The sequence below is a fragment of the Cyprinus carpio genome, chromosome B6, assembly GCF_018340385.1.
Source record: "Cyprinus carpio isolate SPL01 chromosome B6, ASM1834038v1, whole genome shotgun sequence".
NCBI classification, from domain to species: domain Eukaryota; kingdom Metazoa; phylum Chordata; class Actinopteri; order Cypriniformes; family Cyprinidae; genus Cyprinus; species Cyprinus carpio.
Window position 1 is genome coordinate 10,938,816 of NC_056602.1, and position 58,785 is coordinate 10,997,600.

General features: G+C 36.4%; 5 protein-coding genes across 7 annotated transcripts; 3 read left to right on the forward strand and 2 right to left on the reverse strand.

Moving 5' to 3' along the window:
• The first annotated feature begins 5,341 nt into the window (after nucleotides 1-5,341).
• On the forward strand, nucleotides 5,342-10,534 carry LOC109092326 (E3 SUMO-protein ligase CBX4-like). Its single transcript, XM_042725690.1, has 5 exons — nucleotides 5,342-5,535; nucleotides 5,732-5,775; nucleotides 6,245-6,310; nucleotides 8,546-8,612; nucleotides 8,718-10,534. The coding sequence occupies exons 1-5, from the start codon at nucleotides 5,467-5,469 to the stop codon at nucleotides 10,101-10,103; spliced, it is 1,632 nt and encodes a 543-aa protein (XP_042581624.1). The 5' UTR covers nucleotides 5,342-5,466; the 3' UTR covers nucleotides 10,104-10,534.
• Nucleotides 10,535-15,193: 4,659 nt separating this feature from the next.
• On the forward strand, nucleotides 15,194-17,825 carry LOC109092325 (chromobox protein homolog 8-like). Its single transcript, XM_019106086.2, has 5 exons — nucleotides 15,194-15,377; nucleotides 15,485-15,528; nucleotides 15,784-15,849; nucleotides 15,929-15,995; nucleotides 16,168-17,825. Exons 1-5 carry the CDS (start codon nucleotides 15,309-15,311, stop codon nucleotides 17,002-17,004), a joined length of 1,083 nt encoding a protein of 360 aa, XP_018961631.1. The 5' UTR covers nucleotides 15,194-15,308; the 3' UTR covers nucleotides 17,005-17,825.
• Nucleotides 17,826-18,240: 415 nt separating this feature from the next.
• LOC109092475 (uncharacterized protein C17orf67 homolog) lies at nucleotides 18,241-20,783 on the reverse strand. The gene is made up of 4 exons (XM_019106269.2): nucleotides 20,625-20,783; nucleotides 19,270-19,358; nucleotides 18,929-19,066; nucleotides 18,241-18,530 (listed from the first exon to the last, which is right to left on the reverse strand). Exons 1-3 carry the CDS (start codon nucleotides 20,680-20,682, stop codon nucleotides 18,950-18,952), a joined length of 264 nt encoding a protein of 87 aa, XP_018961814.2. The 5' UTR covers nucleotides 20,683-20,783; the 3' UTR covers nucleotides 18,241-18,530; nucleotides 18,929-18,949.
• Nucleotides 20,784-26,890: 6,107 nt separating this feature from the next.
• Nucleotides 26,891-37,704, forward strand: LOC109092018 (diacylglycerol kinase epsilon-like). Its single transcript, XM_042725689.1, has 11 exons — nucleotides 26,891-27,805; nucleotides 28,890-29,046; nucleotides 30,064-30,183; nucleotides 30,348-30,491; nucleotides 30,777-30,934; nucleotides 31,026-31,074; nucleotides 31,238-31,351; nucleotides 32,053-32,124; nucleotides 33,546-33,673; nucleotides 35,467-35,578; nucleotides 36,229-37,704. The coding sequence occupies exons 1-11, from the start codon at nucleotides 27,372-27,374 to the stop codon at nucleotides 36,448-36,450; spliced, it is 1,710 nt and encodes a 569-aa protein (XP_042581623.1). The 5' UTR covers nucleotides 26,891-27,371; the 3' UTR covers nucleotides 36,451-37,704.
• A 710-nt stretch (nucleotides 37,705-38,414) lies between these two features.
• trim25 (tripartite motif containing 25) lies at nucleotides 38,415-49,742 on the reverse strand. Of its 3 annotated transcripts, XM_019106083.2 has the most exons (11): nucleotides 49,048-49,741; nucleotides 46,076-46,171; nucleotides 45,701-45,934; nucleotides 45,342-45,510; nucleotides 45,199-45,225; nucleotides 43,460-43,528; nucleotides 42,276-42,386; nucleotides 42,134-42,190; nucleotides 41,810-41,908; nucleotides 40,516-40,575; nucleotides 38,415-40,440 (listed from the first exon to the last, which is right to left on the reverse strand). In XM_019106083.2, exons 1-11 carry the CDS (start codon nucleotides 49,639-49,641, stop codon nucleotides 39,908-39,910), a joined length of 2,049 nt encoding a protein of 682 aa, XP_018961628.1. In that variant the 5' UTR covers nucleotides 49,642-49,741; the 3' UTR covers nucleotides 38,415-39,907. The 3 variants fall into 3 exon arrangements, with proteins under 3 accessions (XP_018961628.1, XP_018961630.1, XP_018961629.1); XM_019106085.2 differs by lacking the exon at nucleotides 41,810-41,908 and having other exon boundaries at nucleotides 49,048-49,742; XM_019106084.2 differs by lacking the exon at nucleotides 45,199-45,225 and having other exon boundaries at nucleotides 49,048-49,740.
• Nucleotides 49,743-58,785: the final 9,043 nt, after the last annotated feature.

The window sequence follows — 58,785 nt, forward strand, 5'->3', positions numbered from 1 at the left end:
ATTATATAAACATTATATAGTATTAGATACAGTATCAATGACAAGCTGATACTGTAGCTACATATACTAACTACACTCTCAGAATAAAAAGGGACAAAGTCTGCCACTGGAGCGGTACCCTATTATCCTTTAAGATACTACTATGTGTCATATTTGGGGTAAATCCTGAATCGTTTTGCCAAGTATTAGTAAAGTGTACCTTCTGAAAGGGTACTGCTCCAGTGTCAGCTTTTGTACCTTTTTTTCTGAGAATATATTAAGCCCACAGATTAACCTTTACCACCAGAGAATTAGTGCGTCAGAGCCACAAGAGAGAATGAGAATGAGAGAAAGAGTGGTAGAGCTAGACAGGAAGAGATTGTGTGTGTGTGCACACAGAATAATAGTGTTCCACAGTGAATCATTCTGACTGGTCATCATTGTTCAATAATCATGAACATTACCTGCTATTTATGTACTGCACTCTGAGAGAGTCTGAGCCAATCAAAGTGCCTAACTCAGAGGGCTTGTCTGAGTCACTGTGACGACTATGTTTTTCTATTCTCATGAGCAATGGCAAAAAGGCCTATAAGTTAGAACTGAGACAACTGTTGACACTGTCAGTGTGTGTTTGCAGGTGTGTATATGCAATATAATATGTATTAATGTTGAATTTTAAAGTTGTGGCACAAACACTTTTTTTATTATTCTATTTTATTTTATTTTATAGGGGTTACAATCCTACGCCATTTCACATTGGACAAGTAGTCTAGAGCAGTCAGAATAAAATCATATTTCCAAAGACAAACATATACAATAAACTGCATGTACCCCTCAAGGGCATACATTCATTCCTCTCCTGCTTCAGACTTTTTGTTCTGTGATATCACCTGAAATTTGTTAAATGTTTATTAAAGATCAAATTTCTTAAATCTTTTAATTTCATTTAAAATTTTATAATTGTTTATGTTTTCTTTTGTTAAGTTTTATTTTTTTAGGTGTTTGTTGGTTATGTATTATGTTTGATAGGAGGGGTTTTTTTTTGTTGTTTGTTTGTTTTTGGTATTATATTTTATGAGGAGGCGTGATTTGAGGTAAGCATCTTCAAACTGGATGGATTAGTTATGAAGGTAGTATGCGTGTTCAATGATTAGTCATGCATCAAACATTTTCCTGGTAGACAGGACTGTTGAGTATCAGATGTATTTTTCAAAAAAAATCTCTACTCTCTTTTTTACAGTATGGCTTGGCTTTGTTTGTGTGTTTAAATTCCAACCTGCTTAGCTGTTACACTATGCATTTTCCAAAATTCCATTAAAGTATGATTGCAAAGGTGGTGCATTCCTTACAGCCAATGCCAAACAACAATCATTGTGCCACTGCGTACACAATGGGTTATGTTAATCAGTCTGTCTTTATAGGTGGGCAATATCATTTTTTTTAAAGAATATTCAGCCATGTTGCTGCATATCCCACTTATATTTAGTACAAAATCTATAGAGTTCTAGAGTTAAAGAGTTATTCCCTGTGCTCACATCTGCACTGTTATGACAAACAATCATCCAAATATGGTAATTCTGTTCAAGTTATGCAAAAACTCAATATCCATCTCAAAGTTTAACTTCTTTGTCATAGAGAACAGGTGTAATATAATTAGTGTTGACGTGACTGCAAGTTACAACCAAGGAAATTATTTCAAACTCTGTGTGATGGAGGCTGTGTATTACAGGTACTTATTTAATTTTTAAGATATTTTTGTTGGTTGTGCTCTATGCTAGTGGGCAAATAAGGAGTGAAGTCATCTTCTTGTACGAAGGAAATAACGCAAGCACCTGAAGCTCAGCTTCAGCCGCCACCAGAATTGCACCCCTTGATTCCGAGAGCCTTTATGATGATACGATGGGAATTTTAAATTGGTTTTTAAACGATATGAAATACAAAGACGAGCACTTTATTAACATATTTCATTTGTTCAAACATCGACAATTTCTTCAAAAGGTAGCTAGATCAGTTTGTGATGTTTTAATGTAAGAATGGCCAATCGAAGACAGTCTTTATTAGTAACTGTAAGAAGAAGGTTATGCATGTCCAACGTTGAAATCAAAGCCAGAAACTTCATAAGTCATACATTTTATATGTGACAACGAATTCCTGAAAAAAATATCATTGTGTTCAAAACTTTAAACATAGGGAAGTACTGCTTCTTTTTCCAAGGACATTAAACAATGTTTCATGTTCTCATTTTAAGAAGATATTCGTGACAGACATCTAAACTGTGCGTAACGGGACAGGATGCTGAAAAACATCGCACTAAAAGTTTTATCCGCACCGAGATTTAGGGATAATTAGAGATATTTCTCTCAGAGTTTAAAAACCCTTTCCCTTCTCATTAGTTACACGGATAATTATGTTTTTCGGAATATTCAGAGTATGCAGTATGAAGTCAGAAAACAGAGAATGTGTTCTGCAGTTTAATCTGAAGCCACAGTTGTGTTATTTCTTTCTTTTGCGGTGATGTTTAAAAACACTTGGATTTTATGCAGTCCGTCCTACATGTTAGGCTACTTAAGGTAGAGTATGAAAAAGACCCGACTTTTTATTTAACATGAAAGTACTTAACAAATAAGGAGTTAACAGGAACATCTCACACGAGCTACGAGCACAACAGATCAGCAGGTTGAACATACGGAGATGTTGCTCGTTGATGAAACAAGTAGCCTAAATCAGGATTGTCTTACTAGCATTAACATTAACGTTAATAGCTGACATTAGCTTTTGCATCGGGTAGACCATGGCAATTTTACGCTAAAGAATTCCTTGTAAAATGACACAGATGGGTTCGTGCGATGAAACTGTTTGCAATGCGACAATTCGTCGTCCTAGCAAAGATTCATTACAAGAAAACTTTAATCTCTCCGAGAAGTCCATTTTTATGCAACTGCATAATGTCAGTGAATTAGTAATAATAATGCATTTCATATATTATATATTCAAGTATTTTCGCTGCTGTTCGGCAGTCATTGCCTTATAAGGAAAGACAGTCGTGCCTCTCTGCAATAGGCTGAGAATTGCCGCCTGCAGTTAACCCTTCTCGTGCTGAATTTTTCTTAAGATTTTCAACGTTTTGGGGTCGCAAAGACACATTATTATGTTTGTGTGATCGCGCAGATTATTGGGTGTATTTGTGTGAATGCATCAGTGTATATTTTAACTATAGGTTCACATTATTGATTGTACGTGTCTTATTGTCTGCGCTTGTATGTGTGCGTGCGATTTCTTTCCCACTCTGAAGATGGTACAATACGCGGCGCATAGCCTTTGTGGCACAGGCAGTGAATGATTGGGCATTGCCCAGGGTTTTCACACGTTCGTTTGCCACTGCAGTTTATTTTTCACAGGTCTTGCAGCAGCCGTTGGCCGTCAGAAGGCAGATGTCAGATGAGTTGAGAGCTTGAGGCTTTGAAGACCAACCACAGTGACCTACATATTGTACATTCGCGGTCAACTCTCATGTGCATTGAATGTGTACATGAGTTTAAACAACTACGTTGCTAACATAGCTACTCAAATTGGCCACTTGTAATCAGACACCGAAATAATTTATATCTTAATGCAGTTTATACAAAGAAAGATGTTACGACATCAAATAACGTGTTTAAAGCGAGTAGGTGCGCGCGATGAACTTGACAGAATATCACGTTATAATAATAAAATTAACCAAATCTAATAACCTATAGGAAATTAAAATCTGTCATTTTAATCCGCCAAGTACTGTTCACCAAATGATTATTAAGGATGTATCCCAGTGCCGCCCATTTGATTATTTAATGCATCAATACTACGGCAATACCACGACTGAGGTGCCCTTGAGCAAGGCACCGAACCCCCAACTGCTCCCCGGGCGCCGCAGCATAAATGCCTGCCCACTGCTCCGGGTGTGTGTTCTCGGTATGTGTGTGTTCGTTGCTGTCTGAGTGTATGTGCACTTTGGATGGGTTAAATGCAGAGCACGAATTCTGAGTATAGGTCACCATACTTGGCTGTATGTCACGTCACTTTTACTTTTTTTTCACTTTCATCAGTGGATTGCATTGCCTTAGTGGAGAAAAATACAAATTCAAATCACTTTTCAAAATGTAGAGTCTCAAAATATATGCTGTTCTTTAATAATATTAATTTATAAATGTCTTTGCATCATCATATGGGTTTTTGTGTAAATCTGGGTGTTTATTCTACATAAACAGGCAAACAAACAAACAAACAAACAGATTTGTTCATATATTAAGTCTTTACTTCAGTATGCCTATCTGTCCTGTATTCCTTTTTAAAATGTTTCAGAATATTATCTTCCTCAATGCTGTCTCTCCACTGATAAAAACTTAAAATGGATGGCAAATCCACACAATTTAAAAACCTTGCTGAAGCTGATAATGATTTAGCATGCTACCTAAACTGCTAAATGACACCTGAAGAACTAATCAAGCTTAAATTTAAAAATTGCCACAAGTGTGCCCCACTTTGCGTCATGAAAGAGGAATTCTCGCTCAGTACTTGAATGGCTGCAATAACTACTGTTCATTTGCTCAATAAACCCGCGGCACGGGGCTGACCAGCCTCTACACCGCCCCTCCTGCTGTGACGTCACGCTCATGGCTATTTGCATGAAGTACGTTGAACAGCTCATTTGAGAGTTAAAACCAGGGGGCAAGGAAGTCGACCGGAAGTTGAAGTCGGCCGCGTGCCGCCATCTTGTAGCTGAACTTCACTTGCGTTAGCATCCCATTGACTCCCATTCATTTTTGCGTCACTTTGACAGCGAATAACTTTACATCTGAGGCGTTTTAAAGACTCCATTTGTCCATTATTTATTTCTAAAGATACACGACAATGTATAAAGGGCTCCATTACCTTCTATGTTACATTATGGCCCCGTAGAAACAGTTTTTGTAAAAATAGGCTAACGATTGCGTCATAACCACTCGACTCTCTGTCGCACAGTAGAGAAATTACCGTACAGACAGGAGGAGAAGCTCGCAGGCAATCGGGGAGACGTCAAGAGATATGGCGTACTGGCGTTACATTTAAAATCTATACAAAATAATTAATCAGAATACTTACTCCTGCTCACTCACGCCAAAGAACTCCCCGCTCAAACTCGGCGTCTCTGCAAGATTAACGATGGCAGTTTGCACGCACAGCTACTAGAAGGTTTACATCTGTCAGACAGGTTGCTGACGTCATCAAGCTTAGTTTGAGTCTGCGCGTCAGAAACGGAAGTTCTAAAAATCGCTAAAAAACGGGCTTCACTTGTCTCAATTGAGTTCCAATGGGGTCGCTGTGTCCATTTCTTTTACTGTCTATGGTTAAAACTGAATCTCGCTTGAGAAGCGAAAGACCATACGGAGCGGGAGAGCGCGAGAAACCTGCGCGAGAAGAGCACTCATGTTATCGCGCGCACACTGAGAAGTATTACAGCGCGCGCTGAAAATGGAGCTGCCTGCCGCGGGTGAGCACGTCTTCGCGGTGGAAAGCATCGAAAAGAAACGCATTAGAAAGGTTTGCGGTTTTCTCTTTAATAACACTTTACATTTTTTCATGTTGTAAGCCTATAAAACGTGCAGGTAAGGTTTTGTATTTTAAAAGAGAGCGCACAAGAGTAGGTATTTGTTTCCGAAACCCAGGATAATAGATTATTTATTTTATTCACAGTAATTCCCAATCGTAACTGACTTTGTTTTTATGATGTTTGCAGGGAAGGTGTGAGTACCTGGTAAAGTGGAGAGGCTGGTCTCCCAAGTAAGTTTCACTTCAAGATGTCACTTGCTTTGCTGTTTTAATGTGTTGTGTTGTGTTGTGTTGTGTGTGTGTGTGTGTGTGTGTGTGTGTGTGTGTGTGAGAGAGAGAGAGAGAGAGAGAGAGAGAGAGAGTTAGCGCCTAATTGATGCAGGAATGTCATAACTTGTGTTTGCGATGGTAAATGTTTGAAATGTAAGCTTTATGCTATAAAAATGTGGTTCTGTTCTTGCAAAACAAGATATATATAATAATAATAGTATACCAAAAGGGAAATGATGCATCAACAATGTAGCATCAATAGCCTATTTTTAATTCTCTTACATTCTTGAAGATCCATTTAGCAGGACCTTGTTAGTGGCGTTAGTCCTTCAGATGACAGCCACGTTAGATAGTTCGGTTGAGGGAGCTATTCATGCTACTCTGCTCACCCCTCTCCCCTCGCTCTCCGCCTCCTTTCTTTTCTTTATAGATATAACACGTGGGAGCCAGAGGAAAATATTCTGGATCCGAGACTTCTCGTCGCTTTCCAAAACAGGTGAGATATTGCAGTCTTGGCTTGACGGTCTGAGTTTGTACAGCCGAAACGGGAGGAGGGGAGAAGACGCTTTCACTGCCGCTGTGCTCATGCTCATTCTTTTTCACTTTCTCTCACTGACAGAAAGGGGGTGCACACAAGAGCTGGAGAGAACTTGTGCGCAGGCGCGCCATAATATATAACTGAATTTAATTGCAATGCCACGGTCAGGGAGCCATTAAAATAGTTTAAATACAGACGTGGCCATAAAATTATCATTTGAGACACCTTGTATTCTTTATGGACCCATTTGATCTCAAACGCGCCACTCTTTCAATATTGTACTATTATTCATTTCGTCCGATTGACTGACCGTGTCCGCTTTGGACGTACTCTCTAGACGCCCTAAACCAGGGGTCGGCAACCCGCTCCTTTCACGGTGGCTCCCTGTAGCATGGGCATAGAATACGCGGGAGACTTATTCCCCTGACTTTTAATAAAACCTAAACTCTTCCCCAGCACTTTTTTCATGCAAGTGTGTTCAGGTAGACGTTTTCAAGAGACAAGATAGTCACATCGTTTTGGATACGTTTTATTCTTATCCAAAACGATGTGAACATTACTGATCGCTCAACACCCTCCTGCAGTGTCTGTTTCATTCATACTCGAAGCTGGAGGGCGCTCTCGCGCAGAAAGTCCAAAGCAGACTCATAAAACTAGTAATAACTTTTGACTTGCAGGAAATACCTAATATGGACAAAGCAAGTGTGCCGCACTAGTCCTCAAAAGTGAAGCTATCGCGTTTCGATCGTCCCCAGCTGGCTGGTACCAGTATAGGTCATAAACCCCTCCCTCTCCATGTAATCTAATGGGACGTGAGACAAACTAAATAATTAAATTTCACTTCAAATATTTTGTTTTCAAACATGGTTTATGTCATAATTTGATGAAGATTTTATCAAGCTGTTGTAAGTTAGGGTGTTCTATAATACAGATGATTGATTATGTCCAGCACTATATTTTATTTCTTAGCAAATTAAAAGACATAAAAGTTTTTTTTTGTCAATTAAACAAACATAACTTAAATAATAATAATAATAATAATTTTATTTTATTCTTCTTCTTATCATTATAACATACACACACACATTTCTGAAATGATTGCTACGCCCCTGCCCTGTAACATAACTGAATATAAAACTTTAGCTATATGCTGTTAACTTTTTTAATGATCAAATGGGTTTTGTGGCTCCACATGAATTTTATTCATGGAAAAGGGGCCAAAATGGCTCTTTTGTTGTTTAAGGCTGCAGAAAGCATTGCAGTAGCACAAATACGTATATATTATTTTCTATCATTCTTCTAGTCTAGGTGCATGCCTACACTAATTGACTACATTTTTCATTTCAAATAGGCAGTTTTTCCATGGCTAAACATGCATTCACGCTTTCCCGAAATTCCACACATATTTTTGTCGGGTATTCATCCCCTTTAACTGGCATCTGTGTGCACCATTAGCAGTCTCCCTCATGACGCGGAATTCTGTTTGGGGTAATTGCACACGCCCCTTGAGTATAGAACCATTCTAGGTCGTCTAATTAGGTTTTTGCAATATTATTTTATAGAAGGTCGATGGGAAAAGAGCCGTTGGCCCATTTTTTTCGACAGCCTGTATGCGTAGTTTGAGCTAACAAATAAATAACAGAACCCATTGGAAAAGCCTGTCAAATAATGCAATATTTTACAATAGAGAGGGATTTCTTAATACATTTTGTCATCTTTGTTTTTATTTCTTCCTTTCCAAATGGGATTGTCCCCCAAATTAGTAAACAAGTTGTGTGCTGTCTGAAGCAACACATAATGCTCTTTATTTTATGTGAGTCAATTTTATGAATGCCAGTGGTGGGTTATTTAAAGCCAGACCATATTTGAAAGGATACACAAAACAGGCAGTAACTTGACCATAATGCACTCTCAGAAATAAAGGTACAAAAGTTGTCTCTGGGGCAGTACCTTTTCAAAATGTGCTAATATTTATAATTTGGGTACACTTTAGATTCTAATATGCAGAGGTGTACCTTTTGAAAGAGGTGCACCTTTATCAACCAAACCCATTGACAACTTTTGTACCTTTCTTCTGAGAGTGTGGGGCAAATCATCTGAATAAATTAAAAGTTAAATATATTAGCTTGTGTCTTATTTTTAATTTGATTTCTTTTATCATGATGTTCTATAATCTAAAATTTTTCCATTCAGGGAAAGACAAGAGCAGCTAATGGGTTATCGTAAACGGGGGCCAAAACCAAAACATCTTCTCCTGCAGGTAATTCACCATCACTTACAAACATGTGCCCAATTTACTTCTGTGAAAGCCATGTCACCAATTGTTTCTGCTGCAAAGCTCATTGTTGATTTGTCTGATTTCTAAGTACCATCATTTGCTCGAAGATCCAGTGTTCTTACCGACCTTCAGGAGGTGTCACAGAGTGAGGATAACCAATCAAAAACAACTTCAGACCTGGTCCCAAGCCAGCAATACCAGCTTAACAGCAAGAAGCACCATCCCTACCAGCCCAACCCAAAAGACAAGCAGGGAGAGGCACGAATAAATGGGAAAATGAAGCACTACTTCCAGCTCAACAGCAAGAAACACCATCACTATCAACCAAACCCTAAAATGTATGACTCCCTGTATCAGAGGGTCAAGGAGACCAAAGTTCCCGAGTTGACTGACAAGGAATGGAACTTATCTCCAGCTCTACAGCAGAAATTGATCCAAAGTAAGGATTCTGAGTGCATCAGTAAGGTGAGAAATATTACAATGGAGTTGAAAAAGCTTCCTAAACTAAATGGTGGAGCTGACTTAAACATGAACACAAACAGTGATGCAAAGGAAGACAAGGCACCGCCCAATGGAGTACGCAGCAAACTAAAGATTGTGAAGAACAAGAATAAAAATGGGCGCATTGTCATTGTCATGAGCAAATATATGGAAAATGGCACCCAGGCAGCTAAAATTAAGAAAGGAACAGCAGATTCTGAGGGAAAAAGGCAAGCACAAGATTGTAAGTCCTGTGGAACAGATGAGAGCACAGAGAAGATAAAGCACACAAAGAAGCAAAGTGTTGTGAAAGTGATAAAAAAGGACAGTAAAGCTGAGTCTGCCTGTTTTAGGCTTTCCAATGGACTATCATCTTGTGTAGGGGACAATCCTAAAAAAACATGCTCCATAGTGTTTGAGCCAAACAACTCAAAGAAGCCTGGCAGCACTGGAGATTATGTATCTAATGAACAGCCCTTGCAACTGACAAACAAGTCTGTCAGACAAACCAGTCTGACTACAGTGCCTATTGAGACAAGTGATCAAAAAGGCACCCAATCTACTCAATATGGTCCCCTCTCTTTGCCTCGAAAGCGTTGCTACTCTGAGCCAGAAAGTGACAGTGGGGAGGTTAAAAGGCACCTAATTTCTCAGAGTACAAATACTCCGAATACTGACTCTTGTAACGGCACCACACACTTCAATGACCATCAGCACTCTTGCGGACATGATTTTGAAAATTTGGACTCCAACCAAGACGAACCCATAGACCTCAGCTGTGTAAGGTTGAGAGAAGAGAGAAAAAATCCTACACGTTCTCAGATTGGAAACTCTATACCGACTGGGAAAGCAGCGGTCTCTGCACCAGAGCAAGTAGAAAAAGAAATGAAAAAATCTGTTCAAAGCTTTACACCTTTTCTTGGGAATATAATAATCACAGATGTCACAGCAAACTGCCTTACAGTGACATTCAAGGAGTATGTTACAGTTTAGGAATATGTGATATAAAGTCTATAAAGACTACTGACTATCTACTGTGAATTTGTATAAATGTAAAGCATGTCTAATCATCAAGTCTTCAAACTTGCCTGAAATTTTTGAAACAATCTAGTGTTAAGTTTTGATAGTTTCAGCTTGTGTTTGATTGAATTGATCTGAATTAATTTTCAAATTTACACATTTAACTATTCCATGTTAGGGATAGAAAAAAACTAAACAGGTTTTCCTGTTATTAGCCTGTATCATATTAGCTTAAAGCTGTTTGCAGTGCTGTATTTCAGAAGGCTTAAATATAAAAAGCACTTACTACACATGTAATACTGAGAACCATTTTCTACTGATCTGTCTTTTATAGTCTTTTTTTTAATGTCACTTGAAATGTGTTATTTAGGTTTGTCTAAGCATATTAAAAGTTTTATTTTACACTCTTGAGTAATATCTTTGCTTGTACTGCAACCAGGTGTGTGTGTGTGATAAACAGAAGTGTTCCTATTAAACTCACATGTGAGACGAGCTAACAGATAGCCCATATGAGAGATAGCAAAACATTACTATCATGTAAATGCAAGACATCAGTAGACCTATCAGACTGAACTTTGCACAGCCTTTATATAGCACATGGACTTGGACTTTTGCCATGCAGATTTTTTTCTCAATTGTTTTTTAGCTAATGAGGGTTTGCCTGCTTTTCATTCCATCTACAATGCTACAATTTTTTTTCACAAAAAAAAAAAAAAAAATCTCAATTCCAAGACTGGGAATAAATAGTTATTTAATTTAACCTATTTGCATAAAACTGCGGCTACGTTTAACACAACTCCGACTAGTATCATCCGATTAAAACTGTCCCGTCTGTGGAAGTAGTGGAAACAGTGGTGTTGTTTCACTTTCCAATCGTTGTTATAAGTAAGGCCTAACTTAAAAGTCCTTTAGAAAAGAAGGATAGTAGGACTTTACAGCCTTTCATTATACGCGAAGCTTGTCTACGCATATATCTGGACGCTGATTATCGAGATCACATAAAGCATCCCATTTAAAACAGGGTTGTCAAGACTATTCATTTTCTTGCCTGTTGAATTATTTTTTATTTAAGAGATGTCACATTTCTCGCTACAAGAAACATCACCCAGGAACAGCTGAACTAAAAATATGTTTTCATGTTGATATTCCTGAAAACCCAGAAAAAGAAATTCAGTGAGCTCTCGGTCTACAAAGCAAGAAGGAAACTTTAACCTGGCGTTTTAATGGATTTCCTTTTTGTGTTCAGATAAAGCTCACGGATATTTAGAATGATTTTTCTGTAAATCGAACTTTGTGTCAACGCATTTTGGGCTTTGACGTCTCACAATCACTGAACTTAGTTGGCTAAATAGGCTACCGTAATATTGCGGAGACGCAAGTCTAATTTGTCACATCTGCCTCTGTGAAAAGTCTATTCAGCAGGAAACATTTCTAAGTAGTAGGACAGACTGCGCAAAAAAAAGGAGGGGGGGGGGGGGGGGCGATATAGATAGCCTAAACAGCGCTGACATTTCAGCAATTAACATTTATACGCATTATTATATGAGCGTATGCAGGCAGAATGCTTTATTTACAGCTCATAAGGATTCCGATTTCGAGTTTATAGACAGAGGAAAATTTTAATGTCATCTAAAAGGAATGTGCCTTCAGACTATAACCAACTTTGTTTATGCGCACAATACGGTGCATACCAGACCGAAAATAGGAGATTCATCCCGTAACCTATAGGCTATGCATCGTCAAAGGTTTATAGGTAAAAGACACTATAGGCTATAAGGATAGAAGATTAATTATATTTGGTTTAATATAGTAGCTTTCGCTTTATAAGTTACCATCATTGGGCATGTATGAAGCTTTGAACAGCCTGATGAATAAAACTCGACTATTTTTTTTTTGTCAGCGCTAACATGGCGGACAGCAAACGTCTCTCTTACTCACGGCAAGATCATGATTAGTATTAGTCTATCCCAAAACTAGGCAGAGGTTGGTTAGAGCTGAAATTTGTGTCATATGTGGGCTACGGAAAAGCACTTCAGCCTCACTGAAACGGAATCAACCATTTCCTTTGCAGCACCGGCTGAGATAAAGCTGCTCTCGCTGCGGTTATAAAATGGCTTCCTTTGGTCCATCCACTTTATTTGCGATCAGCTTATGAATTCAGCTTTACTGCAGTGCATTTTAGCTGTAGCTGGTTAATTTCGCCAAGTTTATTTAAAAGACGACTTGAACAGCTACCTTTAAAACAATAAAAAATAAAAATATATTTGAGTTAAGCATTAGGTTACTAAATATCACAGGTGGCTTTAGTAAAATAAAGCGTTTTGATAAAGAGAGAGGTAGCTTAGTGTAGAGACGTTCTAAAACTTGAGGACATTAAAATATTGTCTTGTTTAAAATAGAACACCTACGGTAATAATGTGATCACATTAAGTAATAATATGATGTTAATACAAGTTGCCTTCAGGAAAAAACCTTATGTTTATCACACTTGGGGTGCTTTTTTAGCTAGGCTACTTGAAAATCAAAGATAACAGTCGAAGTTTTGGTAACCTGTTCATATTGGCAAAAGCTTAGATTAATGTGGCTTTTTTATTATTATTATTAAATCAATAGGCTAACGTAATGCACATCTTTTCCGAAATTCGCCTAGGTTAATCTCCATTATATATATATATATATATATATATATATATATATATATATATATATATATATATGGTGACTAGTAAACTAATATATAGTAGAAAGTGCTCGATTTGTTATCTTATTAAATGTGTAAGTCCTGTACACAATGTGACCTAAATAATCAATAATCCAACAAAAGCACGGAAACCATGTAAATATTATTGGTAAAACAATTTACATCGAAATACATATTTTTAACATGATCGAAAATTGCAGACAGACAGACTGAAACATGGGGGAAAAATAGTAGTGTATTTGCCATTTCTCTTTGTAAATTGTACAGAATTTCTCGTGCTGGTTGCCCAGAAACGAGTTAACCAATAATATTCTTCCAGCTCGATCTAGAGCCCATATACGGATATAACCACTGCGGTATTCAAACCACCAATCATCTTCCACAGAACCAACCACAAGCCTGCTGTTTACCTGGGTTGTTATGTATATAAAGACTAAAATGAAAACGCAAACCTTTATTTTATTGTGGAGAAATCACAATACATTCGTCACAATATTTCTTCAAACCACTATTCAATTGTTCATTATTGTGTAGCATTATCTTTACTCACCGAATAACCCCCCAGTAAACTAATTTACAAGCCACCAAGTTAATAATCATTATCCCATCGTTCATGTTTATTTTCAAAGTTTTAAGATATTATTTGAAGACATTATTGTTTATAGGCCTATCTAAATAATGTCAATAATTTAAAAACCTTTTACAATTAAAGACAAAAAAATCAAAAATTCACACAGGAACGTATTAATTAATGTTATAATTTTTTGTTTTTGTTGTTATTTTTTCCCGCCATGCCCTGGTTGAAGCCCAAGTGATCGTGCAGAACTGAGCATGAGATTGGTAAACGTTTTCGGGAAACATTTTCCCTTTTATATGGCCATTAATGGTAAACACAAAAAATGTTTTTCCTTCATATGTATAGCTGCTAATGTTTGCTTGCAATTTCATTGTTTAGGCTAAATTAATTATATTTCTACCTGTAGGCCTAATTTTATATTTAAAATATGTTTTTCGGTAAACCAACATAATTATGTGAGATTTTTAAATCGAATTAGGCTATATGGAACACCCAATTATATTTTTTTATTTATTTTAATAAAATGTAGCCTATACTACATCCTTTACACTAAAATTAGAATATTAAATAATTTTTAAAAAGTCAATAAATAAAATAGTTTGAGCTAAAATAGCGATGTTAACGCAGACAAAGTCTGGCCTGTGTAATCGTTGTTAGTAATCGTGCATTTTAGTAACTCTTGGTAATAAAAAGTTAATAATTATGAAATGTTCCATTCGCATTATTGTGATGTTTTTGTTTCGTTGTTTTTGTCATCTTTTGCGTTTTGTAATAATTAATACGTTACATTGGCTATTATCATCATCGTTTTAAAAAAATTTCAATAAATAAATTGAGGTATTTATAAATAAAGTATAAAATATAAATCTACTACTGTTTAATCAGTTTGATTTGGCTGTTCAGTGTTAGGACTAAAACTGTCTATCAATTAATGCTATTTTATTTTATTTTATTTAGGCTATCAGATTTTTTTCTCGAAAGAGCCATACAGTTGAAGAAAAAAACCTAAATATGAATTAATAATAATATGAGCAGACGCGTGGGCTAAATGTAGGCTACTGGATAAAACATAAGTATCCTATGTTCATCCTATCAAAAAACTAGGCTAACAAAAATCTAACACCTCTTAGAGAAAATAATGTGGTAAAGTATGTTACCGTGGGCTATACTTTAAATCATAATTTAGCAACTCACAAATTCAACCCGTTCCGTTTATTTAACGGCTTTTAGAAATGTACATAAAGACACGAAAAAAATCATTTTGTGCAAATTCAGGGTGTTTTTCTGCAGTAGAACTCATGTTCAAACCAATATTCATTTCCATCTATGATTAGTTTGTCGTGGTTAAAGACTTCATGTTCGATTTTGGCGGGATTAATAAAATATTCTTGTGAATGGCAGAATATCGATCAGAATAAGATGGCATACATGTTCCTATAATAACAGATGTATAGTAGCCTATATCAATTTTTTTTTTCATTAATTATGCCTGTTTGAGAGAATACAGAGTTTTTAGAGTTCGTATAGCCTACACGTCCTTGTTCTGCTAGTGTTTAACTGATTACGTTTACCTGTAGGTCTTGACGTAACGTTTACGATGAAACTTTAATCTTCTTATGTATTCCTACAAGTATTGAGCAGATCTTATCATATTTCTGTCAAGAATGCAGGTATGTCACTAAGAGCAAGCCCCGGCCACTTAGCAACAGCGGAGCCAATGAACGGCCTCCAAATCTTTCCACCTACAAGCGGTGCCAAGGCAACATGCTAAAGAACGTGATGACGTCTGGCTGTGCACGAGAGTATTATGGGCTGTATGGAATTCTGAAGCTAGAGCAGGCTGACCGGACTCGCGTTCACGGCTAGCTACGCTGCAAGCTAACGGTAGACGAAGGTAAACATGGAGCTGTCGGCTGTCGGAGAGAGGGTGTTCGCGGCCGAATCGATCATCAAGAGACGAATACGACGGGTATGTGTTGTGGAAGAGATATGTCGACATTTTTTGCATATATGTGCAAATGTCGTCGGCTCGCGCTAACGAATTCTTTTTTTGTGTGTGTCTGATGGCACGCGCAGGGTCGAATGGAATATCTCGTGAAATGGAAGGGCTGGTCACCAAAGTGAGTAATACATGCGCATACTGCCTGTTGTGCCTTGCACTGGTGTTTTGGTGACAGTGATGGCCGTCAGCCCTGCTAGGTATCGCGAGCGGCGTACATCCACGGGCAGGATAACAAGCTGGTTATTACTGCAGGCTGGTTTTGGCAGATGGCATGCTGCAACATTAGCTGGCCCTGCTAGCTGGCCGGTAGAGCAGTGGTTTAAATGCAGCTGGAGATTGACAGTCATCACGTTAAACTTTTTTGTTCACACAGGTACAGTACTTGGGAACCAGAGGAAAATATTCTAGACTCACGCCTATTCGTTGCCTTTGAAGAGAGGTATAAAATAAATAAAGTAAAGCTTTTAGGCGGCCGAAAATACAGACGTTTTCACACTTGCGCTTGTATTTTCATGCAGGGAGCGTGAGAGAGAAACATTTGGACCCAAGAAAAGAGGACCTAAGCTCAAGACTTTTCTTCTTAAGGTTAATGTCATTTATTTATTAACAAATAAATAATAATAATCCTGAAAATATCTATATTGTGTATAATATTATTAGGTTTGCACTCTTTTTTGGTCTGTAAATGAATACATTTTATATAAGGGCATAATTTTGAGTTCTGTGCTAATTTTTTAAAATCATGTCTTTTTCACAGGCCCAAGCTAAAGAAAAGGTGAAGTCTTTTGAATTTAGGAATGAATCATCCAGAGACGTTTCATATCCCAGTCCAGAGCCTGTGGTAACACCTAGAGCGAGAGAAGGACTACGTGCTGTGGTTCCCACAATTTTCCCTCCCAGCACAGTCAACCGAGGGGAGAGTGTAAGGATTCCACCTCCAGAACCAAGGGAGCATCGTTCGCCACACTCACCCAGACCCAGCACTGATGCTTTTACCTTCTCCCCAAAAAAGAGAGGACGGAAGCCCAAATTACGCTTCACAGATGGCTATACAAGCTCCTTACATCCAAAGCATTCAAAAAGAGCAGCAGACGAAACCATGGCAAGCATTCCTTCCAAAATGGCAAAGTTAGGTTTGGGAGAAGAGGAAGAGAGATGCTCAGAAATAAGTGGGAGAATTAAGATATCTCATAAGCACATGGATGCTACCTATTCACACAAACAAAACAGAGTTGTTCCAAGCAGGAGTACCCAGCACATTTCTCCAGAGTGGAGTTTGCATTCCAGCAGAGTTAGTGCAGACTTACAAGGCCACAGGACTAATCCACAGACAAGCCACTTTCACCATAAACACCTGAAGCACCATTCAAAACGGAGAACATTTGAACATGGTGATTCCACCAGCAGACAGCCTTCACTTATTGCCAAAATTCCAGTGTCACGCATATTTGGAGAGCCAGAGGAGGGAGATGCTTGGAGACCCTCCTTATGCAATGTGGAGAAAGTCATAGTTACCGATGTGACATCAAACTTCCTGACTGTAACAATCAAAGAGAGTAGCACAGATAAAGGCTTCTTTAAAGACAAAAGATGATTATTTACTGCAGCCAGTATGCTCCTTTCATCTCTTCAGAAGTCCTTTATTGTCAAAAATATTCTGTGAATTGTATACAAAAAAAAAAAAATGTTATTCCCTTTTCTGTCATACTGAAATCTGTATTTATTGTGAAATTGCTGCTTTAAGAAATTTGCATGCACTAGACACCATAAACAAAGTCAGAACTGCGTTCAAATGCATAAATGAGTTCTCAGATCATTTGTTGTATTAATTACAAATTGTTTACTTAAAAATATATAAAAGTATCATTTGTCTCCCAGACGAATATTAAAACATTTATGTACAGTCTAAGACTTGATATTTTGCACACTAACCGTCAAATATTTTTTTTTTTGCATCACATCATTACCATTTCAATTATTGTAATTTATGTTGATTTTATTTTGTCATTTAATATTGCCAGTTGTACAATATAGATATACTTGTTTCACGGTACAGCGACATTAACAATTTACACATATAAAAGTGTAAAATGAAAATCTAATTTTCACCTCAAAAGTAAAGTTTAGAATAATAAACACGTTTCTTTTGTTTCTCTTTACATCAGCTAAAATTCGTATTTATAAATATGTAGTAGCCTAATGTTAAATTGTATATACTTAAGACTTCTAATGATTTTGTACGACGATTGTAATTGTGATTATTGATGAATTGTGCGAATAAAAGTTATTTAATAGGACATTAAATAGAAAAGCGCACATCCAATGTCTATACGCGAATCCTACAAAATCATACTTTTACAATATATGTATATTTGTGTGTGTATTAGTTCTGTAATAAAAAACACGTAAAACGTACATTTATGCTTATTTGCCCAGTTAGAGTAGAATTTAATGCAAAACGAGATGTCGTTGTTTTAAGGAAAAAACGGTTACATTTTAAAGTTCCCAAACATTTAACTTATACAGTGTTATACAGTGGTGGAACTTGATGATTCCATTTTACAGCCTTTTATTTGCTTGTTTATTTATTTGAACTTTACGGTTTATTTTGTGACACGTAACAAAATGTAAACTTTCAGGTTTGCACAACACATTCTTTGTGCTTTCGATCAATCAGTGTTAGGCCTTCAGATATTGCAGTGTAAAGGTCAAACTCTTGGCGTCATCAGTCTTTTAAACTTTTTTTTTAGTTTCGATTTTATATCATAATGTAGACTAACTAAAATACTACTTAAAACCGAAAGATGAAAATCACAGTCACAATCAAAAGTTAGAGCAGAGCGTTTCTATTTTATTCATGAGTTTCTTATTCAAAATGCATTTTTCGTAATTCGTTTTTATTAAAAAAAAAAATAAAAAACAAACAACAACTTTTCTTCTAACGATTCTAAGATTTTTCATATAAGTAAGACATCTAAAATGCGTCTATCGATAGGTGTGTGCCTTCGTGGATTTTGTGTCCTTGGCCTCCTCGGTATTTCTCGGTCTTTTCGTTCTCATTGCAATTCATTTCATGGTGTTTATCAGCTTTTTGTCGTCGCCGGAATTCCTGTCTTCGCCCTGAAGAAAAACAAATAAAAAATCACATAGAATTGATTTGCCCTCAGATACGTAGGGTTTTAGTAGCCTAAATATAAACCGTTTTCCATGATAAAACAGCATTTACATTTAAAATGCCTTTTAAAAGCCAGGGCAGAACTAAGACATGAAGTCAGTACAGTAAGAAAAAAACATCCCATATGATGTAGCCTACAGAGTGTTAACAATTATTAATGCCTTCAACCAAATTTCGAGACACACTGCAAATCTTATTAATTTATTCATCTAATTTTCTTTTATTATAAGGAAAAGTGTGAATGTATATAGGCTACAATTTACATAGGAATATGTGACATCATGATAGTAAGCTCAAACATTGCAATCTTCCGTGAGATACAAAAGCTGAGGGGTATCAGAACCTGTGGATCACAGCAGGCCTGTTACGCATGGTAGCCGTAGTTGCGGTCACAGCGAGGGAAGCAATGAGGGTTCATCCAATGCTCCATGCTGGTCTCTCGAGCCCTCTGCTCCAGCCTCTGCATATGCAGCATGTGTTCCTGGAAATACACGTGGACTCTGAATCCTACTGAGTTCACTTATTGATTTGTTAAGTATTTTGGAATTTTAAAACCAGCACAATGCAACATTGTGAACAGATCTTTACGATCACAAAGAATTACAGCCAGGCTCCCATGCATGATGTGTTTTTTTTTTAAGCTTTGTTAGCATGTAAATAAAAGGAGTGTTGTTGGCACCCAACCCTCATAGGTTCATCAGGGTGTCCAGGCTTCTGTCTCTTGGTGCGGAGTAGCTGCTTTGCAAAACTCTCCTTAATGATGGGGCTTGCATCTAGGAACATAAGTGTATCAAGATCACAATTTCATATAATTTCATGGTGATGACAACGTGATTTATTCTTGTGAATACAGTTAACTGATTGATTTGTCTAAATAACTATGGGTTGCCTATTTGAATATTGTAAAACATGTCACAACATTTGATTAATTAGGCTTATGTATATTTACAAATGAGATTACCAAAAACTTTGATGTGTGTCATTTAATATTAGCCTACCAATTTCTCCTTCTTTCTTTCTTTTTACTACATGCTATTTTTTTCCATTCTTCCCCAGGCGGCCATTCTTCCTGTGAACCTTTATTCTTTCAGATTTCATCGAGTCCTTTGGCGGGTCTAATTTGTATGAATTTTGGCCTTTCTCTTTCCCTCTTTCTTCATCTCTCTCCTTCTTTTTTCTCTCTTTCACACAGACATGCACGCACACGCACACACATACACTTCACTCACTTTCTCTCCTGCCTCCCCATTTCAACCCCTCCCTCTCTTTCCCAGAGCTGTTTCTCCATGGAAGAACACAAAGTGCCCATTCATGAGAGCGTCTCTCCGGGGAGCTCGCCCCTGCGCGCGCGTGACCTGGAGCTCTGACCCGCGAGGGGTATGAAAATGAGCCCGTTACGGTAAACTCCGACGTGGCAGATAAACAGCTGCACGGCGTTTTTCATAGCAGTTTTTACTCGTTTCGCTCACGTTAGTCTATAATTATATACGATTCTTTAACTTATAGGGATGGGCAGGGTGGGTGAAATTATCACATAATTTGTAAGACTAGTTTATTCAGCCGTAACATTTTCAGCAGCTATAGGAATAGAAATATATTGAATAGGATGGGATGGAATAGGAATATATAAAAACAAATTTAGCCTACAAATAAAATGAAAACATCAAAAAGCAATAAAAAAAAACTACGCAAATTTTGAGTTTGCTATAGACATTAGAAATCGTTTAGCAAGTGAGGGGGATAAAAACAATGACAAAGTATAAGGCATAAACATAATGAAAATAATCTCACAGAAATATACACTCATTTCTGTCTTTACTAGAACTGCAAGAAGGCCGTGAAGAAAATAGCCTAGGTATTTATTTAAAAAGTCATTATCCAAATATTAAAAAACGCTCTGATTTTATATGAAAATAAGACTTGCTAAAACAAGTAATAATATGCACACAAACGTCACAACCCACAGTGATAAGAAAAATAAAAACACTGTAATATGCAAATAAAACCCATGGCATAAGATTTCTGCAAGAAAAACATACCAGTGCAGAAGGTCAATAAGACCACGCAAAAAAGGCATACCAACAGCTTCATTTTCATTTCCGTCCGTCCTCAGTTCGAAATAACTGCACTTGAGTGTTTACCCAACTTATGAGGAGAAATACACGACAACGTCATTTAGAAGTTACCCCCACAGCTTACAGGCCACTGGATAGGCTACAGAAGAAGACGACTCCTGGTTGCACATCTGGATGAGACTGTAGTTACAGAGATTTTCCACAAGATGTCGCCTTTACTTTAAATTAAACGTCAATGTCTTGGCCTACAACCCTGCTATACAGGTGCATCTCAATAAATTAGAATGTCGTGGAAAAGTTCATTTATTTCAGTAATTCAACTCAAATTGTGAAACTCGTTTATTAAATAAATTCAATGCACACAGACTGAAGTAGTTTAAGTCTTTGGTTCTTTTAATTTTGATGATTTTGGCTCACATTTAACAAAAACCCACCAATTCAAATTAAAATATGGTGACATGCCAATCAGCTAATCAACTCAAAACACCTGCAAAGTTTTCCTGAGCCTTCAAAATGGTCTCTCAGTTTGGTTCACCAGGCTACACAATCATGGGCAAGACTGCTGATCTGACAGTCAATCATTGACCAGAAACATCCATTGCCAAAGAAGCTGGCTGTTCACAGAGTGCTGTATCCAAGCATGTTAACAGAAAGTTAAGTGTAAGGAAAAAGTGTGGAAGAAAAAGATGCACAACCAACCGAGAGAACCGCAGCCTTATGAGGATTGTCAAGCAAAATCGATTCAAGAATTTGAGTGAACTTTACAAGGAATGAACTGAGGCTGGGGTCAAGGCATCAAGAGCCACCACACACAGACACACACCACACACACAGACATGTCAAGGAATTTGGCTACAGTTGTCGTATTCCTCTTGTTAAGCCAATCCTGAACCACAGACAACGTCAGAGGCGTCTTACCTGGGCTAAGGAGAAGAAGAACTGGACTGTTGCCCAGTGGTCCATTTGGAAACCAAGGTCCTAGAGTCTGGAGGAAGGGTGGAGAAGCTCATAGTCCAAGTTGCTATCCAAGTTGAAGTCCAGTGTTAAGTTTCCACAGTTTGTGATGATTTTGGGTGCAATGTCATCTGCTGCTGTTGGTCCATTGTGTTTTTTTGAAAACCAAAGTCACTGCACCCGTTTAACAAGAAATTTTGGAGCAATTCATGCTTCCTTCTGCTGACCAGCTTTTTGAAGATGCTGATTTCATTTTCCAGCAGGATTTGGCACCTGCCCACACTGCCAAAAGCACCAAAAGTTGGTTAAATGACCATGGTGTTGGTGTGCTTGAGTGGCTAGCAAACTCACCAGACCTGAACCCCATAGAGAATCTATGAGGTATTGTCAAGAGGAAAATGAGAAACAAGAGACCAAAAAATGCAAATGAGCTGAGGGCCACTGTCAAAGAAACCTGGGCTTCCATACCACCTCAGCAGTGCCACAAACTGATCACCTCCATGCCACACTGAATTAAAGCAGTAATTAAAGTAAAAGGAGCCCCTACCAAGTATTGAGTACATGTACAGTAAATGAACATACTTTCCAGAAGGCCAATAATTCACTAAAAATGTTTTTTTTTTTTTTTTTTTTTTTTTGGTCTTATGAAGTATTCTTATTTGTTGAGTTTTTTTTGTTAAATATGAGCAAAAATCATCAAAATTAAAAGCGACTTAAACTACTTCAGTCTGTGTGCATTGAATTTATTTAATACATGAGTTTCACAATTTGAGTTGAATTATTTATTGAGATGCACCTGTATAATGGTTAAAACACTGATCTGAGTAACACAACCTGTTTTTTGTTTGTTTGTTTGTTTGTTTGTTAGTTTGTTTGTTTTGATAGCAATTCTTCCTTTTTTTCCCCTTTTTTTAAGTTTACAGCACTTGTCCCTCCATAATTAAAATCTCTTTTGGTAGCAGTGGAGCAATAACCCAACTTAGTTTGTAACATATTTTTAGTTGTAAGGGAAGATGATTAAGAAGAGCCTTTGTTATTTGCATTGGCTACGGACGTCCTCTGTAACAGTAGCCTTGTTATACAACAAATTTTTATGCTGCAATATTAGCTCATTTTTTGTATTTGTGGACGGGCACAGTGTCTGCTCAAGGCCTTCAGTATCAACACTTTCTTTATTTTCAAATTTTATTGCATGTTACATGCACCCGACTTGTTTACTGGTATAAAGGCTTTATTTATTTATTTTTTTTTCCCACCATAAGGGCCTTAGTTTGCATTTGGCTCATAACAAATATAGCATTTTCATAGTAGTAGGCATTTTTATTTACTCTGAAATTCCTTTCTTGATGTTGAAATGAGGAACATTGCTATTATATCTTTGCATTTGATTTTCTCTAGGTATATTAGTTTTGATTCTGAATTTTCCTCTCAGTAGTTTTTGTTTACTGTAAGATGGAGCAGCAGATGAAAATGCTCTTGATTAGGCAAAATGTTTTTCTTTGGTGAAAATGTTCAGCTGTGTTGGCTGTCATATTACTATGTTCCCTGTTTCAACTAGTTTTTGTTCTTGTAAATCTAGCTCTCAAAAAAAGTAGCCATAGATCTGAGAGCTCAAGTGGAAAGTTTCACATTGGCATATCAAACTCAGTGAGTCTCTCGGGTTTCCAGTGTTCAGTTATTCTGTTGTTTGTAGTATTAGTCCTAAATATCACTGTTAAATACCTCTCTGTCTCTATTTGGAAAACATTAGTATACATGCCTACAAGTGAATCACAAACTTTATTTACTGGATGCATATATTTGGTTCATTTCTTGAATTTAGCAGGTTGACTATCAGCGAGCGCAGAAAGAAACTTGGGTCATTTATTACAAGTGCAAACTGTAAGAACTCTCACGGACCTTTTCCTGGACTGTGCCCGGCTGGTGGAATGACATCCCAATCTCAGTTCGAACATCCAAGTCTTTATTCATTTTCAAAAAATATCTAAAAACTCATCTTTTTCGCCAGCACTTGACCAACTAATACAAGCACTTACCTTTTCTTGTCTATCCTATTCTTGGAAAAAAAAAAAACCTTGCTACGGGTTCTGTGCTAGACTAACTGAGACTTGTCATGGCACTTGTATACTGTTGTTGTTCTCTTGTTGGTTTGATTGCTTCTATTGTTCTCATTTGTAAGTCGCTTTGGATAAAAGCATCTGCTAAATGATTAAATGTAAATGTAAATGTAAGAAGGTGCTTAATCAGACAAGCAGTAGAAATGATAGTGTTCACTGTTTTTCTTATAGCTGAATGATAATTGTAAAAAAATAATTGTAAAGGGGAGCCGTTATAATAAACTCAACTGGAAAAAACAAAACAAAACATAATAGTTAAAACCTAATCGCTCTGGTTTTGTGGTTGCCAGAAATTTATTGAAAAACAAACAAACAAACCAATATAGCATTAATGTTTCAGTCATTATGAAATGGCATTTTTGGCACTTTAAACAAAACAGATTGTGTCAAAGCAACTGAACAATATTCATTAGGAAAACAGTGTGTCAATAATGTGAAATGACAGTTAAAGGCAGTTCATCATTGAATTCAGTGATGTCATCATCCAGCTCAGTTCAGTTTAAATAGTATCTGTGCAATCAATTGCAATCAAGTCAACGATATCGCTGTAAATGAAGTGTCCCCAACTAAGCAAGGAACCAAAACTCCATCGGTGACAGAATGGAGAAAAAACCTTGGGAGAAACCAGGCTCACTCGAGGGGCCAGTTCTCCTCTGGCCAGACGAAACCAGCAGTTCAATTCCAGGCTGAGGCAAAGTCACATTGTGCAGAGGACTCAGCAGGTTCCTGTGGTCTTGTCCCTGTGGTCGTCTGAGACGAGGTCTTTACAGGGGATCTGTATCTGGGGCTCATAGTTGTCCTAGTCTCTTCTCTCTTTCAGGGCTGTAGAGGTTTACTTAATTAATGCAGCCTAAAAATCCTTTAACATATTTGGATATTAGAAGCATATTAGTGTGTTATGTGTAAGCCAGGTTAAAGAGATGGGTCTTTAATCTAGATTTAAACTGCAAGAATGTGTCTGCCTCCCAAACAATGTTAGATAGGTTATTCCAGAGTTTAGGCGCTAAATAGGAATAGGATCTGCCGTACGCATGTTGATTTTGATATTCTAGGTATTATCAAATTGCCAGAGTATTGAGAACGCAGCGGACGTGGAGGACAATGATGTAACAAGAGCTCGTTCAAATACTGAGGTGCTAAACCATTCAGGGCTTTATAAGTAATAAGGAAGATTTTAAAATCTATACAGTGTTTAAGAGGGAGCCAGTGCAGTGTTGACAGAACCGGGCTAATATGGTCATACTTCCTAGTTCTAGTAAGAACTCTAGCTGCTGCATTTTGGACCAGCTGGAGTTTGTTTATTAAGTGTGCACAACAACCACCCAATAGAGCATTACAATAATCTAACCTTGAGGTCATAAACGCATGGATTAACATTTCTGCATTTGACATTGAGAGCATAGGTCGTAATTCAGATATATTTTTGAGATGGAAAAATGCAGTTTTACAAATGCTAGAATCGTGGCTTTCTAAGGAAAGTTTGCTATCAAATAGCACACCTAGGTTCCTAACTGATGACAAAGAATTGACAGAGCATCCATTGAGTCTTAGACAGTGTTCTAGGTTATTACACAAGTTTTATGGTCCTATAATTAACACCTCTGTTTTTTTCAGAATTAAGTAGTAAGAAATTACTCATCATCCAGTTTTTTATATCAACTACGCATTCTGCTAGTTTTTCAAATTGGTAAAGCTAACACCGTGTTTCCTGATGATATCTCCCAAGTGTAACATGTAAAGTGTGTAGAGTAACGGGCCCTAGAACTGAGCCTTGAGGTACTCCATACTGCACTTGTGATCGATATGATACCTCTTCATTCACTGCTACAAACTGATGGCGGTCATATAAGTACGATTTAAACCATGCTAATGCACTTCCATTAATGCCAACAAAGTGTTCTAGTCTATGCAAAAGAATGGTGTGGTCAATAGTGTCGAACGCAGCACTAAGCTCCAATAGCACTAATAGAGAGATACAACCACGATCAGATGATAAGAGCAGGTCAATTGTAACTCTAAGGAGAGCAGTCTCAGTACTATGATACAGTCTAAATCCTAACTAGAAATCCTCACAGATACCATTTTTCTCAAAGAAGGAATATAATTGTGAGGATACTACCTTTTCTAGTATCTTGGACAGAAAAGGTAGATTCAGTAACTGAATTAATGTTAATATTGGCTATCCAGACAACAATAATCTGCTTTGTACCTGCCAAGCACCTATACAGTAGATGGCTACATAATACAATGTGATCAGAAAGGGCCTTTTAATTGTTTTTATAAACATGAATTGACAGTGCACATTTACCCACACAAAACACCAGGCATAGAAATAGACTAATATACTGTAATATGCATTAGCATACAAAAACATAAAACGTTACATTAACACCTCTATAACAAAAACAATAAGAAATATAACTTATTAAATATTTGGGGTAAAAAGCACCTCTGCTGTTGGGGCTAAAGGCATAATAGCTAACCTGATGATAAATAGGTGGCTGACTTTTACAGTTGTCACCATATTTATAATGGAACCATCATCAAAATACCATATTTATTGTTACTACGGTAAAGCTATATTAAATTAGGCCTACTATGGGAGCGCCTTCAATGCTTTCAGAATCTTTTTTTTTTTCTGTATTTTTAAAATGAAAATTTTAACAACAGTATTGAACAAAAATAAATTATTTTATTTATCAAAATAAACAAAATAGCACAAACTTTGCTAAAGTGATATTCACAACATACTATTTTAACTAAAGTAGGCTATTTGTGTAAATAGGCTACACTGTGCTTTTTACCTCTTGTTTGGAGACATGGAGCCAACAAAACAAACCTCTTTACGATTTATTCCTACACAAAATATGTTGCCCCATCAAATATCAATAAAATGTATCTATTTCTGCAGTCATACATCATGGGGTAGTCAAAAGCACAAACGCCAGGGCTTGTTTTCAGTATTATTAACCATAGCATTCTTAATGTAACATTTATACTTTGTAACACTTTCCTCTATTTCATTATTATGCCTCATTTATCATTTTTCTTTCTTACGATAGGCTACATGATACTTAACTGTCATCACGTGAAGCATAAATATCGTGCAACTGTTACGGTTCTCATTCTGTCTCACGTATTGTGTTCCTATTGGTCACTGAACATGTTCCGTCATAAACCTACGTCATCATTTCCGTTTCCGTACATTGAACCAGATGAATCTTGTAAGGTTTTTAATCGCTTTTTGTGTTATTCCAGTGGTTTCAATGCACTTTTAAAATGCGTGGATAACAAAGATGAAGACGGGATCTTCCCCTTGAAAACAAAATGTAGCTAGAACGTATACGTGAATGCTTTTATCTGCTGTAAGTAGCATACAATTTGTCTTGCTGTACCAAGTGTTTGACAACAAGGAGGCGTTTACGATGGCTGTGCTGTAACACCAGTGTGATTCAGTTTTGGTGCATTGCCTGGCGATGCGATGATGATGTGCTGCTCGGGTGGGGTTAGACATAGAAGATCTTTGTGGGACGTTAAAACTTCCACACCTTGACTAATGACGACCGCTGGCAATCACTGATTATTTTCATCTGCTCTGACTTGTGCATGACGAAATTCCTGTAAAATTAGAATTGTGGCTATGGAGGAGAGTACTAAAGAGCTGAGGGAAGAGTGGACCTTGCTCCTCTGGACCACGGTTGCTGTTCTGGTCCCAGTGCTCATCACACTGTGGTGCAGCTTCCAGCGTCCCAAACGCAAAGTTCCCCTGAAAGATCTGTTACGAAAGAGCAAACACGGCTGGCACTGCACGGACCTGTTCAACAAGCCCACCTACTGCTGCGTGTGCTCTCAGCCCATCCTGCAGGGGGCGTTCTGTGACTGCTGCGGCATATGTGCGGATGAGGGGTGCATACAGAGGGCAGATCGCATCCTCTCATGTAAGGAGATCATGACCCAGAGTCAGACAGATGGGAGGTTTCACCATCAGTGGGTCAGGGGAAATGTGCCCCTCGCCAGCTACTGTGCCAAGTGCAAACAGCAATGCGGGACTCAACCTAAACTCTGTGACTATAGGTATTTAATATGACCATGAGCTTTCTTTCTTTCTTTCTTTCTTTCTTTCTTTCTTTCTTTCTTTCTTTCTTTCTTTCTTTCTTTCATATAACAGAATAAAATAATAATTATGATGTGAAATAGCCTAAATCAGGATCTAAAGCAGTCATATAGGCCTATTATGATATATTAAACTTGTAACACAATTTTGGACAAAAATGAACAACCGTGTTTGAAGAGAATATGAAAGGGAAATGGCTAAAAGAAAAATTGATGTTCAAATTTCATTTTTTAATTAACATAGGAAGAAAGAACAACTGCATTTTCTCATGATCAACTTTAAAGCTGTTAAAATTTTATGAACGGTTTGTGAAAATTAATAAGAATCAGTGTATGTATTGAGGAAAGAACAAGGCAAACAAAACAAGCTTTTAGCATGGGTTTGAACTTTTTAAGTTGAGAAAGTACAAGTAGTATCTCTAACTATAAACAACATCAACAAATTATTTTGAAAAAAACTGATGCCCACCTTCCTAGATCTTCCATTTCTACAGAAGTCAAAGTCGATATTTACGAGAAAATGTTAAAGAACAGACAAGTGTTTTTACATCTTAAAGCTAAAAACGATGGCAGAATGGCATCAACTTTAGACACTTTCAATAGCAGCAGAGAGCACACAGCCTAACAGAACTTGAAACCATCTGTTGAAATCCATTTTTGTTGAGGCTGCGGCACTTTAAAATGTGTAACTGACTGTCGAACAAACAGAGCAAACAAGAAGCCTGTCCTTTTCTCTTGTGTTCAATCTTTCTAAAGCATAGTTTGATTAAAGAGTCAGTAATCCCTGTAATCCAGCTATTATGACCAGCTCCTTCCACCTCAATCCTCAATGTCAAAGGTATTGCTAAACTAGTGCTAGATACGCTTTTGCTGAGTCTTAAACCAAAATATGTGCTGATTTAAAATCTTTTTTTAATTATTTGCACCAATTTTTATTATTTATTAACAGTATATTATGTGCAAAATAAGAAATCTTACTGTGAGTTTTACTACAGAGGGTGTGCCCTCACTCACAATTTTTGTTTTTATTTTGAAATATATATAGGTGTGTATGGTGTCAGACCACAGTGCATGATGACTGCCTTTCTAGTCTAAATGAGGATTTGTGTGATCTTGGAGAGTTCCGCTCTGTTATCATACCTCCGTATTACCTCTATCAAGTCAACAAACTCCGCCGAAGACACCCTGATGAGTACAGCAAGGTGAGGATCCATCCAAATACAAACTTCTGTAAAAAAAAAAAAGAAAAAAAAAAAAAAAAAGTTGTCTCTGTTGTAATTATTTTTTTTTTAAGCAGGGTGCAGAGATTATTGGTCCATAAACAGCTTTTGTTGAAACCAAGCTGCCAAAATGACTAGTTTTCTTCTTTTTATTTTGTCTTAAAGGAGACACGCCTGTTTTAAACCAGAGGTATAAAAACAGGGAATAAAATGCCTATTTATTTCTACTAATTTATTTTTTATTAATTCTTTTAAATAACAATCTCTAGTGCTAGTTTAAATGTAGTGTATATTTTTCCAACGTGTACAGCTAGCCAAAACTATGAAACCATTATGATATTTTTAGTAGAGAGCATTAAGTATGAAACACTAAGTGTGTCCCATTTTACATACTTTTGCACTATTTTTCACCATTTTGTATTGTAAGTTCCTGGCTGATGTACATGTTCATTGTGCTTGTTTTTACGTATATAATATACAGTAGTAGTAACCGGTTGAGAACTTTAAAGGAGATTATGTTTTTGTGTAGTTTTCCTTTTTCAAATGTAATTTTGCCAATTATAAATGTAATTTATTGTTGAAACAAACACATAATAATCAAACTAGAAAATTGATAAAAAGCAGCATAATAAATGACAGTCAGATGTGTAAAAGTGATTTAGACTGACACCTTTGACTTTTTCAGCATTCAGCATTGAGTCACTGCATTATTTCCATTCATAATGCAGTATTTGTGTTTAAAAAAAAAATGACAGGCTTTTATTCGAATGGAAAAGTATTTATACATTAAACAAATATATAAATTAAAAGATGCATAAACATTTGAAAAAACACAGCTGTGACAAAATTACAAACAAAAGAGTTTTGAAATGTTGCAAAATAGATCAATGCTTGCACAGTCGACTAAATGAAAATAATGAAAATAACCTGACCAATTGTTTAATAGGTAAAATTGTATTTATTTATTTATTGTTTTTATTTTTTTTTTTTTGCATGCAGCTTGCTGCAGTCTGTGGGAGTGGCTGGACTCCCGTTCTGGTCTTGGCAAACACAAGAAGTGGCAACAACATGGGGAACGTTTTGCTGGGAGAATTTCGTACCCTCCTGAACCCCGTGCAGGTGTCACTTGAGTCTGTTCTTACATTCACATAATCAGCCAGTCTCTCTCTGTTTCCACACACTCTTGGCTCTTTTTATTTTGTTTGAAAGATAGATCACATTCTTCCTACTATCTAATGATTAAAACAAGAAGTTTAGTTAATTCGTTTTTTGGTTTCTTCCAGGTGTTTGATCTTTCTGAGCTGCCTCCCTCTAAAGCCCTGCAGCTGTGTACTCTTCTGCCCCCAGGCAGCGTGCGTGTTCTGGTGTGTGGGGGAGATGGCACAGTAGGCTGGGTTCTGGATGCCATTGATACCATGAAGCTGAAGGTGAGAGCTGTAGCCAGATAGTTGAGTGGACTTGACAATGTAATACATTATATTAAAATCAGTTGTTGTGGATGTAAACCAAGCTTCCCCCCACCCCATGTGTTTTAGCACCATTTCATATAATGACTGTACATGTACAGTATGTTGCCTTGCTAGTAAGATCTGTAATGTCATTTTGTGATGCTTATATTCACATTTGTGGTGTTATTTCATTAAATAAGGACATTGACATGTTTCTTGGGTTATTAAAATATTGTCTGTATTTGTCTCTTTCTCTTTCTGTGAGGTCAGGATCAGTTTATCCCTCTCGTGAATATCCTGCCGTTGGGCACAGGCAATGATTTATCAAACTCTTTAGGATGCGGAGCAGGATATGCTGGAGAGATTTCAGTAGAACAGGTGCTCAGGAATGTTTTAGAGGCCGAGGTAGTCAAAATGGACAGGTAAGACCCTGGCTGTGCTGTAAAGTCTTGAATTACGAGGAATGGCTTTTGTCATTCAATTTATATTGTATTTCTGCTGTTAATGTGTTAGGTGGAAAGTTCAAGTTGTCTCCAAAGGAAACTATTTTCGTAAGCCAAAGGTCAGTGTATACAATATATGATCAAACAGCAGGAGGATGTACCCCAGAATTCAAATGAAATTATTTGTGTGGCCAGCAAATTTTAACACAGCCTGTTTATTAGCATAAAATCCCACGAAACACAGTATTTACTAAGTCAATCATGAAGTTGTTTTCTTGCCAGGTGTTGTCCATGAATAATTATTTCTCAGTGGGTCCTGATGCTCTCATGGCACTGAACTTTCATGCGCACAGAGAGAAAACGCCCTCCTTTTTCTCCAGCCGAATCATCAATAAGGTCTGAGGCATTTCCTGTCCATCTTTTCATTTTTCATTTCAGGGCATTAAATCGAAAAAGCATCTAAGATTGTTTCTATGTGATCAGCTGCATATTTCAATGTAAAAACATTTATATCTGTAAAACTATCTAATTATTTTACTTTATTTAACTTAAGGTTTCTTACAGTTTACTTGTTTCAAAATAATTTCCTCAGTGTAAAGACTGTATATAACTGAGAAAATGTCATGACTCTGGATTTGATTTATACATACACAATTATAAAAAAGGACCCTTTTTATATGAAATGTCTTTAACTACTATGTACTAGCTTTTAAATTAATTTTTTGATACAGTGCACTTATTGTGTACATAAATGTATATCTTTTATTTAATTTTTTTTTTAATTAATTCCTTTAGATGCATTTATACACTGTTAACCCTAACCCTGCCCCTTAACCCACCCTTAAACCTAGCCATACCACACTAAACCTGCCCCTAATCTTAACTATGTCTCATCTCAGTAGCCGAAGAGTTTTGCAATAAAACATGAATGCAGTAAGTTCACTGTACCTATAAAAACGTATCTATCTACTACAAGTAGGACTATTACACAACTTTTCCTGTATCGACACACTGCTAGGTTCCCCCTTTTTTAATTAAAAACAGAAGTGGTTTGTAAATTCATGGCAGATAGTACTGACAATTGTCTTTTCTTACAGGCAGTGTATTTTCTCTATGGCACCAAAGATTGTTTAGTGCAAGAATGTAAAGATCTGGATAAGAGAATTGAGGTAAACATTTTAATTTGCCTACTGAAACAAGTGATTCAAGGGCAAAGTGTTTTCTAATTTTGTTTCCTTTGTTGTTGTTGGTGTCACATGATTAGCGTGTTCTTTGGAAGCCTTAGCTTAGACATGAACGTCCTGCTTCATTGCTGTAGTGTACAGTTATGATATAATGATGAAATAATTAAGCCTGGAATACACTACATGTTGTTTTAAAATGATTAGTGTTTTTTAAATCACAGTAATTTTTGAAAAGTGGTCATAGTGGAATAATGGCCTTAGTATTATTGGATGGTGTGGTTTTATGGATGTAAAAATAATTGTGTGACTGTGATCAACACACTATGTGATTTTCAATTAAATCTGTGTACTCAAATCTGCGGACTGGCTCTGACTTCGACAACTAATGTCAATTTGTTTGGTAGTGTATTCTAGCCTTAAGAATCTATAGCTGCATCCCAATTCACATACTGTCCATCCTAAATAATATTCAAAATTAGAATAAGTGTGTCCCAAATTGTAGTTTTTTAAAATGAGTATCCCAGAGGCATACCTGTATGGTTAATTATTTCTGGTGGAAATTTAAAGTCCAGATCTGTGCACACTCTTAACGGTTCATCCTGCCCACAACCCATTGTGTGTTGGATAAGAATTAGACTAGAATTACAAACATGAATTAAAAGTTTTAAAAAATGACAGACATGGTGGATATGCGAGACCGATGGGCAAGTAGAGTTAGAAAAAATATTTATTTAATGCTATCTGCATTATATTCCATCTGCAACAACATTGAGATCTTTTATAAAGATACATTTAGTCATTCATTTTTAAATGCAGTATTATGCAAACACATGAGGAGAGTTGAAAGATCATTTCTCTCCAATACCATAGGAAATTAAATTAAACTAAATGTGTGTGATGTTATTTGTGAGAAGATAATTGACAGGTCAGGCAGTTTAAATGGTGATAGGATGGCAACAGAGTGCTCTGTTGAAGACATAATTATGACAAAGTAGTTTGTCCCAAAGCTTGCCTACTATTCTGCTACACACTCAAAAGTATGTACTTTTTTTCACAAAAAGAGTACATACTTATAGGGCATAGTATAAGGATCCAAATCCAAATGCCATGTGACAGAAGCTGACATCTGCAGACCCAGCAGTGTTTTACATTTTTTGTGCATAAACCTGAAATAGGAGAAAGTATTTTAATGCTATGAAGCTTAACACAAAATGCAGTTTTTGAGATTGTCACCTGCATCCACATGCTGCAACCGCTATACCACAGCTCTGACCAAAAGTGTATAAAATCCTGTTTGTTTCTAGATGTAACTATGAGTTTATAGTTTCTCTTTTGGTCCACAAATATGGAAGATGCTGCATTATTATAGTTTTAATGCTTGATAATGCTTAATTGTGCTTCTTTAGCTGGAGCTAGATGGAGAACATGTGACTTTGCCCAGTCTGGAGGGGATAATAGTGTGCAATATCGGCTACTGGGGCGGTGGCTGTAGACTGTGGGAGGGAATGGGAGATGAACCCTATCCCCCAACACGGTGAGAATTCAAATAGCACTTTACTATATGCTTTATATACTCTACTATACTCTAATATACAAACTTGACTTTGTCCAGATTAGGTTGGAATTAAATAAAACTTCATACCTATAGATCTGGATCAGAGTACAAACCCGATTCCAAAAAAGCTGGGACACTGTACAAATTGTGAATAAAAACAGACTGCAATGATGTGGAAGTTTCAAATTTCAATATTTTATTCAGAATACAACATAGATGACATATCAAATGTTTAAACTTAGAAAATGTATCATTTTAAGGGAAAAATAAGTTGATTTTAAATTTCATGGCATCAACACATCTCAAAAAAGTTGGGACAAGGCCATGTTTACCACTGTGTGGCATCCCCTCTTCTTTTATAACAGTCTGCAAACGTCTGGGGACTGATGAGATAAGTTGCTCAAGTTTAGGAATAGGAATGTTGTCCCATTCGTGTCTAATACAGGCTTCTAGTTGCTCAACTGTCTTAGGTCTTCTTTGTCGCATCTTCCTCTTTATGATGCACCAAATGTTTTCTATGGGTGAAAGATCTGGACTGCAGGCTGGCTATTTCAGTACCCGGATCCTTCTTCTACGCAGCCATGATGATGTAATTGATGCAGTATGTGGTCTGGCATTGTCATGTTGGAAAATGCAAGGTCTTCCCTGAAAGAGACGACGTCTGGATGGGAGCATATGTTGTTCTAGAACTTGGATATACCTTTCAGCATTGATGGTGCCTTTCCAGATGTGTAAGCTGCCCTATGCCACACGCACTCATGCAACCCCATACCATCAGACATGCAGGCTTCTGAACTGAGCGCTGATAACAACTTGGGTTGTCCTTGGCCTCTTTAGTCCGGATGACATGGCGTCCCAGTTTTCCAAAAAGAACTTCAAATTTTAATTCGTCTGACCACAGAACAGTTTTCCACTTTGCCACAGTCCATTTTAAATGAGCCTTGGCCCAGAGAAAACACCTGCGCTTATGGATCATTTTTAGATATGGCTTCTTTTTTGACCTATAGAGTTTTAGCCTGCAACAACGAATGGCATGGTGGATTGTGTTCACCGACAATGTTTTCTGAAAGTATTCCTGAGCCCATGTTGTGATTTCCATTACAGTAGCATTCCTGTATGTGATGCAGTGCCGTCTAAGGGCCGAAGATCACGGGCATCCAGTATGGTTTTCTGGCCTTGACCTTTACACACAGAGATTGTTCCAGATGCTCTGAATCTTTGGATAATATTATGCACTGTAGATGATGATAACTTCAAACTCTTTGCAATTTTTCTCTGAGAAACTCCTTTCTGATATTGCTCCACTATTTTTCGCCGCAGCATTAGGGGAGTTGGTGATCCTCTGCCCGTCTTGACTTCTAAAAGACACTGCCACTCTGAGAGGCTCTTTTTATACCCAATCATGTTGCCAATTGACCTAATAAGTTGCAGATTGGTCCTCCAGCTGTTCCTTATATGTACATTTAACTTTTCTGGCCTCTTATTGCTACCTGTCCCAACATTTTTTTTGGAATTTTTATCTCTCATGAAATCCAAAATGAGCCAATATTTGGCATGACATTTCAAAATGTCTCACTTTCAACATTTGATATGTAATCTATATTCTATTGTGAATAAAATATAAGTTTATGAGATTTGTAAATTATTCCATTCCTTTTTTACTCACAATTTGTACAGTGTCCCAACTGTTTTGGAATCGGGTTTGTAGAATGACCTTTGCAAATATTGCCTGTTTAATTAGTATTTTCTTTATGTCATTTTTCTTTCTTTAGTGTTGATGATGGTTTGTTAGAGGTGGTGGGAGTTTATGGCTCATTCCACTGTGCACAGATCCAGGTGAAACTGGCCAATCCTGTGAGGCTGGGACAGGCACATACAGTACGGGTAAGAAATACAAATGTTCTTTATTCATACAGCTTAAATGGTGCTTAAGTGTGAGTCATGGTTCATCTCCATGGCGCTCAAAACACTACAACATCTCCACTTTAAGGTGTGTCTATAGCAATTTTGTTTAACCTGGGTTTTTTTTTTCAGTACACAGTCAGTATAATCATATATATGTCAATTTATTTATTTATTCTTTAAAAAAAAGAATAAACTTTTAGACTTGCACTCTATTAATTTACTAACTGCTTAGTTTCTTTAAAAACAAAAACAAACACTAGCTTATTTTAGTATTTTATCAATTTGTTTTCTTTTTATTTATTATGCAATTAACAAAAAGCAAAAAAAGGGGCATCTAAGACTAGCTTGCCCTATTCTTTGTCTGTCTGTTTTCTTTTTATTATATGATTGCTTCTGTTGTTCTCATTTGTAAGTTGCTTTGGATAAAAGCGTCTGCTAAATGATTAAATGTAAATGTAATGTTAGATAATTAAAAAAAAAAACTTAATAAATAATAAACCCTTGCTATGTGTACTGCGTTAGGCTAACTGAGACTTGTCATAGCACTTGCATATCATTGCTGTTTTGTTGATTTTGATTGCTTCCATTGTCCTCATTGTCCTCTTTATCCTTTGCTTTTTTTGTGGTAGCTGGTGTTGAAGAGTTCTCGGATGCCAATGCAGGTGGATGGAGAGCCATGGGCGCAAGGTCCATGCACCATCACCATTACCCATAAGACCCAGGCCCTCATGCTGTACCACAGTGCAGAACACACAGATGATGATGACTCCAGTGCCTCAGAGGCTGAAGAACCCTCAGCCGATCACACTGACACAGCTAGCAACACACAGGAAACTGTGACAGTGTCTTAGTTAGGCTGTAATCATTCTGTCTGTGCTTTTCCCACCCCAGAAAGTAGCACAGCATGAAAGGAAGACACCCTGATTTCATAAATGTAAATGTGCATAATGTGCATGTGCTGCTCTAGTAATAACATCTGCAGTAGTTATTTCTGAGAGTTTAAAAGCCCCTTTCTCTCTCACGCACTGCTCCTGCAGTTCTCAATCTGACCACAAGGTGTCTATCTCTGTTTAAACAGGTTTGTAGATTCGTGTGAATAATTTTTTTTTTCTCCCAGGGAGTGTTACCCGGAAGCTCAAAGAAGTGGCTCAGGTTTTAGATATTTAGTCCACAATGGAAGTTATAGTTTGATGTAAGCAGAGCTCAGGCAATCATAAAAAAGAAAATTCAGTCCAGTGGAGAATGTAACAAAGCTGCTTGGACACAATTGTTTTGCACTGATCTTGAGTGCCACAGGTCTGTGAAAATACAACTCACTGCAGAAATCTTGTATTTGAGTTGTATATGTAAATGAAGCTGTGCAATAATTTTGTTTAGGTCCTTATGTTTTGTAAACTTCTTTTGTGAAACACCTTTGCACTGCTTGAATCTAGAGTGGATTGTGAATAGGCGTGCCATTGATATCTTATGTTGCAACTGTTCCACGTGTTATTGGTTTAGTTTATGAAATGGCAGTAAAATATTTTAGAGCACTGGATTAAGATAACGTTCTTTTTTTGTTGTTCACATATGCTGATTATCAGGCATTTTTGTTCTTTTATTCATTGTTCATTTTCTCCACATTTCCATAGAGATTTGTTACATTTTTATGCATCCTGCTTGAGTAAAATAGACTTTGCCTAGAATATAACCACCCTTATAGGGTTTCTGAGTATTTCCTTAAGTCCCACTCTTCCAAGTCTTTCTGCTTTCAGTGCAGTTGTAGCATAAGAACATTAATGTTCTTGAAAACTAAGACAGCTTTTGGAGTGGTAGTATGTAATGTCACAAGTTTCATATAATTATATCTACATCTGTGGCTTTCCTTATGGTAACTCTCCCAGAAGTAGTGTCACCTCTCTTTGCAGGAGTTAGACATATTATCCATTACATTTTTTTTTTATTATTATTAATTTGAGGTTTTTGCTGATGTAATGTATTTGAGCATTTATAATTTGGTTTAGTTAATTTCATGTTTAGAGTGACTTTACTGAAACAATCTTACAGATTGTTAAAGAGAACTGTAATCTAGATGACAGCCATTTTTCATACATAATTTTGTTGGAGGTTTTTTTGCTTTTTTTTTTGGATGATAGGTTTTTTAGAGTGGTTTTATAAAGTGTATGTGTTTTTTTATCTCAAAGACTAAATATTTTCCCATTTAATTATCTTTATCAAAATGTAGACTGCTGTATTAGTTTTATTAAAAAAGTTTAGTAATGTCTGCAAACTTGAGAATGCTCCTATACCTTGAAAAAGGATCAAATCAAAATTGTGATTTTTTTGATTAAGTGTCAATAAAAATTACTTTTTCGAATATGTTTTTGTGTATAAATACTGAAGCAGTGGTTGTGAGGAAAACACAGCTCTTTACAACTCTAATTGCACTCTTTTTTTCTTTTTACACACGTGTCAAAGAGGTTTTGAAATGAATATTATTCTCCTTGGGAATACTGATAGTTTATCATTTGAAACGTTTGTTTGTGTTAGATGAAATGGGATTCTCTGTACTGAATATTGAAGGTTGAAATATTTTGCAGACTTCTGTACGCTAGAAACATGACACAAGGTTAACACCCATGGCTTATGTCATGTGTTTCAAACGCAAATGAAGCCTAGTTTTTATTTGACAGTAGCTGCTCCTGGCATTGTGTTTAATGTGTAACTAGGCTTGTTTGTATACCCAGATAACATACCACCATATATTACAAGTTAGAGACGATTGAGCCAAAACATTTAATTACGTTAGAACATAAAGAATTCCTTTGGTCAAAAATGTTGTTTATTTAATTTTTTTTATTGTTCAGCACTGAAAACAATGTGAGCTGCACAAATGAACCATCACCATTACAGGAGCAGGATTAAGTCATCCCATAACAATTTCACAAATGTGATCAATACAACAGATGATGAGAGAGAGAAAGAACTATTAATCTAGATTATGTTAAATTAATCTGTATATGAGACTTGGTCATGTAATGCCTTTATTGGTATCATTCTTATATTTTACTTTATGTATATTTTTCTCCTCAACAATGTACAATATTGTCATTTACATTTTTTTAATAATAAGTTACTCTATATGATGTATCAACCAAAATTGTTATATTGCATAAAGCAAACAATAAATGCCTTACTAATAACTTTTCTTTCCACTATTAACATTTTTAACACACATTTACACTTGTTGGTTTGACAGAATTGCACACGCTTAAAAACTGACTGGACCCGGACCCAGCGAGGATACTTTGATCAGGAACCAATACAACTCTATCTGGAGCACACTGCAGGTGGACTTTGCCCATGTGATTAAACCAACAAACGTCAAGTGTGATCATGTGATGAAATTAAACTCTAAAAACAACTAACAAGTAAAATATGCAAAAATAACAAAATTCACAGAACAAAGTAAGATTTAGTAATGTGTCAACATTTGCAAACCACATATGTACACCAAAATTTTTCTTTTCTTTTCTGGATCAGTGACGTCAATTGTAGCAATTAAGTCAAATTCTTTTGAATAATGACCACTAAATAATTCGACTGACTGTTGTCTGTTTTCAACTTAAGTATTTTCAGCATAGCTGAGCTAGTGTCTGTTGCATCACTCTGCAGTCTTGTTCTTCTTAAGTAATTTCAGACTAAATCAATATTTAATTTACTTTTATTTGGTAAGCAGCCATATAATAGCAGAACTATAGTCATTACTGCAAATGCAGTACAAACCCCTTCACTTTGATGAGGTTTATTTCCCAGACAGCAATATAGTGTTGGCCAACATCTGGCCCGTGTGTAAACCATGTGGGCTGGATTGCTGTCTAGGTCTGTAGTGACTGTTGGACTGCATTAGCCTGCCCTTAGATATCATCCATCAATTTTTTTATTTTTATGGCCACATTAAGACATAACCGGACATTTATAGATATAGACTGCTTTATGCATTCTGTAGTCACAACACACCTGAATTAGAATTCCAAAGTTTATTTGCATCAAACCTGGCTTGATTAAACCCCATAAATTAATATTCTGTCATCTGTTACTCATGCTCCTGTCATTTCAAACCCATTTCAAAAGACTTCTGATCATCTTTGGAACAAAAAGATATTTTTAATATACCGTCATTATTCTTCCCCATCTATTGAAAATCCTTCAAAGAATTCATGAAGCTTGAACATTCTGGACTCACTGAATGGACAAAAAGATGGCAGAATATTAAAAATATCTTAATTTGTGTTCCAAAATGAATATCTGTTCGACTTACAGAGACTTTCAAACGCTGAGCTTGCACAAAGAGACAGAAGAGCCATTTGAGAAGATCCAGAAGGCGGGATACACAGCCTCAGTGAAAGGAAAGACAAATGTGTGGAAAGGGTAGGCCCGGTCCTGCACAGTATAGAATGTTGCACTTCCCTGATCACAGTCCAGCAAGACGCCCACGCGGCTTGGGTTGGGATTCTGCAACACCGTCTCGATGCTGTTGTGCCATGCAGAAAGCTTCACGTTAAACCACTCCACACACCAGGAGTCTGCATTACGCCCCAGACGGCTAGAGGGACCCTTGCGGTCAATTCTTCCGTATGCAAGTCCCAGTCCGCAGAAGTTGTTACTGCTCATTTTGATCTCCCAATAATGACGGCCCTGAGAGAAACCCTTTGTGCAGAGCACCTGGGAACAGACAGAAAATCGAAGGGGAATATCTGGATAATGAGCTGGATCATCCGAGACTGTGGCTTTGGTGTTGTTTTCAGACAGCAAGATCCGCTTGTGAGCTGTTCTGACATCAAAATTGAGGATAGTGCCATCTAGACAGAAGAAACACAAGCATACAGGTGATGAACGTGAACAAGTGGATAAAATCTAAACTGTGTCAAACTCACATTTAAGAAGGTCACTTCTTTTAACAAAGTTTAGCACATCTGGTAAAACAGCAGGCCGATCTGTAATGAGAGAAAGAGGAAATAAAAAGCTTTCAGAAACCACATATTGCCTCAAAGGGAATAAAAGGTTAGCTCATTTTATTAATGCATTAGTATAACAAATCCGAACAATCAGGGATGCATTTCCCAATAGCACTGTTAGCCAACTATGATTCATCTGTCGCTTCCCACAAAATTCAACAATTTGCCATTTCATGAAACCATTGTTTCAAACATTTGCAGTTACAGTTATATAATCTATATGGGCTTAAAGTGCATGCTCTGAGCTTTAATTTGAAGGTATTCTCCAAATTGGAGGAAAGGTTAAGGAATTACAGCTCTTTAATACGTATAGAGCTGTAATTCCATGTTTCATGGACAGGGTCACTGGTGTTTACTGAAGATGTGGAAGAAGACAGAAGCAGCCGGAAGAATTCTGAAGTGTACAGGGATATGCTCTCTGCCCAGATTCAGTCAAATGGAGCAAAGTTGATTGGGCAGCGCTTCATAGTACAAATGAACAATGAGCCAAAACATATAGCAAAAGCAACCAGGAGTTTTTGAAGGTAAAAAAGTGGAATATTGTGCAATGGCCAAGTAAATCTCCTGATTTCAACCGGATTGAGCATGCATTTCACTTGCTGAAGACAGAAAGACCCACAAACAACAAATGAAGTCAGCTGCAGCAAAGGCCTGGCAAAGCATCAGAAAGGAGGAAACCCATTCTCAGGTGATGTCCATGATCTCCAGACTTAAGTGAGGATTCTCAACAAAATATTAAAAATAAACATTTTATTTATTATTATATTTATTTGTCCAATTATATCTGAGCCCCTGAAAATGGGGGGACTGTGTATAAAAAATGGCTGTAATTCCTAAGCATTTTGTGTTATATTTATGTTGAACCCCTTAATTAAAACTTGAAGTCTGCATTTCAGTTTCTACTTGATTGTTTTATTTTTAATTCTGTTCTGGTGGCATACATAGCCAAAATTAAGAAAACTGTGTTAGTGTCCAGATAAATATGGACCTGACTATGTGTTGTGTGTGTGTATTTATATATAGTCAAATCACCCCTGCCTGACATTCAATAATTTAAAAACGCCTGGTCTGATATATTTCTTTTCTACTTCTAGAGTAGCATCTGCAGTCTAATCTGGAATTACAATAAATTGTGTAGTTTTGGAGCACAGACCCCTTACAATAAAGATTCAATTTTGGATGGCAAGATTGAAGAAGAACATTTTCCACATACTTATGTCAGGTATGTCTACAGTTTTAACTGTGATGTCAAGCAAGTTTTCCATGCTTTTGGAGAAACCAGGATTTGCTCCTTTAGAAGGATTCCTAGATCCTGGCAAAGAGGATATACATATAATGTTAGAATCATTTCTAAAAAACATTAATTTGATTCACATTCCTTTTCAGAACAATTTGAGAAAATCTCTGTGAAACATAAACTGACACAGGCCCCTCCTTTTTTAATCAAATCACTAGGTGTGAATATGTTCAACACACATAACAGTAATCAGGCAAATATTAATATACAGTTGTAAAATAATGAACACATGGAGCTTACTGTTTGGCTTTTGGTCTTTGCGCTCTTTGGGATCCTTCTGATCTTTAGCAGTCTTGCCTATCAAGAAATAGAAGAACAATAAGAGGAAGGGGTACATTTGGCTTCAAAATATTACTTAAAAATATATAAGTCATTGACTTACTGATATTTTTCTGTTTAGTTCCCGGAGCCTTGGCCTTGGGACCACAGCTTGGAATGGGAGATATCATATGTGCTGAAGGGTCAAACCACGCAATCGGTGCTTTTTGCATCCCTAAGAAATAATCAAACATAGAATTAATATAACAACAAATAAATCTGTGATTTAAAAACGGCAATATTATGTATTCTTTCATCAAAATTACATAAAATTAAAGTCAATGAAACATTATTTTTAATAACTTAAATAGCATTTTTGCTGGTAAGGGTAAGGTAAGGTTTTTGGCCTGTCCCGCACTATGATTTTTCTTTTTCAGCAGGATTTTTAATTTGCAAAATAAAGGCAAAATGATATAAAAAAAATAATAATAATAATTTTTAAAAAAAAAATCACATTTGCATATCGTTTTAAATACAGTTTCATCGTTAAGCAATGTTTTTGGCATAAGTGTACATTTTTCTATAAATTAAAAATAATTTTATTGGTGCCCCCCGATTTCATGTCAGCCTTGTTACCCTCATCAAAAAACCAGTGTAAAATAACGGCACATTCAAGTGACATCTCTCAGGATTCCAACACTTAAAACAGAAAAAGCATGTTTCTCTTACTCCTCTATAATGTTCTATTTTTCTAAATTCAAACACTTATTTTTCACATATAATATAATCAATATCTACAAGTAACATCCTTTTCAATGTGTACAACGTGCTTTTGTGAACTTGACTATTAGCTAGAAATTAGCAAATTAGTTTGAAATGGTCAAACTTGTAACTGTCAGCCCTGTTACTTTTCAGAGTACTTAACAGCTATTAGGTGTCACCTTTCCAGGTTTTTTTTTTTGTAACGCTTTGTGTCTGTAACAGCGTTGACAAAAATAACAAAAGTTGAGGTAGAAAAATAGTCTTAAATTAAAAAAAATCACTTAACTTAAGATGGCACAAAACAATTTCCTGAAATTTTAAGGTGTCTTCATTTCATGGATATTTAAAAAAAAAGTGAATTAAACATTTTATTTTTGAATTTTTCCAACTGGAAAAGGCAAAGGTTTCATGTTATTACCCCGAAACATTGGGAGAAAAATAATTGAAAAATGAATGAGGAAAGATAGTGATGAATGGATGGGTTTAGGTTATACTGAATCAAGAGGCAACAAAAGTCCATTTAATTGCATGGGAGTTATTACTTACACATCTCTCTTGGATTTGGCAGGAGGGCAGGAATCTCACTTGGGATTCCTGGGAATTGGTTTCCTAGACCTGAGGATTAGAGAAGTGGTTCAAACCTTCTGGCAGCAGTTTTATTAAGAATAATAAGGCCCTATGGCTGGGCGAATTTTACTTTTTTATTTTATCAATTAATTTGAATTTAATTGATAAAATTGTTTTGCCACAATTTAATTTTTTATAAATCAAGGAATCACAACTGTAAATAGATACATTACCAAATGTTAGAGTTAGACACATTGACAATATGCTAATGATATCAGTTAAGGGAAAACAATGATCCGACCGCATGAAGGTGCACATGATTAACTGCTCACGTGTGATGCACTCTATGAAGTGAGCAGAATATATTTCTAGGGGCTATTTACACAGATTGTGCTTTTGCGTTGAAAAAGATACGACAGGGGCAGAGGAATAGGAAAAAATGCACAGAGATGGGAGCAGAACTTCTTATAACTTGAGCACTGCGTTTTTAGAATGCTGTTTCATGCACAAGGTGCTACAAGAGATACGAGTGCAATGGTCAAATGCGTCCATCAAGCACATGTTTATATAGAAAAAACTGAGCAGTGGAATGCAAAAACCTGTAAAGAACTATGTCTGATATTTCATGTAGTCTACCGAGACAATGGTCTACAGGTCTTACACTTTTAGTGATTTTGAATTGCCTTGAATTTTGGCTTTTCTTTTTTTTTTAGCATATCTCGTATTATTTCATAACATACATGTTTAAGACAAGCTTGTATAAGTGCCTTTATATTTCATACATCTTTTCTGTAAAAAAAGATATCTATCAAGTGATTTGTTTTACTTTTATATCATGTTGACAACTTAGGCCCCGAACAGAGAGAACGCGTTTTTCAGGTTTGAAAATGCATGGGGCAACGGACTGTGCAGTGCGCTGCAGTTTTTTATGTTGCTAGCCAACCACTGAATCAGCTCTCCTGTCAGTCTAAACAATGATTAAAGCGTGAGCGCACTAGAATATTTGATTTGCTGTTAAGTAAACTGCCATATTAGCAGAAACTTTAAACATAGTGGTAGTTGTGGCTCCTGAAGTCAGCTGTAACCTGCGACAGTCTCCTACATCATTGCATTCTCCAGACGTTCTACTTTACTGTAAACTTCCATCACCACAACAATCTCTATTCATTCGATTGGACAATGGAAAAAAATACAAATGATGTTGGGCATTCAGAGCGCTCCTACAAAACACAAGGCACATCAGGTGGCTAAAACGCAAAGCCCCCGGGGCGCATAAACAGCACACAAAACACTCACTGCCAATTGAAAACAATTGAAAAAAAAAAGACACCTCTGACTGCAAAAAATGCATTCTGTCTGATCGGGGTCCTAATGTGTGGTACACTCGGAATAGAACTTTCTTTAAATAGACGGTTAATATAGAGAATGTTACTATCATGTTACATATTGTTAAGGTGACAAATGTTAGTTAAATGTAGTTACATTTTTAAGATGACTTAAATGTAAATAAAAATCGATAATTGGTCAAATGTTCTGAAGAAGACACAAAAAAAAAATAAAAAATAAAAAAAATTGAGATTTAATTTTTTGCCATATCACCCAGCCCTAGAATAACCTCAACAACATATAACTGGCAACAAAATCACTTGTATAAAAATGCTTTATATGATTAGTATGTACCAGACTTTCACACAAATTATTTCAAAATACAATCTCACCTGCGCCAAGAACAGATTTCTCAAACTCTGTAAAAACATATGTATATCAGAACTTTTAGCATGCACTATGACAATGTGTGGTGTTGCTGTACACAAAAATCAAAACATGCTGAACAATTTACACAAGCTCTGCATTTACACACCTGGTTTAAGTACAGAGATTCTGTTTTCTAATGGCTGCTCCATTAATTTGGTGATCCACTCCTTCAGTGCAACTGCAGAGGAATGATAAGCTATCACCTCTTTACTTTCCACATTCACACGAGGGTTATGGGGCTCAAAATTTACCACTGAGGGCAAATCCACAGAGGCCTGTGACAGAGATTGGTAAAGTCATAATCTACGTATCTTGAATTGACTTTTAGTTTTTGTAAGAGATCCTAGACCAGCACTGGGCTTCACACACAATATTTAATCACATATACATCTAAGGCACAAATAACAGTACTAAAAATTAAAAATGTATTTCAACATTTGGTCATATAATCACACTCTTCATCACCTTTAAGAATGCTAGTGACTGCGACTGGTCCAGCAGAATGTTGATCTCAGATTTGGTCCTACTCATCTTCTCGATGTTCTCATTAAATTTCTTTATCATGGAGACCAGTTTGTTCTGACCTTTCTCCTGTTCCTTATCGATAGTAAGCATGGCTTCTTTCTCATTCCGGTCAATCATTTCTTTAATCTGCCTGTATTCTGCCTCAAGAATACGTTTGCGGGTTGTAGCTAGTTCCTGGGAAAGCAAAACCAAAGGAAATGAAAGCTCCACATGCTGACCTACAGTATGTGAGAGTTAAAACTGTATATGCAGATCTTGTCATCTCTTCATCTGAATCTGCTAAAGTTTTCAAAAGAAAAATAAACATTTCCAAACCTTTAATTTGATTTGTTGCTCCTTCATCTGTGTGATAACCTGCTGATTCTTGTCAGTTTTGACGTCAAGGATGTTGAGCTTGTCAGTCAGGTCGGTCTAAAAAAGTTTTAAAAATAACAATTTTAGAGAATCCCTTCATTGCTGTATGTTTAAGACCACATAATCCTACTAAATGTTTACATATCAAATAATACAAACCCTTAAAAACAAACAAGCAGATATTATAATTATTGGACACTATGCTTAAGTTATTTTGCTTAGGGTCAGTTTAAATCAGTTTATGATATATACATATAAACATAACATTGTCAAAATCTATTATTGGAAAGGTAAGGAGGTGATGTGTGGCCAAGGATGGAGTCCCAGAATTTGTGCAGAACATTTCACCTATCCATGTGCACACACACAGCAGTGAGTAGTGAACACCCCCCCCCACCCATTTTCAAAATTTTATTATAAAATTGTTTAAAAAATCGCTGCTTCCCGAGACTCGAACCCACCTTTGTTTTGGTTGTAAGTCTGGATGTATATTTACTGATTTCTGTTTTATTTTTTATTTATTATTTGGTGGACTGAAACACTGACAGTGTTACTGAACTAAACTGAATCAACACTGACCTAAATTAAGCCGAATAATGAAAACTGTCTTCTGTAGAGCTGCTCTTCAGCCATTTTAGAATTTAATTTTGCAACACTGTTTTGATGAAGCTAATTTGAAACGATCTGTATTGTATAAAAGGGTTATAACCAGGGCTCTAGAGTGTGATAAATTTCTCAATGGTGCGACAAAAAAAAAAATCATGGGTTTAGTGTGTGATAGAGGTTCAATTATAGGTTGGATAGGTGTGTCTGAGACTTTGGAGGTGTGAATGAGTCTCTGCGAATATAGACTGGAGCCCTGCATTTCAGCCCGAGCCCGACGGGCCCGGACTTTTTTACGCCCCTCGAGATAATTTTCACGTCATAGTTCAGACGCAGGCCGGGCCTCCCGCCTGTTTTAGACTTCTCCTTACTTTTATATTTTAGACATCCATCAATTAGTGAAAAAAAAATTGCCGTGCTGGTGGAAACAACACGAGACCGTGCTACCGCGACTGTCAAGAGCGGCTCGACGGTGTTTAGTGTCCCGCCCTCAGCAGCGCAGCTGAACAGTTCTGCGTTCAAATACACGAAATAGGCTCAAGCTTGCCGCAAGACACCGGCAAAAGTAATTACCATAAATGTGACAGGGGGAAATAGTAATGAGATATTTGAATTATTTACTAATAAACAAGTGTTTTCTGAGTCTGTGTTGCAAGAATGAAGTTGCTGATCCTGACTCGCCATCTCATTAGACGCGCCTTTAGAGAGAAATGCATCTTTACAGATTATGATTATAATGAAAGAGTTTTTGTTTTCGATTTGTTTTATTTCGTTAAGTAATCATTTAAAGCTTTCTATAGATATATTTATTATGTCTGTGAGGCATGTTTTCACTGAGTTTCGGTTCATTTTTTGTACTCCTATTAAAGACGAGATGCAGAAAGCACATCGTGTTTGTTTTCTTTATTTTATAAAAGCATAACATTTTGTTGATATTGTGAGTGCACACAAATAAAAGACCCTTTGCAGTAACGAATGATGTATTACTCTTATCTTTATGTGCAAAAATGACGGCGTATCCACTGAAAAAAATGCAAATTATCACACTGGCATTTCCATGTCCTGAAGCTCTCCGCACAAACTATTGGATATAGCGCACATTTATCTGGGTCTAACGTTTAAACATTGTTATATGCTTGAACTTTTTTATATCTATAGATTTTATTTTAGGCGAGTCGTGATGATTTGAGAAGGCTAAATTGATCAAACATAGGCTCACTGTCTAATGCTGGCCGCTTGGTCGTTACTTAAAAACCAAAAAAATATATAACTTATATTTAAACAAAAAATGCTTCAAACGTTTTTCTAAATTAACTTAAAAAAAAAAAAAAAAAAAAAAAAAAAAAAAACCCGAAACGAAATATAATCACCTTGCTATTACAAACAAAACTGAACTATTTTAATAGCTGAGACAGTAGTATAAGCTGTTTAGGGACTGTTTAACTGTTTAGATCAGACACTAGAGCATCCCTTCATTCAGACACAGTGGAAGATCTGATCAGAATCAGTGTAGAAGGGCCAAGTCTGGACGATTTTGATGCTAGAGAGAGTGTGGCCAGCTGGTTTAGCCAAGGCCAAAGATCAAGAAGGCCAAACTACAGGAGTTGGCCATCCGAGGGGCATGTGACTGCAATGGAGGATAGTCCATGAGACATTGATTCATGAGATGTTCAGTTTGAAGCCCTTAAAACACTTAATTTAGATTTTCTTTTTATTTTATTTATTAAGTTTAAATTTCAGCTCAGTGGAGCACTTTAAGCACCAACACTTTTTCAGTAAGTTACCTTTCTTGTAGAATTGTGATTTTAATTTATAATTTTATGTTGAATTGATTTTTAGTTGATTTTTTATAAGTCAATATTGCCTATATGGACAGCGATTTAAAAAAAAAAGTGAACTTGTAAAACTGCGGTGTTAAATGCGATGCAGTCGAAAATGTGTGTGCACTTTTAGCTGGTGCACCTTAGCCATTTAGGCGCACCAGTGCAACCAGTGCAAAAGTTAGTCTAGAGCCCTGTATACAAATAACTGTGACTTGAAACGTGACATGACCTTACAGAATACTGATATCCGGGTACACCGGTGCCCAATTCTGATTATTACTTGGTAGGTTTAGGAGTAATGTCAGGTGTGGGGGAGGGGCTAGGATTACGTAATCAGGTAGCGATTTGGGTACTAATTTGGCAGGGGGGTCAGAATTAGGAACACCTGCGCTCTTGCTCGTGTGATATTACTTGAGTAGATTATGCTACAGTAAAAACACTTATCAAGATTATCTATAATATTTGTTCACATCTGTTTCTACATTCAGGTTTACAAATAGGCCCTACCTTTTGTTTGAAGCGTCGCTCATCTGCCGTGATAAACTCACAGCCTTTATGCATGTCCTGCAAACAGGTACTGCAAATGCAACTCTGGTGCTGACTGCAGTAGAGCTCCATCAGTTTACCATGACCTGAACAGAGACGCTCCATCAGATCTGGCAGCGGATCAGACAGTTGATGCGCCCGAAAAATGGCATTCTCCCGGTGAGGCCTGACATGATCCTCACAATAAGACGCCATACATGTCAGACAAGTTTTGACGGCTTTGGCTTCCATGCAGTTGTCACATTTGATCGCATCTGGATCTTTCTTTTTCACCTCAAAATGTTCCTTGACCGGTTCAAAGACACCCGCTTTTACTCTATAGGCGTCCAGCACCGCGCTGAGGACGGTGTTCTTCTTTAGTTCGGGTTTACTGGGGAACACCATTCGACAATGAGGGCAGGACAGAGATGATATCATGTCGTTCCATGTCGCTTCGAGACAGTTGGCGCAGAAACTGTGTCCACAGATTAAACTCACCGGGTTCTCGAATAGACATAAACAGATACTGCACGTCAACTCGTCTTCAAGACCTAGCAGAGACATATTTTCCGCCATTGTGACACGTCCAAGATCACAGCGATCACTGAGTCAACACACTTCTCAACTGCGCCCTTTACAATGAAAACGAAACTTAACTAACGTTAGGCGGAACCACGAAACGTCAACGGTCCACACGTCACTGATTCATGAATCAACTAATGAACTAAGAGTTGTCAATAGACAAAATATTACAAAAATTACCTGCGATTGTTTCTAATTTTGAATGTACTGATATCCTTAGGCTATATGTAGAAAATTATTCATTTAAATAAGTACATTCTTTCATGCTACATTCAAATGTTCTAATACAGTTTATATAAAAAGAAATGTAATAATAATATTTTTTTAAAAGCTGAAAATAAAAAACAAATTTGCTGCAGAGTTTTATTTTATTTATTTATTTTGCGTAAAAGTAAAAATGTCACAGTTTTTTTCAAATGTACACAAGAGGGCGCTGTTTGCTTATAAAATCGTTGTTTGACTATTTGGTTGGTAAAAACCATAGACTGTATAAGAACGAGCCTGAAAAACGAAGTGTAGAATTTGTAAGATTCTGAAGAACTTTTTGGAGAATCATTTTTGCATTATCATTATCTTATTTAACTATGGTTTCTACATCAAGGTGTTTATAATAGTTGCCACTCAATTTCACTAGTAAGTCCCTTCAGCAAATTGCATTCATGGAACAAGACCACATCTCTGAATCTGTGATCTCATTTTTTGTATTGTAAATGCAGCCATAGAGCAGTGGTTCCCAATCGTGGTTTTTAGATGTCTCCCTATTCAAACACACCTGATTCAACTCATCAGCTCATTAGTGAAGACTCCAAGACCTTAAATGTGTGCGTCAGATAAGAGAGACACCAAAAGCGTGCAGTGTTGGGGGTTCTCCAGGACCAGGATTGGGAACCACTGCTCTATGAGATCACAGATTCAGAGATGTGGTCTTGTTCCATGAATGCAATTTGCTGAAGGGACTTACTAGTGAAATTGAGTGGCAACTATTATAAACACCTTGATGTAGAAACCATAGTTAAATAAGATAATGATAATGCAAAAATGGATTCTCCAAAAAGTTCTTCAGAATCTTACAAATTCTACACTTCGTTTTTCAGGCTCGTTCTTATACAGTCTATGGTTTTTACCAACCAAATAGTCAAACCACTGTCATAGAGTATTACACTTAGAATGTGAAAGTTAGGAGAGTACAAATTCCATCTACACTTGACCCTATACTAGCACTCTCTATACTATTCAGTGGTGTATAAAGTACCTGAAAGCCATACTCAAGTAAAAGTACAGATATCTTACCAGAAAATGACTTTGGTAAAAGTTGAAGTCACCGTTTAGAAAATTATTTGAGTAAAAGTTTTAAAGTAGCCTATGTGATATTTATTGTACGTACGAAAAGTATTTTTTTTTAATCTTAAACGTACTTAAGTATTGAAAGTAAAAGTACAAGTAAATGCAAAATGGAAAAGAAGCAAATAAATATAAAAAAATGTTCATACACAGCTTGAGTAGCAAATTGTGTTCAGTTTTAACTCTTTCTTCCATTTTGTATTTTTGGATAAGAATAAGAAGCACTTCATCTGTAGGCTACTTAGTGTCTTTCATTCCAACATAAGAAAACATTTCTGGAATCTGCATCTGAAATAGCATTTAGATGTATTTACACAGTTTATGTATCTCTGAGGGGACATGGATGCAGTAAAAAAAAAAAAAAAAAAAAAAACCTGCAGTTACAGATGCACAAATAGGCCTAATGTTTTGTTTTTAACATAAAACTTTGAATACTGATATTTGAAATAACTTAAAACATGAAAAAAATCGAAATGTGACATTAAAACCGCCAGTAGGTGGGAGCAAGTGACTTAATGAGTGAGTCATTGTGAATCAACCGATTCATTCAAACGGCTGATTCATTCAGAAACAAAGCATTTGTCTGTGTTAGTGAGTGAATCACTGAATCATTTGTTCAACCGATTCGTTCAAAAATCTGATTCATTCAATAGTCAAACACCGTCCATTGCTCAGAGACGCAAAACAGTGCTGTGATCGTTGTTTGGAACTATTTTAGTTGGCAAAATTGAGCAAAAACAAGCAATAGGCATATTATATCTAAAATGGAAGTCTTTTATTGCTTTATTGAACTGGTATAAACTGATAATTAAATGTGTTCGTGCTGATATCTGCAGAAAATCGGTACTATTTGTGTGATATAGATTAAGTTAAATAGGCCTATATAAAAATAAAAAGCATACAGAAGCATTTTTGCCGTTTACAAATTAGAATGCCTGGAATTTTGAGTTTCAATAGATTAATAAATTAACGTGCGTGTACTCTGTGTGTGATTGCACATCATTACAAAAACACTTACCATATTATTGCAGAAGATATACCGTATATCGCACACCCCAGACTCGACTTGAGTGGGAAATGAATCATCCGCGGTTGCGCGTGTATTGTTTGCACAAGAGCATGAGTCTGCTTGCAAATGCCAGACCACCGATTCGTCAAACCTGCTTTCCTGCAGTCCGTGTTCTTCTGACTTCTGCATATTTTGTAATAAGTAACGAATATGCTTCGGGAAAATGTATGGGAGTAAAAGTATACATTTTAATTAGGAAATGTAGTGGAGTAAAAGTAAAAGTTGGCTTAAATATAAAAACTCAAGTAAAGTACAGATACTCCCAAAAAATACTTAAGTACTGTAAAGAAGTATTTTACTATTTTTATACTATCTACTTATTTTCTTTTATTTATTATAAAAAAAACACGACCCTCTAACACAAATTCCAAATTATCCACAGAGGTCTAAATAAAGGTTTTTGAGTGTGTGTGGTCACATGTTTACTGACTGTCAGCCTGACACACTTTCTTTCTGCATGTTTTTGTGCATATTTATGCATATCACATGATTTATTTATTTTTTTTATTTTATTTTTCTAGTTAATTACTTGTCCTTTAATCTATGATACATTATTTTGTTGTTTGATGAGAATTAAGATCACATACAGCAGGCCACTTGGAAAAGCATCATACTGAGTTTGCCTCCATGCATCACATTGAGATCTGACAATAACCCTCAGCAGTGTTAGTGTGACCCTAGATTTTGACATATTCTGGCATGGCGTATGACATGTTTGGCACCACGCTTATCTTATGTTGGCAGCTGATACGTCTCAGTAATACTTAATCCAGTGTTAAATGCTAACCTAATTACACATGGAATCAATGACCTTTCTTCCTGCAGGAAATACTCAGGAAACTGCTAAAGGTTATTAAGGGCCACTTGTCATTTTAGCAGTACATTTAGCATAAATAAATTGTAAAAAAAAAAAAAAAAAAAATAGTCCATATAATGATGTTAAGCAATGTATCACATTTCTTTGGACTTCCTGTTTCAGCTTTGTTTAGTCTTTCACCCAGCAGCAGCAGCACACTAGCCTTTAGAGTGAAGAAGTTTATAATGTCATTTCTGTCCGCAGAGGAACTGCATTATAGGAACTAGAGACAAAGAGAGGAAGAATAGAAAAGAAAAAAATTCTACTTCATGCTTGAACACAAAGTTGATGTTTGGGTTCAGGAGGACCCCTAAATGTCATTGAGTTGTGTAAGGGGTGGGTGGGTTTGATATTTGTGATGTGTTGAGTGTCCAGATGCTCACAGCAGGGATAACCTCCACCTCCTGCAGACTGTGTCCATTTGGTTTCACACAGAAACACTCACATTGACACACATGAGCCTTCATTAACACCTTACAGTGCCACTGGTAAACACATTCCATTTCTCCATTCCTGTAGCGTTACCCTGACTGTGACTGACAAAATCTATAGGGAACTGAAGAATCCTCAGTGGTTTTAACCCTGCATACATTATAAAAATTTGGTAAAAAAAAAAATAAAATAAATAATAATAATAATTTAAAAGCAGCAAAGCGCAATGCTATTAAACAATTTTATTATTAAAAAAAAGTATTAACAAAACTAAAAAGTACAATTGTCTTGTAGCTTAGCTTTATACTTACATTTTACTTACACTTCATGACTTTATACTCACTGTTAAGTAAACAGAAATACGTTTTTTTTTTAAAAAGTAGAAACTTTATGAATAAACAAACAAATAAATACATAAATAATTCACCATGACAGCTGCAATATTCTCTATATGGCCGCATGCATATAACTCTTATTCATCCTTTCCTGCTTTTAGGCAAAAAACACATTTAGGCAATTTCTTTGTATATGACTATAAATGGTTTGAAATGTAGTTTTTTTTTTTAACTAACACATGCAAATCATATTTTAATAATGTATCCACACACATATTTTTACATGACCAGGATTTAGTGGGACCAAGAGAAAGCTATTTTTGGTTTATTCAGACTCATACCTTCATTATTAACCATTTTCTCTCTGATTTGCCAGCAAAGTGATTGTTTTCATCATGCCCTGGGTTTACTGTTCATTCAGATCAATTAACCTGCACTTTGCTGTGAATCTTGGGCTCATTAGTTTTGTTTTTCATGTCAATTTATGGGCACGATACTATGTTAGATTTGTAATTTGCCTGTGTATATTTGAGTGTTATTAATTTATCTGATTCAGATTCAGAGACAGTGCTATTCTCAGAATTTCTTCAGGGTTTTCTTCATACAAACTTCCTACATTTACTGTGTTGTTTTCCTGTTTAGCTTTTCCCCCTCCTCACTCGCAGACACACAGACTTTCTTTAATTAGGTTGCAGAGTGCTCTGTGGCGTTATGGTTGAATGAAGGTGCTGTCACATAGACTCAGTTCTGTACTACTGCATACGCACATACACAAACATTTCCACTGAACTCAGCACGGTAATTGATTGTACTGGGACAGCCAGCAGGCTCTTTTTTATTACCTTGTGTGTGTATGTGTCTGTAGTGCACAAGTCACTATTCCCTCTACAATTATTTTCTGTGCTTGTATTTAGTATGAACAGAGATCTGCTACTGTACTACCACTTCCTGCATTTACAATAATTTTTTTTCTAATGTGTTTTTCTTTTCTGGACTGACAACCCTATCAGTAATACTGAAGTAACCCTTCATTTATATACAATATACAACATTTATATACACACTGTATATTATTTTGAATTATTATTATTAAATGGCAATTATTACAGTTATTTAATTATAAACGAAACAATGAGCTGACCAGAAAGTTTCCTCTTGATTTATTAAGACTGGGTAAGAGTAACAATTTGTTTGTCTGTTGCAGTTGTTGACAGTTGAATAATAATTCAATGGGACTTTAGCTAACTTTTTGTATGCCAGAGTTTACTTAACATACAATTATACGATAAATATGAAATATCTTTTTAAAATCTTTGAAGTTGTTATTCAAATTATGAATAACTAAACTAGCACTAACTACACTAATAATTTGCATGAAAAAGTCGATGAGGCAACTGTTTGAGTACCAACATTATAAAAAAAATATCTTCCTTTGTGTTTAACAGAAGAAAGAAACTCATACAGGTTTGTATCAACTTGAGGGTTAGTAAATAATGACAGAATTTTTATTTCTGTTTCTGGGTGAACAAAAATCCCTTAAATGTTACACTTTACAATCAGGAAGGAAGACTTTTTATGCTTTCAACAATGATTGTGTTTTCTCAACAATTACAGCATGTGTTGCACATGTGAGGTGTTCTTTAAAGAATGTATGATTGTATGTTCTGTATAGCTGTGATATGTTCTCTGGTCTTTGCATTTATTGACTCTCAAAAAGTGAAACTTCTTCTCTACCACTACTATCTGTTCCAAAAACCTAGAGAACTGCCAACCTAGGAAGCATTTTAAGGCATCACAGGCACATGCTGTGCCCTTACTGTGGTACGATTTTAACAGCACTATATAAACATTTAGTTTTTTACAAATTCACAGCCATAAGACACATATATATATATATATATATATATATATATATATATATATATATTTTTTTTTTTTTTTTTTTTTTTTTTTCTTTGCATTTATTGACTCTTGTCTTTTGATTTATAATAACTTAGTGTGACATTTATCCAATCATTTCATTCTAGAGGTTACTTCTCATCAAAGCTTGATAAATATGAAATATCTATGAGCAAACAGAACAATAATTTCTTTCCTTAACATTTTTTTTTTCAAACCATACTAACCTAGTTCCCTACTTTAGCACATGCTAACCTGATCTCCTAATGATTACTGTTGCCTAGAAAGAGATAAACATTGAAGTTTTCACAAATTCACATCCATTAGAAAGTTTAAGAGACGTGGGAAGTGTTCCACATTTATGCTTTCCGCTTTTTGACTGACCTGACCTTCTGCATATCCTGATTCCTTTTTTCTTTCCTGTGACTATGCAGTCAGCATGTAGCTGCTTTTGTGCTGAGGGGATTTTTCTACAAGCGACTGATTTCTGCAAGCTTTTCCATCTTTCTAATCATCTACCACCACACACCACAGGTGTCAAGCTGAGGATAAAATTCTTTTTGAACAAAGCAGCTTGTATTGAACTATAGAACTCATTAATTGTAATTCAACTTAATATTACTTTTTTAAATATTACTTTTAATATTACGTTTTGGTTTAAGAATGCTAAGAATGCAGAGGTATAGGAACAGCCGAGGCTTTATCTTTTCTTTTGTGTAGACCCCATGTGAAGGATATTCGTTCATGGGGGTAAATCCGCTGGAATTCAAATTGACTTGCATTTGCAAACTGCAAGGGGTCTGCATTTGCAGGCAGGAGGGAGTCTTCAAAATCAAAAGGCATAGACCAATCTGATGACCTCAGCAATTTGCCAGTGATGACAGTTTTCTGGCTGGAATACGCTGGAGTGAAGCTGTATTATCGGCACAGTCCTGAAAAGCATTATATATGGTTATTAAATGTTTCTTCATCAACAGTTTTGAAGCATGTAGATTGGGTTATAAACTTACATCTTTGGTTTGTTTGCCATTTTACCAAGGTTTGTGTGAACTTTATACAGTCTATGGTGTGAACATGCTTGGTCTTAAATAAACAATTATGTTCATAGTTTCTCTGTGTGCATGTTTACACATGCCTTTTTAGCATAAATATCATCTCGGTATATGAATGACCTCCTCTGATAATCATTACCTATACTGGGGGAAGACTTTGTTTATATTCTGTCCCCAGTCATGTTAATTACTATGCATGCAAATCCACTGGGCAAACACCTACAGTTCTGTAGGCCTATCTGCTGCTAAAATCTATTGACACTCTGCCTAAATACAATTTGTTTAGCAGGTTATTTTATCACATCTTCTGTCTCTATTCTTTTCTTTCATCTGTTTTTTAGCGAGTTCCCTTTTTATCTCTTTTTTTAGAGTCTGATTCATTTTAGAATACTGAGACAGTACTTTAAATACTGTAGCGTTGTATGAAGCATAGAGAAGTCTCTTACAGAGAAGCTTGACTGAACATGACAAATCCATACAACAACTGACAGCCCAAACGTTCTTGTCAATTTACTTATAAGAAACATACATTTTCAAAAATAAACGTAACTTGGTGTTATTGGGTGAGGTTTACATTGTAGTAAAAAATTCAAAGTATCATCAAGTTATATTCACCACAGGCTTTATTTTACTCAGAAACTGAAAAATGCCATTATAAAACCCCATAGAAAATCTTGAAGGAACCAGTGGCAAATTGTTCTGGCATTATAGACCACTCTATTGTGTGCAAAGCTCCAACTTTTGGCTCTGCAGCAAGCACCTTCTCATTGAATTTCCAACCCGTGGCCAGGGGCCTTACCCACACTCTGCCTAGGCTGTCTACTTATTTGAACTTTTATTTCACAGTGGGCTGTAATATATCTCGAGCTCTCACATTAACTCAAACTCCACACTTTGATTATAAATGGGAAATGTATTCTAAAGTCATTTGAAGGCTTTTATTCAGTCTATCCATGCGAATTATACTCTGGACTGCAGAGTCTGAATAGAATCACTGATAGTCTTTACAAAGAAAGGGGCACAAACCTTTAACAAATTGCATTTAAACAAATAGCCAGCAGCCATTGGTTGACCTGTGGCCAAACTCTTTCTGAGAGAGCCCATGAGAAAACATTCCTTTCCAGATAATTAGCTTTCATTCACCCATCCACCCACCCCCCAAAGAGCCCAATCTCTCCCTGTCTCAGTTTTTCTCAATCATTCTCCAATTTCTCTACATCTTTTTCTTATCAAGAAGCTAAAATATGGTAGATAAAATCAGAGGTCAGAGGGAGAGAAAATTGACACCATCCATTTTTTATTCTTCCAAATACCAGGAGAAACAAGATACCGCTGTCCAAATGAGATACCAGGAAGAATAAGAGCTGTAAACGTGCTAGTGTTTTTGTTTTGTACTTCCCTCGAGAGGTTTGGCTAAAAGAGCTGGATGTGGTTTTGTGTGGTTTGGGGTCACTTGTATTAATGTGATGTGAAGCGAGAAACTGGAGACAGGTGAGGATGAAGAACATTTACCCAAGCTAATGCAAAACAGACAGTGAGAAAACTTGATATGAGGAGACATACAGGGACTGTGAGAAAAAAACAGGTCAGAAGACAAAAATCCACAATACATTTTTCAGAAAGGGAAGAAGTGGGACAAGTACTGAGTCAGCACATGGCTCAGTTTGTCTGGTATGGAGCAGCAGGTGTAGTTATTTCATTAAGCTGGGCTTTGTTTGTGAACAAATGTCTTCAGGGATTATGCTGCTGGGGTCTCATAGTCAGGGCTTTAGAAGTCATGGGTCATTTGTTAGAATGATCAGGGTGGGAAGTAACAGGACAGTTCACTGAAATAAATTAGCATTTAATGCTCTTGTCCATCTATTTTACAATTAGATTTCAGAGCAGTTGTTAACAGTAGTAAGAGCAAGTTTCACTCTAAGAGATGGTTGCAGATGTAAGAGGGCTTTTTGAGAGAGGACATGTTTCTAAGTCTGCAATAGTGCCATACAACCACAAATCTAGTATCACAATGAATCATATGCACAAACACACAATACAAACTGGTCTTGTAAGGAAGGAAGTGAGATTGAGAGGTTTGGTACTTTTGTGTGTGATGTGTTGCAATTAATATCATCTCCTCCAACTTCCCCTTTTGTGTCATTTCTGATGATA

What these genes read in the sequence shown, in the direction of transcription:
- trim25 (XM_019106083.2), bottom strand. Translation starts at nt 49,641, where the DNA reads ATGGCGGAAAATATGTCTCTGCTAGGTCTTGAAGACGAGTTGACGTGC. An exon ending in AGCAACAAATCAAATTAAAG is followed by an intron (nt 45,935 to 46,075) that starts GTTTGGAAATGT and finishes TTGCTTTCCCAG; the next exon opens with GAACTAGCTACAACCCGCAA. An exon ending in GAAATCTGTTCTTGGCGCAG is followed by an intron (nt 43,529 to 45,198) that starts GTGAGATTGTAT and finishes TCTAATCCTCAG; the next exon opens with GTCTAGGAAACCAATTCCCA.
- LOC109092325 (XM_019106086.2), top strand. Translation starts at nt 15,309, where the DNA reads ATGGAGCTGTCGGCTGTCGGAGAGAGGGTGTTCGCGGCCGAATCGATC. An exon ending in TCAAGAGACGAATACGACGG is followed by an intron (nt 15,378 to 15,484) that starts GTATGTGTTGTG and finishes TGGCACGCGCAG; the next exon opens with GGTCGAATGGAATATCTCGT. An exon ending in TTCGTTGCCTTTGAAGAGAG is followed by an intron (nt 15,850 to 15,928) that starts GTATAAAATAAA and finishes ATTTTCATGCAG; the next exon opens with GGAGCGTGAGAGAGAAACAT.
- LOC109092475 (XM_019106269.2), bottom strand. Translation starts at nt 20,682, where the DNA reads ATGAAAATGAAGCTGTTGGTATGCCTTTTTTGCGTGGTCTTATTGACC. An exon ending in CTTATTGACCTTCTGCACTG is followed by an intron (nt 19,359 to 20,624) that starts GTATGTTTTTCT and finishes TTATGTTCCTAG; the next exon opens with ATGCAAGCCCCATCATTAAG. An exon ending in ACCCTGATGAACCTATGAGG is followed by an intron (nt 19,067 to 19,269) that starts GTTGGGTGCCAA and finishes GTGTATTTCCAG; the next exon opens with GAACACATGCTGCATATGCA.
- LOC109092018 (XM_042725689.1), top strand. Translation starts at nt 27,372, where the DNA reads ATGGAGGAGAGTACTAAAGAGCTGAGGGAAGAGTGGACCTTGCTCCTC. An exon ending in ACCCTGATGAGTACAGCAAG is followed by an intron (nt 29,047 to 30,063) that starts GTGAGGATCCAT and finishes TTTTGCATGCAG; the next exon opens with CTTGCTGCAGTCTGTGGGAG. An exon ending in TTGATACCATGAAGCTGAAG is followed by an intron (nt 30,492 to 30,776) that starts GTGAGAGCTGTA and finishes CTCTTTCTGTGA; the next exon opens with GGTCAGGATCAGTTTATCCC.
- LOC109092326 (XM_042725690.1), top strand. Translation starts at nt 5,467, where the DNA reads ATGGAGCTGCCTGCCGCGGGTGAGCACGTCTTCGCGGTGGAAAGCATC. An exon ending in TGGAGAGGCTGGTCTCCCAA is followed by an intron (nt 5,776 to 6,244) that starts GTAAGTTTCACT and finishes TTTTCTTTATAG; the next exon opens with ATATAACACGTGGGAGCCAG. An exon ending in CAAAACATCTTCTCCTGCAG is followed by an intron (nt 8,613 to 8,717) that starts GTAATTCACCAT and finishes TCTGATTTCTAA; the next exon opens with GTACCATCATTTGCTCGAAG.